Consider the following 72,089-nt stretch of genomic DNA (forward strand, 5'->3'; position numbering starts at 1 on the left):
GCTGGGGAAACATTAACCCCAAATAGTACAGAAAGCACATCAAAACTTTCACACATGGCAGGTAGGTCAAAACTGTCACCCCAAACCAGCCAATATTTGAGGAGCAAGGGACCAATAATTCAGTGTGGCTAATTTTTTCCCCTCTCACCTGTAGCCTTCCCAGCCCTTTGACTCTTTTGGCAATAAAGAGGGAAGGAAGGAGTGGGGCCAAAGGTCAAATGGAAGGTAACCTATTTGAACCACTGAAGATGGACTAGAAGGGGAAATTCTGTTGCTTCTTGCCTGTCTGCTGAGCTGGGACTTGGTCTTCTCCTGCCCTTGGATTGATACCGACACCATCAATTCCTGCTTCTCAGGCCTTTGGATTCAGATTAGAACTACTCGTACACCATTGGCTTTCCTGGGTCTTCACTTTGCAGGCTAGCCTCCATAATCACGTGGGCCAGCTCCTCACAGTAAATGTCTTAAAGTGTGTGTGTTTCCTGTTGGTTCTGTATCTCTGGAGAACACTGACTAATACAAGTGCCAATGGGGAAGAAGCTCAGTTTTGAGAATGAGGCCTCATAATCAGAGCAGGACTGACTGACATCTGAATGCTGAGCACGGCAGTCAAGCTCCTTAATTCTCCCTAATGAAAGGCAAGTGTGGCCCAGATGAGTGGGAAGGGCTGAGCCTGCACCTGAAACCAGCAGGCTCCAGGTTGGCTGGCTAGACAGGGATCAGGGCAGGGCCTTACTCTCATTGGCTGCTCCCTCCATGCAGGTGCCACGGGTACCAGACAAGGCCTTGAAGGCCTTAGTACCACTCCACTCCAAAGCAGGTCAGTCTGACGGTGAAGGGAGAGACTGGAGGAACAAGATGGCATGGGGTCTATCGCCTGTCACCTTGTGGTGCAGGAGGACTCCAATGCTCTTCTGAAGGCTTCTAGCAGTGTTAGGGGAGCCCTTACTCCAGTGTTTGCTGCCTCTTTCCTTTTTTTCCATATTCCCCGACATTTCTTGGGAGTGGAGAAAGGGGTGTAGGGAGTGTTGTGTGTGTGCATGCACACACCTGTTTGCACGAGCTTCCCTGCTGGTCCAGGTCTAGTACTCTGCTTGGTGCAGAAGATTGAGGCAGTAGCGGCCACGGCAGCCATGGCAACAGCAGGCACCGACGTTGTTGAGAAATGTGGGAGATGTGCGAATTGTCCATTTCACACTGCTCCTTTAATGCTGACGCCGTCCCTGGAGATAATGAAACAGGCAGAGGACGGGAATATTGTGTTTTCTGTTCCTGCTACATTCTGGGGCAGCCAGCTGCTATGCAATCTTGTGAAAACTGTAGTCACCAAGTGAGAGCCACCTGACCGGGGTACCCATGCTTCCCACCCGCAGCGGTGTTTATTTCATCTTTCACCACATCAAGGCCTAATTAGAGTAAGTCTATTTCTTCAGTCTTGATAGGGGCAAGGGCACCTACCTAGCATAATATCTTCCCTGAGGTAGACATCCAGCCAACATTTTTTAATGCTGGTGATGGTGATAAACACAAAGACAACTCTTGGAAATATAGCAGTGGTCCGATTCCATTGATTTGAATAGGAAGAGTTAACTGGATGACTATATCAGTATTTGGAGGAATTTTTTTCTTTATAAAGCATGAATTTTGCTGCCATCTAGGTTTCTGTGTAACCTTGAGTCAGTAACTTTGCATCTCTGAGTCTCAGGTCCCCCTACTTCCCGGATTTATTATGAGAAATAAGATTGAACGTGCTTAGTTTAAATTAACTCAACAAATATTAATGGTTGTAATTGCATAGCATAGTGGTTAAGGACATGCACTCCCAGGGCGGCGTTACCTGGGTTGAACTCTGACTCTGCTGCTTCCCCGCTGTGTGATCTTGACCTCTCTCTGTCTCAGTTCCGACATCTGTGAGATGGGGTAATAAGGGAACCTGTCTGAGGGGCTTTTATGATGATGGAGTAAATTAATTTTTATAAAGTGCTTGGAATAGTTCTTGGCATATAGCAACTGCTATATAAATGTTCATGAAATACGTAAGTGAAATTAGGTATTATACTACAAAGTATCCTATGGAGAAAATCTCCTGATAGTGGGTGGGACAGATAGTAAAAATTTAACCTTTCCTAAAGTTGCCACTTTTGTATTGTGCCACTTTTCCCACACCACAAAAACCTCTAACCTCAGTGGTTCACAGTAACACATGGTAGTCTCTTGCTCACGTTTTAGGCAGGCTGCTCTGAGTCTGTTTGTCTCTGCTCCAGCTTCTCAGGCTGAAGGAGTAGCCCTGATATGGGACATGCCCACACTTTTGACAGAGGGGAAGAGCAAGTGGTCTGAGCCGACCCCTGCAATCTCATTTAAAACTTCTGTTTGGATGAGACATGATTGCATGGCCATGAACTTGAATGCACAGTTTCCTTTCTGGGAGGGGTAGTGTATAATTGTGAACAGTACAGCTCTCTCCTACAAGAACCAGGTAGGGAGGAGGACACAGCACCATTTTACATGAGGAACAGCAGAAGTGGTAAATTTCTTCACATATTTGAAAGCTTTTTGGTGAAAGATTGATGAAATATATACTGTGAAGATCTGAATTAAAGTACAAAGAACAAATAGGTGTTTGGCTCAATATAAATTCTTACAAAAACTGGCTGTTGCAGATGGGTGTCCGTGTGGCAGCCTGGACAGTCCAATTACTGGAACAGCAGCAGGACCACTATGATGGCCTAGTGGGGTTCGTTCAATTGTGTGTTCCCTGAATCATTTTCCTTCTGACTGCGAGTGAACTCTACATAATTCAAATAGTTAATTTCAAGTCCTTTGGAGTAGATCTGTGTGGCTGTTTAGACACCATCGTAAGCCTTGTATAGGACATCAAGTGAGATGTCGTGGGTACTTGCAGTTCATTAAGTATCTGTCTTCTTCCTGGCAGGTAGGAGGATAGCCCCTCCCCGCCCCCCTGTGAAACTAGGCATTGCCGTGGGATTTGCTTTCACTGGTGAAATGTGAGCACAGGCGATGTGTGTTACTTCCAAGAGGAAATGTTAGGGCAGGTGCGTGGTTCACCGTGTTCCCTTCCACTGCAGCAGTGACTGTGAGCATGCTCTGGGGGAGGTCTCAGCAGCCTGGGGACTTGACTGACTGCAGAAACAGATTCCCCTGCTGGCCCCTGCTGCTCCCACATTATGACTGAGACATAAACGTTGTTGTGGTTAGTCAGCGAGGTTTTTAGGGTTGCTTGTTACTGCAGCAAAATCTCATCTAGCCTGTCTGCTTATGTTTCCACCACCTGGAGCGGTGCAGTCCAGTAGAAATATAATGTGAACCATATATATAATCTTAAATGTTCCAGTAACCTTGTTAAGAATGTAAAAAAGAACAGGTAAAATTTATTTAAATAGCATACTCTACCCCAATATCAATATGTAGTCAATATAAAAAAAAACACGAATATTTTACACTCTTTTTTCCATACTTTGGTGTGTAGTTCACACAGCACAAATAATGCCCCTTTTTTATTACATAAAAATATGTTATTACAAAATCATAAGCATGTAATTTTGTAACATAACAATATCACCCTCGAGCGCACCATAGGACGTTTCAGGTGACATGTTCAAATTGCTGTCCATCTCATGCGAGACATTCACGTGCCCCACCAACCACACTCAATAGCATTTCTTCTGCGGGCCCCTGTATTCAAGTTCTTTACATAAGCATATAGAGATCCCCATCCTCTCTTTTTTATGGTGCAGTTCGCTGAATTGTTATACCATATTTACTTACCTAGTCATCTATTGATGAACAGGAAAGTCATGCTTTTACAGACAATGCTAAAATAAATAGCGGTGTTCATCATTTTGCATGTGTATAAGTATATCTAAAGGATACATGCCAGAGGTGGCTTTGCTGGGTGGGAAGGACCAAAGATTTACATTATGTTTTGTCAGCTTGCAGTAACATGGACTGAGAATCGAACTAAAGTCTTCTGCAACTAGTGGGTGTTTGTCTATTTTCCTATATGTCTAGAGAATTTCTGCTTTAGAAATATTGCTGATATGTAATTGAATATATAAGTATTCATACCTGTTGTATCTTAATTATGAATTGTACCCTTTAGCATTATAAAGTATCCTTGTTTGTATCATGTGATGCTTTTTGGCCTCAATTCCCCCTTGTCTGATATTAATGTCATAAACACAACTTTTGTTTTGTTTGCATCTTCCTGGTAAAACTTTTCAGTCTTATTTTTTTTAATTGCTTTGTTTTACATATTTTTCTCTTTAGCACAGAGTTTGGATTTTCTTTGTGATATGATTTGGAAAATATTTACTTTTACCATTGATTAAAGGTCATTTACATACTAATATGTATGCTTGACTTAGTTTTTCATGTTATCATTATTTTTAAATTTATTTTTATTTTTAAATATTTTTTAAAAAATTGAGATATAATTGATATATAACATTATATTAGTTTTATATGCACATAATGATTTGACATTTGTACATATTGTGAAATAATCACCATAATATCCAGTTAATATCTATCACCACACAATTTTCATATTATGTGTACTGTTTTTAAGTGCTTTTTGTATTTTTTTCACATTTTTTTATTGTTGTTCAAGTACAGTTGTCTCCATTCTCCCCCCCAACCCCCCCATCCCAGCCATCCCTACTTTCCATCCTTGATCCTACTCCTCTATGGTTTTGTCCATGTGTCCTTATAGTTGTTCCTGAAAACTCATCCCCCTTTTCTTAAATTTTTTTTAAAGATTTTATTTATTTAATTTTTGGAGAGGGGAAGGGAGGAAGGGAGGGAATGAAACATCAATGTGGGGTTGCCTCTCATGTGCTCTTTACTGAGGACCTGGGCTGCAACTCAGGCATGTGCCCTGACTGGGAATCGATCTGTGACTGTTTGGTTCACAGTCTGGCACTCAATCCACTGAGCCATACCAGCCAGGGTTTAAACATTTTTAAGTATATTTTATTGATTATGCTATTACAGTTGTTTTAATTTTTCCCCCTTTGGTCCCCTCCACCTTGTACCCTCTTCCCTCCAGCAACCCACCCAACCTTGGTTCATGACCATGGGTCATGCTTATAAGTTCTTTGGCTTCTCCATTTCCTATATTGTTCTTAACCTCTCCCTGTCTATTTTGTACCTACCATTTATGCTATTTATTCCCTGTACCTTTCTCCCCATTCTCCCCTTTCCCTCCCGCTGCTGATAACCCTCCATATGATCTCCATATCTATGATTCTGTTTCTGTTCTGCTTGTTTACTTAGTTTGTTTTTGTTTTTTAGATTGCCATTTTAAGTTGCGAGTTTGTTGCCATTTTAATATTCATAGTTTTGATCTTCTTCTTTTCTTAAATAATTCCCTTTAACATTTCATGTAATAATGCTTGGTGATGATGAACTTCTTTAGCTTTACCTTTTGTGGGAAGCACTTTATCTGCCCTCCCATTCTAAATGCTGGCTTTGCTGTATAGAGTAATCTTGGTTGTAGGTCCTTGCATTTCATCACTTTGAATACTTCTTGCCAGTCCCTTCTTGCCTGCAAAGTTTCTTTTGAGAAATTAGCCAATAGTCTTATGGGAACTCTTTTGTAGGTTACTATCTGCTTTTCTCTTGGTGTTTTTAAGATTCTCTTCTTCTATTTAACCTTTGCAATTTAATTACAATGTGTCTCAGTGTGGTCCTCCTTGGGTTCAACTTGTTTGGGACTCTCTGTGCTTCCTGGACCTGTATGTCTATTTCCTTCACCAAATTAGGGATGTATTCTTTCCTTATCCTTTCAAATAAGTTTTCAATTTCTTGCTCTTCCCCTTTTCCTTCTGGCACTGTCCCTATTTTGTTTTGTTTTGTTTTTAATTATTTTTTCTTCTTACTGTTCTGGTTAAATGTTTATTTCTTCCTTATTTTCCAAATCATTAATTTGAATCCCAGCTTCCTTTCCTTCACCGTTGGTTCCCTGTGGATTTTTCTTTATTTCACTTATTTGTAGCCTTTATTTCTTCCCTTATGCTTTTGCCATACTCAATGAGATCTCTAAGCATCTTTATCACCAGTGTTTTAAACTCTGCCTCTGATAGGTTGGCTATCTGCGTTTAGCTTAGGGTTTTTGGTTTTTTTTTTTTTTTAAACCGGGTTTTGTTTTCTTTGGTCATTTGAGCCATATTTCTTTGTCTCCTCTATTTGGTAGCCTCCCTGTGTTTGTTTCTGTGTATTAGGTAGAGCTGCTTTGACTCCCTGTCTTGCAGTGCATCTGCTACATTGTATGGGACACAGCCTTAGGTAATCACCAGGGCGTGAAAGCCTGCTTTAGCACTCTGTGGCTTTGTATGTGGGGGAGGGGTCAGAGAGGGGTCAGTGCTGCTGTCTGACTGCTGGAGGCTTGTTCAGCACTTGCCCTGCTTCCAGCCGTTTACATGACTGACACCCCTCTAGCTGTTGCCCTGGTGGTGATTCCCAGGGTGGGTGGATTTGTGAACATTCTAGAACCTGTGGGCCCTTTAAATGGACTCTCCTGAGAGACCCACAGTTTCTTCTGCCACCCCAACCCCCACTGGTTTTAACAGCCAGGAGTTATGAGACTTTATTTCCTGGCACTAGAGCCCTGCAGGTCTGGCCTGGAGCTCACTCCCCAGGTATCCTTAATGTGGGACAACCTGCTCTGCTGGCTGCCGCCACCGCATCAGTACCACCTTGCCACTATCACACCACGTCCTCTCTGCCTCAGCTCTCGACTCTGCCCTTCCTACCTGTCTGAATGAATATGTCTTCTTTAAATCCTTGGTTGTCAGACTTCCATACAAGTTGATTTTCTGGCAGTTCTGGATGTTTTTTGTTTTGAGGTAGTTGTAATGCTTCTTATGGTTATGCAAAGAGGCAAAGCATGTCTCCCTATGTCTTCATCTTGCCTGGAAGTCCTCTATGTGAACTCTTTTACTCATTGTTTCTTTTTAAGTATTCCACTCTGTGATCTTTGCTCTGTGTGTGTGTGTGTGTAGTTCTCATATTTAGGAGGGTTGGTATTTTTGTTCTAGTTGTTGCCTTCATAAAATTAATTATGCCTTTATGTAATTCTCTTAGTTTCTATTTTTCTTTTCACACAGTATCTAATGGTTTTCTAGTATGGTAGTCATAAACTTAATGTGTTTCTTGTTCTTTTGTCCTTCCTTCTCTTCAGTTTTCTAAATTGTGTCAATAATGTTATCTTTCTTGCACTTTATATTTGAATGGTCAATAGGCTTTTATTATTTCTCATGCATCTTGATTACTTGATTTGTCAGCTTTACATAATATTCTCTGACTATTACCTATCACAGTGAGGCAAATAGCAGAATTACTACATTTCCTGCCTTCTTGTCTTCACTTGTGTACTATTTCTGTTACCCGTGTCAATTCTAGAAGGTCAGGGCCTATGAGGCATTCTCTTCAGTCATCAAAATCTGAGTGTATGAGTCATTTTTTGCTCTAAGGTGCATGTATTTAAGACTCACAGTACTTACTTTGCTCTAGAACCCCAGACATTTATCACACAGCTACAGTTTATCCTCTAGACATTTTCCACACAAAAGACTGTGGGACAACAATCCTTGAGTTTTGCAGGTTCTAAACTGTTTGTCTATAGTCATTGTACTTGGAGGCTAATTTGGATAAATAGAAAATTCTTGGCTGAGACATTGAATCCTTGGGGATTTTTAGGCATTTCTCCAGTGTCTTCAAGTGTTGAATGTTACTGTGGAAATCTGAAGTCAACCTGATCTTTTTCCCTTGCAATTGAACTTTTAATACCAGATTAAAGGATTCTTTATCTTTAAAGTCCAGCAATTTTTGCCAGGAGATGTCTCAGTGTTGACTATTCTGGGTCAGCTTCCCTGACCACAGAATTTCTTTTTGACACATAGAGTCAAACATTTTGTTTCAGAAGAATTTTCTTGAATTTTATTGCTAAGGATTTGTATTCCTTTATTGTTCTGGTTAATTTTATTTTTTATATTTTAAGGGAGTCTAATCCTGGACCCTTTGCCTGTCTCTGCATCTGTGATTTTGCCTCTCACGTTCTAGAATTCCCTCCATTTCTGTGTCCTTTCAGTCCAGTTTTGCACATCTGTTTCTGTGCCCCCTTTTCCTGTTTTCTGCAATGTCTCTTCTCCCTTTTGCACCTTCATATTTTGTTTTCATTTCTGTGATTTCTGTTTCATTTTTTCCTGCCTCTTCCCTAAATTTAGCCAGTCACATTTCACTGGGAATTTTTGGAAATTGATCATTTTTCTGCCTTTTGCCCATATTTTATCCTACAGAGTCTCTGTGTTGGTGCCAAACCAGTTATGTATATTATGATTGTTGTTTTTATTTATCTATAATCTGTGATGTTATATATTCTATTACTACTACTACTATTACTCTTATTCCAACAACTAATAATAGTAATGGCAATAATAAAAATGCTGTGTTGTTATTTGCCATGGAATGGGCTGGGTTTTCCGAACCAGCTCATTGACAGAGACGGGCTGCCGCTAGGGTGTAGCTCAGCCTGTGGTTCTGTGTGCATCCTGCCCCCTCTCTGCTGCTGTGAGCCAACCCGGCCCCCGAGGGCCTAAATCGCCAGTTCTCTTCACCAGTCCTTGTAAGACATGGGACATAGATTTTTGCTCTTCAGGACCAGGCCTCCCCTTCAGGCAGTGTCATTTGGGTAGTGCTTCCTGAAATTTTTCCCTGCTGGGCTCTCTGGTCAACCTCATTGTTTCTACTCTTTGCTTCTCCCAAGGGAAGTTTAATCTCAGCCAATTTAAGGGTCCTTACATGCTCTTTGGCACCTGGATTATATGCATGTACAATTCTATGGAAACTACAGTGTGAGCAGTTTATAATTATCTTTTTGCTTATATGTTTGCTTTCTAAGGGGGAGAAGGGAGATAATGAGGAGAAGCAGATGATGGCTACTTATTTATGTAGCTGTGTTCATACCAGAGTCTTGCTTCTCAAACCCACTTGAAATCCATGTACTGTTGATATTCTTTTGGGTCACAATTGTGTGGCTCCTTTTAAAGCTGGGGTGCTTGGCTGTCAGGAGAGTTGCTTTATGAGATATAGTTTTCTCTCAGCAGGGACAGAGAATACTTGGAACATGTTATTCTTCATGATAATGGCGCTTTTAGTATCTACCAATTCTAGACCCCTTTTCAGGAATCCAGAAAGGATGCTTTTATAAAGCAATCAGCAAACTTGTGTAATTTATGCTGCAGGATCTCAGAGTGGCTGTCCTGTTTATTGGCTTCTGATCCAAAGCTGGGGAATACTTAGAGCTCTGGTACCCAATAGTGACATCAAAGCAGCCCCAGGTTAAAGTGCAAGGGGTGTTCTCATACACAGCTGACAGGAACGTAAATTGGTACACAGTTTCTAGAGGGACTCTGGCAATCTGCATCAAAAAACCAAAAAAAAAACCAAACCAAAACCCATATCTTTTCTCCTAGTAAGTCTATTTTTAGGAATTCAGTTTATGGATAGAATCAGAGACACAGACAGAGATCAATGTCCAAAAATAATTACAAAATATTGAAAACTGATTAAATTTTCAAGAGCACTAGCTAAACTGTGGTACATTTATATGATGGAATAGTGATATGGGAAAAGGCTTATGATATTATGTTAGGGTAGGATATAAAAATCCATAGGCCATTAGATCTTACTTATGTAAAATGTGAAAGAAAAACAACTGGAAAGAAATATATCAAGCATTAATAATGATCATTTCTGGCTATGAGACTGAAGTAATACTTATTTTCTTTTTATCCTTTGCTGTATTTTGAGGTTTTTCTTCAGTGAGCATGTTTAATGTATTTTATATTATCCTTTTATTTTTAATTTAATTTTTGGGAAGTGCACTCATGTGGGACAAGATTCAAAGGATGTATAGTTAACTGTCTATTGCCCACTTCTATCTCTTATTCATTCATTCACTCGTTCACTCATCAGTTGCCTAGTTCTTCTCTCTGGAAGCAACAATGTTGCTAGTTTCATAGGTACACTTTCAGAGAGATCCTATGCAATCCAAGTAAAAACTCCACACATACATCTTCTTTTTCTCTCCCTTTTAAATATAAACAGTAGCGTAGCTATATATACACCATTCTGTTTCTTTTTTAAAAAAGTTAATATATCTTAGCAGTGATATCACGTCAGAATATGAAACAAAACTTAGAGTTTAGGAATTGTTGAATAAAATTCCATTTTTGGAGATATGTTCATTTGTTTAAATTAATAAAGTATTATCAGTCTTTGTTATACACAATGCTTTGATGAATGAGGAACATATGTCATTTCAAACATGTGTGACTTTTATAATCGGTAACAGCTGAGTATAACTGCCAACAGGGTCCTAAATAGTGGCTTGTCAAAGAGGCAAGTTCTTGTTGTTCGTGTCCAGCTTGATGGGGCAATGTTGACTGTAACAAGACTGAGATAGGCAGGAGAGACAGGAAGGAAGAAAGCTCTTTTGTGGCTGAGGGATGCAGACTGTCGTGGGTACAGCATTCATGAAGTTCAGTTTGCTTCTAAGTATAGTTAATCCATTTCAGCGACTCTTGTCCCCTTAATGTACATCCACGTAACATGTTGTGTCAAAATCCTTTCCTTCCAGACAGTCCAGTTTGTTGGCATATACATGTCCTAGTATTTTCTCATAATCCTTTGTATTTCTGTGGTGTCAGTTGTTATTTCTCCTCTTTCATTGATGATTTTATTTGTTTGGGTGCTCTGTCTTTTTTTCTTGATGAGTCTGGTTAATGGATTATCAATCTTATTTATCTTTTCAAAGAACCAGCTCTTGGTTTCATTGATTTTTTTTTTCGTATTGTTTTTTTAGGCTCCATTTTGTTTATTTCTGCCCTGACCCACATTATTTCCTTTCTTCTACTCACGATGGTCTTTGTTTGTAGTTGTTTTTCTAGTTTCTTTAAATGTCATATTAGACTGTTTATTTAAGATTTGTTCTTATTTCTTGAGGGAAACCTGTAATGCTATGAATCTCCCTCTTAGAACTACTTTCTCTGTGTCCCATGGATGCACCTAGAGGGTATTATGCTAAGTAAAATAAGTCAGTCAGAGAAAGACAAATACCATATGATTTCACTTATATATGGAATCCAAAGAACAATATAAACAAACAAACAAGCAAAAGAGAAACAGACTCATAGATACAGAGAACAGACTGGTGGTTGCCAGAGGTGAGGGGGAATGGCAGACTGGGTGAGAAAGGTGAGGGGATCGAGAAGTAGAGATTGGTAGTTACAAAATGGTCATGGAGATGTTAAGTACAGCGTAGGAAATATAGTCAATAATATTGTAATAACTATGTATGGTGCCAGCTGGGTACTAAAAATATCAGGGAAACACTTTGTAAAGTACACGATTACCTAACCACTATGTTGTACACTTGAAACTAATACTAAATAATGTTGAATGTAGATTGCAATTGAAAAAAATTTTTGAAAATTAAGAACAAAACAAAATTCTTGCTATTAGTCTGTTATTATTTCACAGTTATGTGGGGCTTACAATTCTGTAAGTCACCTCCACACACTGCCTCCTTTGACTCTTACGGTCACCCTGTGGGATAAGGTTTGGAAGTTAACACCCCATTTCATTGGTGAGGGCAATCTGCAAGCACCGAGTCTCCCGTTTGGCCACTGTTCTAGCGCAGATCATAGCCAGCTTGCCCAGTTTCACTCTCTGGTCTCTTTCTTCCTGACCATGATGTATATTACAACTTTGGCCTTCTTAACTTCTTTCTTCTGACAGCCATTTATTGCAAGACAACTCATTTACTTCCTAGGGGCAATATTTCACCACCCATTTCTCTTGGAGATGTTATTAGGTTGTCACATTGCTTAAAACTAGGCTTTCTATGCTTGATTTCTTCATTGAGATTTTATGGCTGTGGTGGGCTATTTCCAACTAAATATATTGCAGCTATTCTCATTGGCATTGAACTTTAGGGCCTCTGTCTCCAATCTATCTCAGTATTGGAGCAGGCCCAGGGCTGTTTTCTGTGGAAAATCTTCGCCCTGCACGGGCTTCTCATTCACCTCACCTCACCTTAAGCTTATTTCCTGGTTGGTCTTCTTAATTTATAGGAAAGGATGTCAAGCATTCTGTTTGCTCCACTGGCTGTTCAAGTATAAAGATCAAGTCTTCATCAGCAGTATGGAGTGTCTAGGTCCTTGCAGGAGGGCAAAACCCTGAATTTTGTGCTGCCTAGTTCTTAACTCACACTCAGCAAAGCCCTAGTTTTTTTCCAATTGTCTCTATGTCCTTTATTGCCACTTATCTATAATACCTTTCTCTTCTTCTAAAATGACACTTAAAATTTTAACAAACAAACAGACAATAGCACTACTAGAACTAGTACTAGGTACTAGTCTTGGTGTTGGAAATACAGCAATAAACAAGAAAAGTTCCCACTCTCAAGGAATTTATATTCTAGTTGGAAGAGACAGATCAATAGGCATTAAACAAACAAACTAGGAAACATATGGTATGTCAGCTGATGATAAATGCTATAAAAGTAAAAACGGTTTAAGGAAAATAAAATGAAAATTGTGCATATATACTATTTCATATAAATAAGTTTGGGAAAGCTTCATAGTCATGTAACATTTGAACAGAGACCTGAAGGAAGCAAAGGGGTGAGGCACTTGGACGCTGGAGGGAAGAGCATTCTAGGTAGAAGGCATGGGGTGGGGGCACTGAGGTTTGTAAGCTTGACTGGGCGCTCTCATATTTGGGGAACAACAAGAAGACCAACCTGGCTGGAACAAAGAGAGGGAAGAGAAAGTGGAAAGAGTTGAAATTAAAGAAGCAATGGTGTTGCACAGGAGGGCCCTGGGGCTGGGGCAGGGGGCAGATCACTCACCCAATAGGTGTATTAGTGTATTAGAGAGGTTCTCCAGAAAAAAAGAACCAATAGGATCTCTGTCTCTATCTCTATCATCTCCATCTCCATCTCCATCTCCATCTCCATCTCTATCTCTATCATCTCCAGTCCAGGAGCTGACAGGCCTGAGACCCCAAAAGACCAATGTTTCAGTTTGAGTTGGGAGGCAGGAAAAGGCTGATGCCCCAGCTCAAATCAATCAGGCAGGAGGTGTTTCCTATACTCAGCCTTTTTGTTCTATTGGGCTCTTCAATTGACTAGATGAGACCCACCCAAATTAGAGATGGCAATCTGCTCTACTCAGTCTAGAAATGCCCTCACAGACACACCCAGAATAATGTTTGACCAAATATCTGGGCACTCTGTGGCCCAGTTAAGTTGACACATAAAAATTAACCATCCCAGTAGGCAATGGTAATTCTGGCTTTTATTTGGAGAGAGATGGAGAGTGACTGCAGAGTTTTGAACAGGAGTGTGACGTAAGCTGACAAGTTCTAACAGGGAATCCTAAGTGCTGTGTTGAGAATAGACTGGGGGGGGGAGGGGTGGAGAGGGCAAAAGTGAGGGCAGAGAGAAGAGTTTGGAAGCAACTGAAGTCATCTACGTGGGAAATGAGTGTGCTTGGACTGGAGCAGTACCTGGTGAAGGTGGTGTGAAAAGGTTCTCATTCTAGATATGTTTTTAAGATAGAGCCTCTGGGGCCACACAGGTCTTTGTGCATATTTTTGTGGCAGAAGCTCGCATTTGGGACTGTAATTGTTTACTTGTTTTCTTCATTGATTATTATTTTATTAATATTTGTAACAATAGAAATGGAGTAATAATGGCTAACAGCTACTGAGCTGTACTCTGTGTCAGTGACTGAGGTAAATGCTTTTATACATATTATCTCATTTGATTTTCACATCGACCCAATTTTAATATAGTGTTTTTAAAGTCTGGAAATGTGAATATTATTATTTTGTATTTTGATAAGTTGAAGATGTTCTTGATGATGTTTTGGTTTTCAGACTTAAGGACATCCTATAAATTAGGTTCAGACACATGGAGTTTTAGAAATGTGGCTAAGTCCTCTCATGTCAGTAAAATGCTTGCACTGTGTTTAGTACCTAACAGTTACTGAATGAGTGCTATTCATTCCTTCACAGATGTCTCTGCAGCCCACCATGTGCCAGGCACATGGGTACTGGGGACACAGCACTGACAAGATGGTTAAAGTGGCTTCCCTCATGCAGCTTGTGTCCTGAGGAATGGCGCATTTGGGGACCATGAGGAACCCGTTTTGGCATGAGTGGGAGCATAGAAAGAAGCCTTGGAGTGGGGAGCAGGGATGGGACCATTGAAAAATTTGAATGCCCTGGCAAGGAGCCGTATTTAGAAAAGAAGCAATTCCTCTAGTTAGGTAGACGATGAGAGCTCTGGGAGTGGATTGAGGAGGGGATGCATGTTCTTGGCTCATCTGCTGTTTCTTTCCCCTTCATTCTCCTACAGTGCAGCAACAGAAAAGTACTGGCTAGACTGAAAATCCTACTCCTTCTACTTGATGTTTAGCCAACAGGAAACCTCCTCAGTGGGACATCAAAGCAAGTGACTGAGCAACAAAGGAAGTCATCCACTTCCAGTTTAGAGGCAAGATTCGCAGGCAAGCAGCTGTGGTTCACATTTGAGCATATGGCTGTGCCTGGTGTGGCCCAGATTTCACCCGAGTGCCCTTAATGAGCCAACAGCTGCTTCTGCTGCTGCCTCACCATCCCTACCCCATTGCCCCGGCCTGCCCAACCCCACCATCCCCATGACAATCTGCTCTGCAGGCAGAGCTGCGTTCACCTCTCCAGCTGTCGGGTGCAGTGGAGGAGGGGTCCAGAAGCAGCTGTTCTTTACTGATAGGAGACCACTCTTTGGCATTGTAGCCCACCAAAGTAGTGGGCTATACAGGGAGCTCCCAGTGTGGTCAGCTCTCCTCAGAACTTGGTAATGGTTCTACAAACAAAGGGCATAAAATAAACACGGCCCTTCTGCAACAGGTTTAAGTTTAATGAAAGTCACAGTCAGCTGGTGGCATTTACTATTTGGGGGCAGATCCAGGGTGTGGGTTGCAGTAGACCTGGAGATTATAAAATGTTGGTTCTAATACTGGTTCTGCTGCTAAGAGCTGGATGTCATTGGACAGGTCATTCAACTGCACTGAGTTGTCATTTGTCATCAGTAGAACGAAGGAACCAGAGCAGATAGCAACTACCACTGCGACTATGACTGCGTTTACGTTCACTGTGTGCAGGCACTGATCCAAGAACTTCCTATGCAGATACACAGATGTCAGCTACCTCTATTTCAGGTTGCTCTCTTCCCCCATTTCAGAAGAATCCTGGTTTTTTTTTTTTTTTTTCATTGTAATCTTACACAGAGCACCCGTTTAAAAAAAATCTTCTTTGTTTGAAACAGAAACAGAGGACAGGACTTGCACCCACTCCAGTCATTCAGCTTCCCCTCCTGTCCTGAAGTGACTGTACCAAGGACTGCAGTCAGAAGTCGGACACGGAGGATTACAGCTGGTGGGAGTGGATTAGTTTCCTGTGGCTGCTGTAAAAAATTACCACAAACTTGGTGGCTTAAAACCACACACACATATTCTCTCACAGTTCTGGAGGTCAGAAGTCCAAACTCAGTGTCTCTGGTCTAAAGGCAAGGTGTTGGCAGAGCTGGTTCCTTCTGGAGGCTCTAGAGGAGAATCCATTTTCTTGTCTTTTCCAGCTTCTGCAGTTGGCCTCATTGGCTTCCTCCTGGCTCCTCCTCACATCATTGTGACCTTTTCCTTCCTCACATCTTCCCACTCCTTTGCTGTAGTCAGATGTCTCCCTGTTGTCTCTGAGGAGAATGCTGGTGATTATTGGAGCTACCCACATAATCCGGAATCATCCTCCTAGTTCAGGATCCTTAATTTAAATCACACTTTCAAAGTCCCTTTGCCATGTAAAGTAACAGTCACAGGTTCCAGGGATTAGGAGCCATTATTGACCCTCCCAATGGGAATAGCTCCTCCGCACTGTTAGCTCTTCCAGACAGTCAGAACTAGATAATAATAAAATCACTTATGTATTGATCAATCCTTTCCCCACTCCCAACCTGCCCTCCACTTTGATCTCCCTCCTAAGGCAGTGCAGTGTACTGGGCAGCGTTTGTCCTCTGAACCTGGGTGGAGTGGAGCATGAAGCTGGTGACGTGACGGGGGTCCCCGTGCTCCTCTGCAGGCCTGTGTGAAGAGTGCCTTTGATCATTGCAGCGATGTCAATAACGATTATTTTCCCTTTCATGATTAGCTCCACTCAAGCTGAGTCTAAATGATATCAAAACAGCCAGTCAATCTGTTCAATTTACTCAGTCTGTCAATTTAGTAGAAAATAAAAAATCAATTAAATTAGTGGTTTGAGTGAATTGACAGGTAGTCTCATGACTCAGTTGAGTCGGGAAACCATGTATACACAGCTCCAGAGAGTCCTTCTGTAGTAAGATGGTTAATTCTCTTAACGGGCCACTCTATAATCGTTGTGATAAAAATAATACCCTTTCTCTGCATTTTCAGAGATTTTAGCTATTTAAAGAAATTTCACAGTAATGATCTAGTTTTGTTGTGCCCACATCCTGAGGCATTCAAGACAGCTGGGGAAACTGAGACAGAGAGGCTAACTAAGAAATTTGAAGATTCACATCAACAATAACAACAACATATACCTACCTCTTAAAATGTGCTAAGAACTGATTTAAGCAACTCACATATATTGGCTCATTTAATCATTTCCAACATCTGTGAGGTAGGTTTCATCCGGATATTATCATCCAGATATTATCCTGATATTTTGACCAAATGTTATACAGATTTTACAAGGAGTAAATTAAGGGCAGAGGCTGGAATTCAAACTTAGGTCTCTTAACAATCTGCTTTTTTCTCTGGATCAGAACTTCTCAACCCTAGCTCCATGTAAAGAGCCTGAAAATATGAGAAGTCGTAGGGTTCTTCACTGCAGCTCGATTTGTAATGGCAACTTGCTGGAAATCCCCTAGAGAGAGCTACGGCACATCTCCAAGTTGGGGTGGTGTGCAGCCATGAAAAGGAGTGAGAAAAGTCTCTGCCTGCACCAGTGAGCAGTCTCCAGGGGTCAGCGAAAAATCAAGCTAGATGCGTGGTCTGCTACATTTATTTAAGAATGGAGGGGATGATGTATTTTCTGGTGAGAACCTCTACATCATACTTGTCCTTACTTCTTTATTACAACATTTTTGCATAGTGAAAAAGAAAGTGATAGAGCAAGTACCTATAACCTAAAAGAAATTTAGTTTATCAGCAAATTATAATTCACGGAAAAGAACTAGGAAATTTTGTTGTTTTCAGTAATCATGTTGTTGATAATAGTTGATTTTGTCATTTGGAGACTGTTGTGTATAATAAAGGATAAAACTAATTAGTAATTTTAAACCAGGCTTTTTTTTTTAATGGGAGGAAAATGTTATACATGTAAAACCACTGAGTTTAGCAAAAATCCTGTAGTCCCGAATTTGAATTGAAAGTATGATATAAATTTATATTTTTTGCTTAAAACATAAGACATTTTCCAGCTCTGTCCACTAAAGAGGCCTAGAAACAATCACCAACTCAGCAGCAACAAGCACCCTTCGCACCCACATTGTGGCCTCTAAGTACTACTTTGCATAAAATCAAACCGGGGCCTACTGGGGAGATGGATAACTTTAGTGTGGGGGGCAGGAATGCACACATGAGCCTCGAGCACTGTCACACAGGAGTGCAGCAACGGCCAGGACCATCTCAGGAGGACTCACAAGTGAAACGGAATAGGCTCGCACTGGCCAAAGGCAGGATACTTTGAGCAGAATAAGAGTAATAACAGCAGTGGATTAAAACACATGAAGTATGTTTATATTATTGAATTCTTGATGATACTCTTAATAGCAACAACTACAAACCTTTGTCATGTTTGGAGGATGCTGGTGAACCAGCACCTTGTTTTAGAAACTGGTAAATGAAGAGAAGATCTCAAGCATTTATGTTGCCTTTCCTATTTGAACTGTGTCTCAGGTAGCCACATAGTCAGAAAGAAGTTTCTTTTAATAGAAGCATTCTAGCTAACATAAGTAGGAATCATGGAGTTGGAATATTATTGTTTTGAAAGCCCAAGTAAATTAATGGATGTAGGCAATGATTGTTAATGACTAATATGGCAAAAAATGAGGCAACCAGACATTAAATATCTTTGATGGGAGTATACAATACCACTTATGAAGTAGTCTTATCAAATAATTCAAATGTGAATTTTATTAGGCCTCCATATCTAATGACTAATTTATAGGAAATACAGGGACAGAGTAACATATTAAACCACACCATGGGGATTCAATCAGCAAAATCCAGATGGTGACAAACTCTACAGGACACTTGTCCTCATTTCTTCATAAAAGAAGAATAAATTGCATAGTAAAAAGAAAAAGAGCAGGAGCTTACAGATTAAAAATATTGGGGGGTGATATGTCAACAAATTTTAACACATGGAACTTATTTGCATTCCAACTGAAACAAATGGTTAAAAATATATTGAACAACAGAGGAAATTTGATTTTGTCAGATTTGAGGAATAATTTTAATAAAGAGAACTTTTTCTTTTTAGAGTCTTTATCATTCAGAGATTCATCCTAAAGTTTGATTATCTGGGAATTGCTTCAAAATAATTATATTTGGGTACCTGGGAAGTAGGTGGGGACAGAGGTAAAATAAGATTGGTTCTGAGTTGTTAATTACTAAAACTGAGTGAGGTAGTATGGTGTTCTATGTTGCATATTCTTAAAATTTTCTATATAAAGAGTTACAAAATTTATGGAGAAAGACTTCCTGTTGAATTGCCTGAGGTAATGCCTGGGATGTTTGGCTTTTGTTTCGGTTTGAAAGCTCCCTGCATGATTTTAATGTGCAGCCCAAATTCTTGAACCTCCTTTAATTTTCCTTAACCTTTCCTCAGGGGGTTTGGAATTCAGTCCCGCTAGAGATACCTTGTGCTGGGGAAACAACCCTTCTTCTGCGATTCATCTCATCTTACATTTTTTCAGTTACCTCAGTTCCAGGGTTGCAAGATCTATTTTTCTATTAGTTTTTCTAATTTCCCCAGCTGGTTTGAAACTTCAGGAAGTTAATAGCCATTTTGTGTTTGACTTATTTTGCCCTTGAGGCCTCTGAGAATGACTGCCAATAATGAGCTGACCCAATTTTAGAATCTGGGTGTGGTTCCTAAGAATTCACTGCCTCCTTTGCTCAAAGAGGCAATGCCCATGTTCACAGGCATCTGTGGGCAACTCCTTTCAAGTCGATTTGAGGATGCTGGTTGCTCTGCAGGGAGAATCACAATCTCTCCAAGACATTAGTGTGCAAAGTGGAGGAGGAAGAGGGTGTGAGCAGTTCCCTAAGGCTCCTTCTACCCACCTGTTTGAGTGTTCTGTCAGGTCAGGAGAACCATTGGGAAGCTACTTCCCTGCCTGGAGTTGGGGGATTTTTAGAGTAATGAGTAAGGGTATTTCAGAGGTTTCCTGCTCAGGGCTCTGAGCCTGAGCAACACAGCTGATCTACACAGGGGAGCTGGGCCTCAAACCCACCTGGTCCAGCTCTGAGCCCACTCTCCTGCCTACCCCTTCACTGGTTCATTCACCAGACACAAACACACATATATATTTCTACATGTTTGTTTGTATATATGTATACATGCACATACAGATACATAGTTACACAAGCACACCCAGAATTTCAGATACAGTTTCAGGTCTTGAAGTTCTAATATCAAATAAGACAGACAGGTCTTTGTTTTCATTGTACAGGATGAGGAGGCATATGGGTAGGCTTATGGTTGGCAGAAATGAGAGTTCCAGATAGGGTCAGAAATCGTGGGTGGAGTGTTCAGTGGATCATTTAAAGTTCAGTTATCATCTGAAGTCTTTTTTTTTTTTAAATCCTCATGCTAGGACATTTTTTCATTGCTTTTAGAGAGAAAGGAAGGGGGAGGGAGAAAAATTGATTGAAATAGAAGCATCAATTAGTTGCCTCCTGTATGCACCTGGACTGGGGATCAAACCTGCAACCCAGGTATGTGCCTAACTGGGAATTGAACCCACAACCTTTCCATCACAGGATGATGCTCCAACCAAATGAGCCACACCAGCCAGGGTATCATTGAAATCTTGACCCAACCTTGAAAACAAGTCACGGCTGTTTCCTTCATTTTCAAACATGCTAGATAATATGACTTAGTTAAAAGAGACATGATTGAACATCATTGTAATGGTCAAGTTATAGCAGTGGTTATGCAAGTGAGGGCCCTGGATCGGCAGCACCAACATCATCTGGGAACTTGTTGGGAAATGAATTCTTAGGCCCCACTCAGACTTACTGAATCAGAAACTTCTGGGGGTGGAGTTCCACAATTTAGATTTTAGGAAGTCCTCTGGGAGATTCAAATGCACAGCCAGATGGAGAACCACTGTGGTAAGCCACCTCCCCTCAGAACTTGAACTCCTTTCCACTGTGGATGATTCTGATGCCCTCTCATCTTTGAGAACTTCAATGTTTGTCAAAAAAGATCCTTTACACCATTACCTCATATGTCCTGATTCACACCTGGGAATCACAGAGTCTCTTAGTTCTCATTGTTTCTAGCCTTTAAAACCTATCTCAAGGACTTTTCATGGAGCTACCATTCCACCTAGCAGAAGAGCAGAAGGATTAAAAGTGAAGAGAGAAATGTAGCTGAGAAAAGGGACAAAAAGGTAGAATGAAGTATTTGATTGATTTTTGCCTGCTGTTGCAGTCCCGCCTCCTCCCCCTGTCTGTCTGTCTTATCTATCTATTTATCTATTTATCTATCTATCTATCTATCTATCCATCTATCTGTCTATGAGCTGTCTGTGTGTCTCTCTACCTGCCTTTGTTCTATCTGTCTGTCCTAGTGTCTTTCCTTCTGTCTGTCAATCTGCATACATGTCTGTCTGTCTATATGTCTATTATCTGTATATCTGTGTATGTATGTATCATCTATCTACCTACATCTGATAAAAGGGAGTGGAAAGGTAGAGAAAAGAAAGGGGAAAAAGGGTCTGAATAAATTTTTTAACCTCTAGAAGCTTCAGATTCTTCAAATGTCAAAGATGTGTGTGTGTTTGTGTACACATGTGTGGTTGTATGTAACATTGTTTCACAAAAATAGTAAAAGGCTTTAAGGTGAGTGCATATTGTATGTTATAACAGTTTCTGATGCATGTAGAAGGTGGTCAGTCAATGATAACAGTTGCTGAAAGGAGTCTAGAAGGAAGGAAGGAAAGGGAGTGGGCTGAGCAGGAGGGAAGAGGAGCAGAGGAGAGACTGCAGGAAAGGCCTGTGCATGTCTGAGGGGGATCAACTTGAACTGTAGGACAAGTGGGTGGGGCCGAGGTGGCACGGGATGGTGTAATGACAGAGGATTCTGTAGGGGGATCTCGGAGGTGGGAGAGCCAAGTGGCATTATAATAAGGTGCCTCAGAAATAAGAGGGGAAAGCACTTTTTATGGCAGTAATGAAAGAACCTAAATGAATGTTTCTTCAAACGAATTGCATGTTTATGTTTCAGAAATGGAGATGTGCCAAGACTGCCTGGGGACCTTCTCCCACCACTTACCCACCCACTCCTGACCAAGTTGTGAAAATATATACCTGTTTCTCTCTCGAAGTCATTCTACCAGCTAATTATCTGTGAAGATTAAAATCATGAACTGAAACCCCAAAGCTTTTTATGGGCATTAGGGGAGTATTAAATAGGAAGATTGGAAGCAAAATTATAGTTCCCCAATAGATTGTGGGGGGATTGATAAAAACCTGCTTTTAATTAAAAATATAAAGCAACAAGGCCCCCTATGAACAAACAGGGAAGTCTTTGGGGCTTAATCCCATGTGAAAATGTCTACAGATGTCTGCTGGGATCTTAGCCTCTTCTGCCTGGTCTGTGGGCCTGTGGGACGAGTGATTGATGGGCTGGCAGGATTTTGGGCTGAGAGGCCTTGCTAAGAGATACACGAAAACAGAGGCTGTAATGCAGCTCATAAGATGAAGTAATGGGCTTGTCTCTGTCTAGGTCAGGAATTCTGCCAAGCACTGTGTTTTAAATAAAATGAGGCTTTTGTGGTTCTTGGCATGGGCCTACCCGTGCAGGCTAACTTTGGCATCTATGTACTGGGCTTTCTCTAGAATGTGGCTGAGGGTTGAAACAGGCTTAGGGGCTACCCAAGGGCAAGGATACTGGGCTTGGGGAACCCTCTCTACCAAGCTCACTCCTCTCTCAGTAAAGGCATCACTCACTCGCTCAAGTGCAAAACCTAAGAATCACCCTTGATTCCTCCCCTGCCACACACAGAATGAACTTTTTTGTGTGAAGTCCTCAGCAGAAAAGGCAGTAAGTCCAATGCTTGAAACAAGACCTGGAAAACCAGATGGCATGGCTTTGAATTCTGGTTTCTACCACCTGTTAGCTTTGTGGGCTCGGCAAATAATTTAACCTCCTGGTGGCTCAGTTTCCTCAGCTGTAAAATGGGAAAAATGGTACCTGTTTATGCAAAATTTTGAGAATTAAATTGATGTAAATATAGTATTTAAAACAGTACTGATACTATATGTGTAAGTCTTGGTGTACATACATATGTTACTATGCTTATAATAGTTAGCTACTGTTGTAATTTATGATTATTATTCTCATCAACTTACCCTTGCTCTTAAAAAAACCCAGACTTCTCCCACGTCCCCCAAGGTCATGCATAATGCTAATCTCTCTCTGTTTCTCAAACTTGTCAAGTTCTCTCTTTCATAAAGCCTTTGTGCTTTTTTTTTTATATCATAAGACACCCATTTATTTAATCACTGTAGTCAATCCTACTACTACACTGTATTCTAAATTTTTTCTTTATTCTTCAGATCCTTCAGGCTTATGGATATCATCAATCTTCAAAATCATTCTAACCATTTGTATTGCAAGATATCTATTGTTTTTTGCCAGCCAGGATTTCTATGACGTGTTGCTTCATATCATTTGTACCCTTGTGCAAAGAGTCAATCACAAGAGCAGGGCTCATCTCCTTCACTTGACTGGCTCTGGATTGGATTCATGACACTGTTCTCAGAAAGAGCCTTGGGTATGACCTCCACAGCATCCATGAATGCTCGCATGGCATAGTGCTCCAAGGTCATGCCCTTTGCTGCTTGGCTAACTGCGAGAGCACAAAGGATTTCAGCAGCACCTCTGCCATACACCACGCCGTTAACACAGATGAGGTTCTGGATGACGCATAAAGCATTGTGAAGGGATTGCTTTCCTTCCTCGATGATCATATTCTTTCCTCCTCTGATGAAAATGATCACAGATCTAGAGTTCTTACATTGCTTGATGACCAGCACCCAGCAAAGCCCAGCTTCTCAGCTGTGGGTTCTGAAAGGTGCAGGATGATCTGCCTGCCCTCTGTTGCAATGGCTGAATTTCTTACGTCGTTCTGAAGAGGTAAATGATTTGTTAATAATCAGAGCTCCACCGGCAAGTAGTTAGGTTAGCATCTTTAATTTGCTGAATCATCCCTTCCAACTTCTCCCTTTTGTATTTCTAAAGGGCTTTAAGGTCTTCCACAGAGGTCACGTCCAGCTCATGCTGTCTTTGGTTTTGGTGGTTTGTTTTTATTTTATTTATTATTTTCTTTCTTTAGGTACTTCTATGTTATTTTTTTAAAATATTTTATTTGTTTACTTTTTGAGAGAGGGGAAGGAAAGGAGAAAGAGAAGAAGAGAAACACCAACGAGTTGCCTCTCGCATGCCCCCAACTGAGGGCCTGGTCCACAGCCCAGGCATGTGCCCTGACTGGGAATCAAATCTGTGACCTTTTGGTTTGCAGGCTGTTGCTCCATTCACTGAGCCACACCAGCCGGACCTGGCTTTGGTGGTTTAAATGGACATTTCTTAGAGTATTCTACTTGTTTTGGCATTTGTGTGTACCTGAAATCCTTGTCCACGATCATGCTCTTAATAGATTTAGTGTCCTCCAACCTCCTGGCCACTTTGACGACTTCTATGATGAGCTCTAAGTCAACATCTCTGCACTGAGTACTGGCCACAGAGAGGACAGCATTCACGGCAATCTTGGCCATTTGTCGGGGATGGCTGTTGGCCACTTTGGAGCCCAGTATGGTTTATTCAGTCTGAATCAGGGTCTCAGTGTCCTCTACATCAGCAAGGCCACGATCACTTACCTTGTCCAGGTGCTCCATAGCAATGTGGGTGGCCTGCTCATAGCCCTTGGTGATCCTGAGCTGGTCAATGCCATGATCCAGCAACTGCTTAGCTTCTTCCAGCAAGGTGCCAGCCAGGACAACTACTCCTGTGATTCCATCTCCAATTCCATCATCCTGTGATTTGGGCAGTTCAGTGTGAGCTTGGCAATCTGATAATCAACATCCATCATGCTCAAAATGCTGGCACTATCATTACAGGCACATTGCCTTTATCTACTACTATTTGGTCCAAGTGATGTTCTTATTGTATTTCCTACAGCCTTTGCTGCCATCATATGAGACTTGAGGGCCACAAGTCCCATAAGACGAGACTTATAGTCCTGATTCTTGGTGATGAGGGAAGGGCTCCTGTATCATTCAAAGGTGAGTGTCCCTACAGATGCCATGGTGCAGCAGCAGAGGTACTTTCCCACAACCAGCAGGGACCATTGAGTCTTTGTGCTTTTATTCTCCAGTATGAAGTGCTCCATCCTCTTCCTTCTAATAGCTATTTTGCTGTCTTTTTTGGGGTGTTTCTTCAAATATAACCTCCTCAGACAGACCTTCCATTTGCAGGCTGTTATTTAGCCTCCCATACCCCACAAGGGGTCAAGGTGCATTTTATCATATAGCTGGGCCCACTCATCCCTCCCTAGATTTATATAAGAAATTCTTGTCTGAGTGAACCTCCAGGTTGGAAAGTAAGTGGGGTCCCCAGAGAGGGTGTGGCTGGTTGGCCTCCTCTTCCATCAAGACCACATGGCAGCCATTGCAGAGCATGGACTGAACAGAAAGTCCATCCAGAGAAGGCTTGCTGAAGCAAGAGGGGAAAATGAACATGTGAGATTTTCCTAAACTTAAGCAGGAGGTCTGGACTAGCTTCCTGTTCCTCTCACAAGTTCCTTAGTTGATGGGTTCTCTGGGGAAGATCTCTCTGCTATGTGGGGGAAGGGCATTTAGGTAGATCCAGCAGCCAGCGCAAAGTGCCTGTGGCAGAGGTGTGTTTGGTATGCTTGAAGTCTGGCGAGAAGGCCATGTGTCTGGAGTGGAGGGAGCAAGAGGTAGAGTTGTACGAGGGCAGGACACAAAGGTAACGGGGACCAAACCACACAGGGCCTTATAGAGCATCACCAGAACTTTGGCTTTTATTCCCAGTGACATGGGGAGTCACTTGAGGGTTTTGAATAGACGAGTGACATACTGAGTCTTAGTTTTCTAAAGGATTGCTTTGGCTGCTGTGCTCAGAATATCCGGCCAGCTGATTAAGAGATAGCTCTTTAAGATGTTTGCAATCTAATAATGGCAATAATATTGGCACATACATAACAATAACACAAGATAGAAAGTAGCAAATGCAGTTAAAGACACTCAGATCCTTGGAGGGATCTCCTAAAGAGGAGAGAGAGATTGATCTCATTTGGGCTGATGCGACAGTGGCATTGTAGTAGGTATTACAGAGGAAGGACCACTGAGATGGGCCTTAAGATAGGTAGGATCTGAACATGGAGATCTGGAGGTAGGATTGGCATTGTGGGTCCTGGTGTGTGGGACAGAGTGAACCCAGTAGCTATCACCTAGGCCAGTGGATATCAGACTGTGGAGTGCATGCCTATCACCAAGGAGTTGGTTCATGCACAGTGACTCCATCCGCCTTGTTCACCTACTGTGTGCTTGGCACATAGGAAGTGCTCTTTAAATACTTCTGAAATAAAAGAATCCAGAGGATTCTTGGCTACTGATTGGATGGGCAGGGGGGAGAGAAAGAAGAAGGAAGTAAAGATAAACCCATGGATTACAGTAAATACTCAACTAATGAGTGATACTCAGGGGACACAGGAAGTAAGGGAAAGATACAAAGCAAACAAAACATAGCTAAGCAAAGCAAAACCTGGAAAATAAAGAGCAACTCAACTGGATGCCAAAAGACTAATCATCCACAGCAGAAGGTCTGGATTCTGACCCCCAGAGCTTCCAGACCTATGGGGCTAGGAGAGCTTAGTTTTTTATGGTAGTTAAGAATCCCAACCCTAGAGCCCTGTTTCTAAGGTTCATATTTCGGTTCTACCTCCTACTAGTTGTATGGTCTTGGACATATTATTTCTCCTCTGTGCATCAGTTTCCTGGGTGGCTGTGAGAATAAAACAAAATGATAGAGTCATGTACTTCTTAATGACGGTGATACATTCTGAGAAATGCATTGTTGTCTGAATATTACAAAGCACACTTACACAAACCTGGATGGTATAGCCTACTACCCACCTAGGCTTTATGGTATAACCTGTGGCTCCCAGGCTACAAACCTGTACATGGTGTTTCTGTACAAAACAACAAGAGGTTAAATCGAGCACAAGAGAAAATGATGCAATCATGAGATGCAATAACACAGGACATGAGGCCTCTGCCAGTGTTACATGGCATACTGTTTTACAGCAAACTTGTTTTTTAATAAGTAGAAAGAGTACACTGGAAAACAACAAAAATATAGCAACTACATAAACCAGTAACATAATCATCTGTTGTCATTATCAAGTATTGTGTATTATACATAATTATATGTGCTATGCTCTTATACAATTGGCAGTGCAGTAGCTTTGTTTACACCAGCATTTCCACAAACATGTGAGTAGGGCATTGCACCTTGATGCTGCAATGGCTATGAGGTCACTGAGCCGTAGAAATGGTCACCTCCATTATAATAGTATGGCACCACCACGGTATACGCTGTCCATCATTAACCGAGATGTCATCATGTGGCACGTAACTACTTGCATAGGCTTATAGCAATACCTAGTACAGAACACGTGTCTGATATGTTTAGCTGTCACTTTTGTTGTTATTAAAAAAGAAAAAAGGAAGTCCCAGTTCAAGAAGGGGAAGAATGAGACAGCTGCATGGGGGCTGGGTGGGGCTGGTGGGCACCGTGAGCTGTGGCCACAGGTTTCACCCACTGTCTCTGTCTGCCTTCAAACCTTTGGTCCTAGGATGAAATAATGGAGCAAGGCAGTCTGTGGGGCTGGGAAGGAAGAGGCAGCTTTTTGGGGTGTCAGGGGACAGAAGAGGAGAGTAAGTGATAGTGGGGAGAAACAGCTAGAATTTGAGCCCTGAGGACACCAAGAAAATAAACCCTCCGTAGTGAGAATTCTTCTTGAAGGGAGCAGGACAAACCCTGCCCCAGCAGTGCAGGAGCTGAACTTCCTGATGCCCCAGGGTTGCTTGCTGGAAAACACTGCAGAACTGTGATTTCAACCATAGTCCGAGCAGATGGATTCAATAAGCCCATGGTTATTTACATCAATGCAAAGACTGTGTGCATGTATTTCTGGCTCCTGGGGTCTGGAAAGGAAAAGGAATGATTGAAATGAGAAATGTGCTGAAAGGAAAAAATGGGTAATCTAACAAATTATGCTTAACATAATCCCTTTCATCCCAGGGCCTCTGTGTGCTCAGTGAGGGGACTTGTAAACCCTCTGAAGACCTGCCCCGTACCAGCTGGGATCCAAGGGGAGGGCCCTGAGAATTGCTTTCTTGTGGTCAGGGTACCGAGGGCTGAATGGGTAATGGAGGAAGAGCAGAGGGATGCCTACTGGAAGGTGTGCTGGTACTGAATCCTGTCCCACTCTTCCCTAGCTGTGTGACATTGGGCAAGACCAGAGCCAATCAGGGCTTCAGTTCCCGCATCTGTGAAGGGAGCAGGGTAATCCAACATCCCCCCTGGGTGGTTGGGAGAATTAAATGAGTTATGATATTCACATGCTTAGAACCGTGCTGGGCATTATCAGCATAGTTGCTATTAGAGTTGGAGAAGCTCCATTTAGTTCTTTGATGGAGGAGCCTTCTCTGCATCCTTGACATTATTGCCACAGCAGCATCTTCAAGGGAGGGTAGCACTCACAGACCATGTTTGTGTTGGGCTCTTTCCAGGGGTTGGGAATAGGCAAATGCCACCTGATATTGTTCCTGGCTGGGGCAGCAGAGGGGATGTCTAGTACCTTAAGAAGCACATAGAGCCAGTTCAAGCCCCCAGAAGCAGGGGCTGGGCTGGGCTGGTTTAACAAGGGAATGGAGGCTGGCTTAATCGCACATTTGAGGCACACAGGGTACTCTGGTTATTGTTGAGGCTTTAGAAACCACAGTAAATTTTTAGCTAACACCAGCCTGCGTGTTCAGGGGAAATGCCCTCTTTCTCTCCAGGCAAGGGAGCCTGGCAGCTGGCTGCCTTCCCCTCGTGAGTCTTGCACTTTTGGTGCTTGGCTGTGGCTGGGGACAAGGGCTGTGTCAGAACTAGTGGGAATGACCACCAGAGTGGCTGTGGGGGAGAAGGCCTGGCTGAGGCTCCATAAATCTCTTAGCTCCTACTTTTCTCAGGGGAGAAGAAAAACATTAAAAGAGCGTGTAGGGTTTTCTAGGTCTGTAAGCGCCCCGTCCAGGGCTCTCAAGTGTTCCTTATGAATCAGCCTCCCCAGACTTACTGCCAAGCACATGGCTCTTGAGATAAGGCCTGGCACCTCCTCAAACGGAGCATTTTAAGAGCTCTTGGATGCTGCAAATGCTTTACCAGAGCCTCACCATGGGAAAGCAGCCTCCTGCCAGTGTGCTGTCCTCAGATCTTGGGCGCTCGGAAGCTGGACCCTGTTGTCATGCCACGTTGTATCACTTGGAACCATTAATGAGCTAGGGATCATTAAGCCAAGGTCTGGTTTTTTTTTCCACATTTGTCCTCACAATCCTGGGTGGTAGAAAGGGTTTTACTTGTTATTTTTTTTGCTGGGTAAGTATGCTGGTTCAATTGCTCAGCTCCAGCTGCACAGTCAGTGGCGAACCTGCATGCAAGTAGTCTTCCATTAGGAAAGCTTTTTTGCGTGCATGCACCTGCCTTTTCCAGGTGACAGGTTTCTAGTTTGAGGGGTACCTACAAGGCATGCCCTCTCACTCAGTCTTAAATCCCCAGCAGTGCCTGGCACGTGACAGGCGATGGATAAATGCACAAAAACTGGCTCTTCAGCAGAATAGACCAGAGTGGAGAGGGATGCAGAGGTGACCATGGAGGGACAGGGGTGGGATGAATGAACACAATTTCAGGACTGGTCTCTCAAGGGTATGGAGACAGGGGAAAGGAGAGCCTGCTGTTCAAGTGACAGAGCCCAGGGGACAGGAGTAAACTCTGACTCCATCCAGCTATTTTCAAAAAAGATTTCTAAATACAGGGCTGTGGGCTGCAGCGTGAATCCCTGGAGAGTGATATTTCTCAAAGTTGGGTGAGTGGCAGGGCTTTGGTTCTAAATGATTTATCCCACCAGGCAGGAGTCTAGGCAGCATGGAAGCTTTTAGGGCAGAGTCCTCACCTCAGAAATATGGGTCTGGCAAGAGTTTGGCAAGGACAACAGACCCCAGACAAGGTGGCTGGAGTTCAAGGAGAGGTCTTGTTATGGACGGAATGTGTGTGTCTTCCCCCATTCACTTGTTGAAACCCTAATTCCCACTGTGATGGTATTTGGAGGTAGGGCCTTTGGAAGGTAAGATTAAGGTTAAAGGAGGTCAGGAGGGTGAGACTGCATTATGGGATTAATGCCTTTTAAGAATAGAAAGAGACAAGAGTTCTGTCTCTCTCTACCTTGTGAGAATACAGAGAAGATGGCCTTTTGCAAATAAGAAACTGTATCCTCATTAGACACCAGATCTGCGGACACCTTGACCTTGGACTTTATAGCCTCTACAACAGTGAGAAACATAGACCTGTTGTTGCAGCCACTCAGTCTATGGTATTCTGTTATAGCAGCTTGAACTGATGAAAGCAGGTCTGGCCCTAATGCATTGTTGATCAGCAAGTCAGCAATGAGAAGCAGTCCTGTGGATGGAGCAAGGACTGAGGGGATTGGGGAAAATGCAAGCACATGCAAACTGGACTTGGGGCACTGACTCGGCTGCAGACTTCACACCTATCATGTGCACACATCATGTGTGCATGTGTGCCTAACATATTCTCAAGGGTTTTACAGCTGCCCAACTCTCTAGTTCCTAGGCTCATGTGAATGTACAAACTCCCCAAATGGAGCCGAGGTTCACTATGTTCCTTGGGACCACGCATCTGTCTTCCAGAGTCTCTTCCTCCTCTTTGCTCTGCTGCCCTGGCCAAACCCTGGTTCTCTTTTAGCTGATGTAAGAGACACATTTGGTCTACTGCCCATATCTCTTTGGCCCGTGGCATTTCTGGGCACTTCAGCCCCAACTACCAGCACCCCAGCTGGTCATCTGAGAGTTTCCTCATGACATTCAAGGCCTTTGTGATTTGCTTTTCCAGCATCATTTCCACCCACACATTCCAGAAATACCAGCCTTATTTCCATTCTCTGAAAGTTCTCCTCACTTTCCTTTTGGATAGCATACTTTCCTCCATGTTAGAGACTGCCAAAGAATTCATAATCCTCCATAGCTGAGCTCAGCCATCTCCTCCCTGCGTTAGTCTCTGGTTGCTCATGTCTCTGTATCTATATGACACTTTGTCTACAGGTCATGGAGCAGACACTCATTCAGTCAACCTTCACATGTGCTGGGGTTTTGTGCATTTTGTCTGTTTTCTTTATTAGTTAGCATGCTTGTTTGTTGTTCTTTAACCATGGAATTGTAAACTCTGCAAATAAATGGAACATGCCTCCCAGTGTGTACCAGGGTTGGGGTGTGTGGCAGATGTTTAGTAAACCTTTGTAATTCAAATGGAAATAAAAAGATTGTCTTCTGGGCAAGAAGAGTCACCTTGTGCCTCATATGAATAATCACATTCTGTTGATGTGGAATACAGTATAAAATGCACTTACCACTAAAACGCTACTGAACGTAATTTAATCTGTCTTGGATGATTCAGAAGCTCTCTAGAATCTTGTAAGGTTGCGTGATCATCAATGCAAGCACCAGTTCTCATTGTGTGGCACTGCCAGTAAGATTGACAGCGTTCTGAAGAAATCAAAATTCTTTTTTAAACTAACAATTTGCTGAAGTGTTTTTAAAAGTGCATATTATAATCAAATCTTGATTAAAATTTTTTTTTGGACAGAGCAGGTTAAGTCTAGTGAGCTGTTGGGCAGATGAGAGTATAATGACTAGGGATTATCTGGGAGAGGAGCTCATATGCTCCAGTCCTTGCTTACAGTAAGTAGTTGAGGTTCCTGAACCGGAAAGCAGCAACCGCTTCTTGGAACAATTGCACCAGTGTCACTGAGACTGTAAGCTGGCACCCAACACGGACGCAACTGTTCTTGCTTTGCACAAGCAACACTGTGCATGATGGGGTCCTCGGGCCAGATTGGAAGGGCGAGTGGTCTCTCTGCCTTCTGTGTTGGGAAGTGCACTCTCTTTAGTCCAGAACTGGTCAGCTGGATAGGGCATGACTGAGCTGCGGGGCTGGATACTTTAGCAAATCAGCAAACACGAATATAATCTCCATGATATAAAATAATCCACTGGACCTGTTTTGGTCTCAGCTCTGACACATGGAAAGTGTGGAAATCATCGCTCCCATCCTTAACAACAACAACAACAGAAGTGGAACAAAATGAAAATGAATTACTTTTCCCAAACCCACCCCCCTGCCCACGCCCACCCCCCAGAGAACTTATGTTGCCAGGCAAACTGCCACCTTCAAATCTGGACAGACAAGCAAATTCCAAGAGTCACAGCCCAGGTCTGTTCATCTGAACCTGAAGTGAAGCCACTGGGGCCATAAGCTAATAGACACGCTTAAAATGGCTGAGCGTGGACTTGCCTGAGTGAGAACTCCTGCGCTGGGTGATCACAGCACATACAGAAGCGAAACGGACACTAGCAGTTCATAAGGGGAGGCAGAAATTGGGTCTACTTTGTTATCAGCTGTCTGTCCTACACATGGAATGGTGTGGTGTAATTTGAAGGTGCACTTAGAATAATTAAAAATATATATTGGAAACTCTAAAGCAATCATTAAAAGTTAAAAAAAGAAGTCTGATGGATACGCTAGGAGATGAGATGAGATGGAATCATACAAAATGCTTAGTTAAAACCACAGAAGGCAGAATGAGAGGGGGGAAAATCCCCAAGAACAGAAGTAACAAATAGTAAAACGGTTACAGACATGGTAGAAATTAATCCAATATATCAATGATTGCTCTAAATGTGAATGGTCTACCTTAACTTAATGAAATCTGCAAAGAATCTTCCAAATAGAGGTTCTGGGAGTTAGGTCATGGACATATTTTTTTGGGTGCCATCATTTAACCAACCAAGAAGGGGTTTAGACCAAATAAACTCCAGATCTCACTCAGCTCCCGAAGTCTCTGACCCATAAATGACAAAGGGCAACTATCTATACTACATAAAGAATGAATCCAAGCAGGTCAGGTAGATATCAACACCTCAAGAGGTAAATAGACGATTCATGCACACAACAGAGAGACACTCCAGTTGGTAAGCAGACAGGCATGGAAGTTCTGCCTTCCTAATGTCAGAGAGATACAAACTAAGATGACTATTAGATTTTTGAGTCTAAAAAAAACTAAAACCCAGTGCTGGCAAGGATATGATGAAACTGAGACTTATGTGTGGACCCACCATTTATCCCCATGGATTGGCTCACAGTGGGTGTTTATTATCCTGAACGGCTGATGGGTGCCTTGATTGGCAAAACTTTCGGGGAGAAAATTGTGGCAACATATTCCAAGAACCTTAAACATAAAGGTATTCATTGGCTGAAAAAATGTGAAAGTTCTAAACATACCAATTTCAAAAAAAATGTCAGAGTGGAATAAAATATAAGGCAAAACTCAGTTATACTTTGTTTATGAGAAACCCACTTTAAGTATAAAGACTCATATTAAAAGTAAAGACACAGAGGAAGATATACTATGCCAACACTAGCATAGTATGGAGAAGTTATGTTAATTTCAGACAAAAGCAGACTTCAGAACAAGGAAAATTGTCAGAGATAAAGAGGGACATTGCATAATGATGCTGTCAATTCTCCAAGAAGATATAACAGCCCTAAAGGTGTTTGTACCTAATAGCCTATCAGAATTGTGAGGCAAAAACTGATAGATCTGCAAAGAGAGGCAGACAAATCCTCTATTACAGCTGGAGCTTCAGCATCCCTCTTTCAGTAATTGGTAGATCAAGCAGGAAGAAAATCAGTAAGGATGTATTTGACCTAAAATAACCTGCTGGGTTACATGGAAACATTCTTTCCTCTTGTCTTTTATTCCCTTAACTTGTTTGAAAAGTCTGAAGAGACAGTCATAGGGACAAAGAGTCTGGCAACACTACTGGAATTTAATTTGGTTTAAAAAAACTACTGGTTCTATTAGAGCAAACAATTATTGCCCCTTTGGTTTACAAGATAAAGAATGGTATTTATATGAGTTTTCACTTGTATAATCACTGCTTTGTTTCAAATCACTTTCATGTCAGGGTTGGGGATGGGAGAAACGGGTGAAGGGGGTGAAAAGGTACAAACTTCCAGTTATAAAATAAATAAGTCCTGGGGATATCATGTGCAGCCTGATGGTTATAGTTAACACTGTATTACATATTTGAAAGTTGCTAAGACGGTAGGTCTTAAAAGTTCTCAGGAGAAAAATAAAATGTAGCTATGTCTGTTGACAGAGGTTAACTAGACTTCACGCAGCGGTCATTATGCAATACACAAACATTGGATTGTTACGCTGTATGCCTGTAACTAATATAACATTATATGTCTATTACACCTCAATAAAAAAGTACTTTTGTGTGCCTCAGTTTGTTTGATCCTCATAATCAGTATCTATAAAATGGGTATGAAACTGTGCACCAGGCAGGCAGAGCAGGCATTTCCAGTTCCACTTTATAGGTCACATAATTCAAGATTCAAAGAGATGAAGTGATTTGGCTGCAATTACCCAGCTAGGAAGTGACAGATCTGGATACGAAACCCAATTCTTTCAATTTTTATCCCACTATTCCTTCCACTCCACTAGGTTTCCTCCCAAAATAACTGAGTTTGAGAGCAATTTCTCTGCATACTGCTATTTTGGACTTTGTAGATACAGCATTATGGGCAACACCCCCCACCAACACACTCCAACATCTGTACAATATTCCCTTCCCAAGATGTTCTTTTGAAAACAGCATCTAGTGTTAAGGAAGTCATTCTGGATTTGACGGGATGCTGCCAAGCAGTCAGTGCCCCCCGCCCTCCCTGGCTCTGTCTTCTCCTCTGAACCACTCCCTCCACCCCCACCTCCTACAGACCATGGTGTCTGAGGCTCCCATTGCTTCAAGAACCGCGTCAGAGAAAAAAAGGCTTCAGATGCTTGGCTTTTAAGATACAGTCCTGGTGAGGGACAAATACCATATGATCTCACCTTTAACTGGAACCTAATCAACAGAAGAAAAAAGCAAACAAAATATAACCAGAGACATTGAAGTTAAGAACAATCTAACAATAGCCAGAGGGGAGGGGGAAAAGGACAGTGGGGAGAGGGGATTACAGGAACTACTATAAAGGACACATGGACAAAATCAAGGGGGAGGGTGACACATGGACAAAAAGGGGGAAGGTGGGGGAGGGAGGTGGGTTCAGCTGGGGTGGGGTGGAGGGATGGGGAGAAAAGGCATACAACTGTAATTGAATAACAATAAAAATTTAAAAAAAAAGATACAGTCCTGGTGTTAAGTCAGACATGTTGGAGAATACATAGTGTACCCGTATTTGCTTTTTCTGTTCAAGATGAGATTTTGAAAGAGGGGGACCTCACTGGGGTGGGGGAGAAGATGGTTTGCAAGACAGCGAAGGGGTGCTGGCACTATACCCTGCCTCTCCTCATTCCCCATTGCTAAAGGAAGGTAGCTGCCAGGACTCATGTGAGCACCTGGGCCTCGAGGCAGTGTGTCTGCTTTATAGGAGCTTATCCGTGGCATGGGACAGGATTAGCTGCAGGAAGAGTCTAGGCTGGGGGATAGGACACCACACTCCCGGTGGCCTTGAATGAGCAAGGCAAGAGCAGCAGACGCTTCAGGGCTCCTAAGTCAGGGTGGCAGGTGGCTGAGGGAAGGCTGTGGTGGACCCAAAGGCTCGCCCTCTCACAGAGGGTATAGAGCACAACAGATCTGGGGCAGAAGCTGATGGCTGGCTGACCCAGCGGCCATCGCCAGCCTCCCCTGTCACTGTTCACTTTAATGGTGTTTCCATAGCTTTCACTGCAGCTGGGAGGTCACACTGACCTCCAGGCTTCATGTCTGGGGACGCAAAGAAGCTGCCTTGGAGGGTTCTCAAACTTGAGCATGCTTCAGCATCCCTTGGCAGGCTTGTCAGAGCACAGATTGCTGATTCTGATTCCTCAGTCTGGAGCCCGGGCCGGAGGATTTGCATTGCTAACCAGCACACTGGTGCTGCTGGTGCTGCTGGCATGGGGACCAGGCTTGGAGAAGCACTGAGTTAACTCAGGACAACAATTTTCTGCTTTCAGTGCAAATTGATCCCAATACCAGGCCATGTCTGAGAGAAACGCTGGGGCTTGGGGTGGAAATTAAGTTCCGTTTAGAAATACAAAGTTAGAATTTCTTGTCCTCTTCTGAGTAAATGGCTTGCAAATTCATAGTTAGATATTCAGTAGGGTCTCCTTAATATGGAGAGGGAAAAATGAAATGTCCACAGGGAAGTATTAAATGGGTAATGTTCAACTTAATTTACTGTTTATAATTTTTAGATGAGTGAAAATTGATCATAATTGGCAGCCTGAAGGAGGATAGCTTAAAAATTCATTAAAGTATATACAGGTCAGATTCACAGAAAGATTTGCAACAGAATGCCTTCATCACTAGGATCTCAAAGTCCCGTGGCTACTGTCTCCCCGTCCCACTCCATTTGATGCAGCAGAGTACGGGTATTTATGCATCTTCTTCCAGTGAGGTTTCATCTGTATTATGTGACACGCTGTGTGTAAACATGCTTCCCTAATTGGAAAACAAGACTTAGTGAAACATAAGGAAATGTCAAGTGCACATTATCCATTTACTTTTAGGGCTTAGGTGTGTGCCAAGCACTGGTTGTAGTTTGGGGTGTGCTGGGAGGGGTGCAAAGGTGGATGTCACATCCCCCCCAGATGGATTCTAAATTCCTGGAGCAGAGAAATTAAAATGACTGCTCAAATGCCTTTACAATTAGGTAGGATATGGCAAGTGCAATAAAAAGTATTTAGAAAAGGGGCAGAGGACTCATAGGAGGCCCCTTGATAAATAGGAAAGGCTAATGTTTCAGGGCTCTTTAATGACGAGGGGATTTTTGATAGTGAAGATAAGACATTTTGGTATTAAAAAGACCTTAAAGTGCATTTATTCCAACGACTCACCTGAGATTTTTAATTCCTTCCCAGCATCTGTCCAAATAGTCATCTGAGCTGGGCATCCCTTCATTCCTTTGCTCATGCATCTCATATTTAACTAAACTCTTGTGTGTTCAGTGCTCAGGAGGTGGTGAGATGGTGAGCAAACCCAGATGCAGTCCCTGCCCTCCTGGTGCTTATAGTCTGGTAGGGGGGAGAAGTGAACAAATGGAAAATTCTGAGATTGCCAAGACAAGGAATAAGGGCAATGATCTGCTCTCTGAAGGGGCACAGCCTAAACCTAACAAGACCGAAAGGATGTGAATCACACATGAGGTGAAAGAAGGGAGAGGAGAGCATTCCAGGTGAAGGGCACTACCTGGGCAAAGGTGTTGAGGAAAGAGATCGTGTTAAGGAGTTCTGAAGGGAGCAGAGAAAGCAAGGACACAGGTAAGAGAGGAGGATAGGGAGGAGGGGAGGCCAGCAGGAGCAGAGCCTGAGAGGCTGCACAGAGTTGTGCTTTGGTGTCCTAAGAACACTGGGAAGCCTCACAAGGGTTTAAAGCAGGGGTTTGGGTAGGGGCTGAGCAGCAGGGGAGATGTGTGTGGGGCACAGGAACTGTGTGTGTGTGTATATCTGTGAATGAGACACAGTCAGATCTGTGTTTTGAAAAGATGATTCTGTTGCACTTTGAAATGGATCCATTGAGAAGTGACTCCCTACCCATCCATTTTGGACAGCCCTGTTGCTTGGAAAGTAATTTTTTACAATAAACCATGCATCTTTGGATGTTCAGAGATAGCTAGCATGAACCTACATACTTTCTGAAGGCTAAGCAGCCCTGAATCCTACACCTGTTTCTCATTTGACTTCACCTGAAGTTCTCTCATCACCCTGGACTTTTTACTCTGAATCTACTAGACTCTGATCCCTAAAGTATGAAGTTCAGAGTGAATCCAGAGCTACAGTATGTTTGACTGGAATATCACCTCTCATTCTAGAAGCTATACTTCTAGTGCAGGCTAACGGTGCGTTCATTTTTGGGCAGTCAGGTCACACTATTGATCTGTGCTGAGCTTCCTGACAACTCTAGCTCCCCAGGCTTTTCATATAAACTGCAACTACACATGGCTCCCTCTTCCTGCACATATGCCTCTTGGACTAAAGGGCAGAGCCTTACATTTGTTCCAATTAAATCTTATCTTGTTAAACCCAGTTCATCACTATTCTGTCAAAAGTGCTTGGAGTCTTTATTAGGTTTTCCAAAATATATGCTGTACTCCCACTAGTTTCCACCCATCAATCTACACATATTTGAATGCCTTTTCTATGTCAGCTCTGTTCTCGGTATTGAGGATTTAGAGATGTTTAAGACTCTGTCACTGACTTCAGAGAGCACAAAGACACATAAAAAGGCAAATATAATACAGTTCATAGGATGTAATAAAAGAGGCATTGAGTTTATGGTAGTAGGTAGAAGTCCCTAGTCTAGACCTGGATGGTGGCATGGACTGTAAGAGAAGATGCTCTCAGTAAACCCTGCATAACAAGCAGGTGAGCAGAAGATGTAGAATACATGGCTTTTCAGTCAGAGGGGAAAGGCTCAGAGGCAAGAGAAAGGTATTGTACTTTGAAGAACCTGCAAGCACTTCAGTGAGGATGAAAATCGAGGGCCCTGAGAGGACGATGCAGATGGGTAGGAAGTTGGTTGGCTTTGAGGTTGTCATTTGACAGAGCCCTAGTAGGTGATTTAAGGTTCAGAGTCATGGCTCCTGAATTTGGGGAGGGAGTGGGATAAAGCAAAGCAAAGCAAGGTGAGACCTGAGTCAAGGGGCCCAGAGTACCAGGCAGCTTGCTGTAATAGGTGTTCAGGTCAAGGTCAGAGGTCCCTTGCCCTGAACCGAAGCACAAGAGATATGGTAATTTTCGGCACTTGGGCATGAGGTCAGGGGCAGATTATTAGTAACAATGCCCCAATGCTGAGACCTGGGAGGCAAGGCTCTGGCTTCTGGGCAGTATTGGTCCTGAGTACTAGGGCAGGGGAGGGGAGTTGGGGGGAGGAAGTGGATTTAGATGTGAGAAGGAGCAAGGCTGCATCACCAAAAACCATGTGTGCCCTGACCTCAAGGTGTCCTGTATCCAATGGAAAAACCAGATGTGAGGCTAATCTGGCCCAGTGAGTTCTTAATGAATCCTTGTTGCTTCCTTTTTTAAGTTCTCAAAACACCATTTCTTTTAGAATCTTAAGCACACTTGTTTGTACTCCTCTTGGGTTTGGAGGCAGGATTCCAATCTTCTTTTCTGTCTTAGAAAATTGGCAAAAGCAAGGCATGTTCTCTGTTCTAGGAGTACGAGTGAAGGGAGCTTTCAAAAAGAGGAACTAGGTAGCCCCTGGAGGGCCTCTGTCCTCCCCACAATGCCGACTCCCATGGCCTTTCCCCCACAGTCCCATAGACCTCCCCAAATTCCAGCTACCAAAGGCTTAGCCTATTAGGGAGCCTCCAGAACTCTGGGCGAGTGCTGCCTTCTGGTTGGCTAGTACCTTTCCTTACAGCAGAGGTCCCCAACCACTAGGGGCCACTGACTGGTACTGGTCTTGTGGCTTGTTAGGAACTGGGCCACACAGCAGGAGGTGAGAAGTAGGCCAGTGAGCAAAGCTGAAGATTCATCCTGCATTACTGCCTGAGCCCCATCACCCACCCCCCTCATCTGTAGAAAACTGTCTTCCATGAAACTGGTCCCTGGTGCTAAAATGGTTGGGACCTGCTGCCTTACAGCTTGTCGAATAGAGTTGAATATTGCCCTTGCATTTTTGGGAAGAGGAACTCAACTTGTCCATCCTCAGGTCTCTCTCAGCCTTTCCTGCTCCTCTCTCAACAGTCTTGCAAAGAAGTCCTTAGTTCAGGACTTGCACGTTCGGTGTCTGAGTGCTGGGTTACAGAGTCCACCCCTCCTGAACTGTGGTTCCTGCTTCTCACTGCTCATTCTGTCTCTTTCAGAACAAAGATTCCCATCTCTGACAGGTACAAAAGAACAAAGTAGGAGATGGAAGGATAGAGGGTGCTTCAGTGGAGGAAATCAAATAAGCTAATGACTCTCTAGTCATTTGGGAAATGGCAAGAGACCAATCTGGATTCCAGGCTTGTCCCAGATGTCCAGAGAAGGGAGGGAGATTTTGGAGCTGGGGGGTGGGGGAGGAATGGTCATTTGGGGTCAGTGCACATAGCGTTCTGAGTGTCAGGCTAAGGGACTTAGGGGTCATTCTGGGGGCCATGAAGAATTAGTGGAGGGCCTGGATTAGAGCAGGAGATGTGAGCACTGGGCATGTGCAAGGTCGACTGTGGACTGTGGAGGGGGCCTGGAGGTGGGAGAGGCATTGGGGGAATCCTTGTACAAGTCCAGGAGGGAGGCAGCTGCAGACATGAGAGGATGGGTTGGAGACACAGGAGGTGGCCATGGAGGTGACATGCAACTTTTCTTTCGGGTCACGGAACATGAGGAACAATAGCACTGATGGTCGAGTTTCGGCAGCTCCTTGCTCTGTGAAGCTCCCAGTGGAGCTGCTGTGAAACCCACACTGATTTTGTGTCTAAAATTCATCATACGTTAGCCAATTCCAAATTATGTTTGGGTTGAAACTTCTGGTTTCCAACTAATGGTTTATCTCTTTAGAGATTTTTAAATATTCTTTTATTTTTTTTGTAAGCTTCATGAAGACCTTGAGGGCAAATACAAGCATAATTTTAACCCTTTGCACAATTGACCCCAGTAGAAGCCCTTCCCTTTCTCTCATATTTACATTTTTTGTCGGGGTGGAGAGAGGCTGCCTGAGATGACACTCATGCAGACAACCCATTCCACAGCCCACCAACACATTGCTGCATGTCTGGCCCACCCTTTCCACATTCCAGGCATTTAATGTTTATGGGACATTTATGATTTGGAACTGGAGGGACAGGGAGGAGACAGGAGGAAAAGGAAGAACTTGGTATGTTTCCTGTTCTCTCTGTCCCTTTACTGGGTTTGGGGCCTTTGGGTGGAGGGTCTGAGACAGGAGGCTGGGAGACCATTCACCACATGCTTGCAAAGCATAGTCTGGGGACCAGAAGCATCAGCACTATCCTGCAGTTTGTACAAATGAAGAATCTCAGGCCCTACCACAGAACTAATGGAATCAAAATCTGTCTATTAATTGGGACCCCCGGTGATTCCTCAGCACTTTAAAGCTTAAGAAGCAGGCTAAAGGTACCCCATAACTCTTAAATAAGAATGTCTGAGGGTGGGGATGGGCACTTTTCACAAGATCCCAGCGATGCTCCAGGTCCTGGGCCACACCTTCAGAAGCAGGCATCTGGACAGTGTGCCAGTCTCCAGTCACAAGCATGGCCATGAGTGATGTGGAGATGGAAGGAGTCTGCATGATACCCAGCACTCCTGGCCAGGCCAAGGAATGGCAACTTAGGGAGCACCTAAGGAAACTCCTGGGAACTCACATTAGGTTACCACACAGGGACTGTTGACATTGCATGGAATCTGCTTTGAGGGCTGCCAGAAATAACTGGAGGACACTTTGACAAGGGTTAGTTTTGTTATTGAATACGTTTTGTGTGGGGGGGCTGGATTCATTATAATGTGACTCTATTTCACCCTTTCTAACTGGTAAGAACTGACATATTAGTGATTTTTATCTATCTATCTGTTGATTGATTGATTGATCAAGTGATCTATCTATCTATAACATCTATTTACCTATCATTCACTTACCCACACTTATATACACACATACAGTTTATCATTTTGCTCATTGTTAATGAATATTAGCTTGCTGATTTCTGCTGTTCAGAATAATGTAGGATTGGCCACACATTATTAAACTTTCCCATGAGGATGGAAGAAAGCAGTGCCTAGAGAAACCATATAGCAGGAGTATTTATTCTCCATGTGGGACGACAATTGCTAAGGGCAAAACCCTGGTACCATTAAGAAATACCCAAAACAGCCACTCATGGGAGGCCACAAAGCCCAGTCCTTCGCTGCCAGTTCCCTGGTTACTTTAAGATTTCTTGATGTGGTTAGAAGCTATGTCTTGAAATAAAGTGTCTTATGTCTTTAGGCTTTGTGGAAATTCACTTAGAATTCCATGCAGACATAATGTTTGGCTATTAAAATCAGGGTTGCCTTCAATGACAACCGTTCCTCATTAGCGAGCACAAACGACCCACACAAGGGCTCAGATCAGCAGCTCCTGGGCTTTGTGCAGCAGCAAATTGGCCCCGTTGGAAAGGGCGTGCTAGAATGAGCAGTGCTGTGTAGCAGCTCTTGAGTCATCCCCACCCCCAAGCAGATGCAAGCCCTGCGTGAGTCCCTGGCATTGTGTGATGCAGATGGTCTGATGGGCGCAGCTGCCTGCACAGGAGTGGTGATGTCGTGGATCTCACCCACCCGGAAGAAAGGGAACAAAACAGCCTCACCCCCTTCAGTGACTCTGCTTCTGCCTGTGTTATTATTCCTTCTCTCAGGCTAGAAACATCGCTGCTAACTCTGCCTCTGCTGTCACTGTCCTCCTTCCTGTAGCTGTTGTTTGGCATAGCTTTCTTTATCCAGAGGCCCGCCGTCCTTTACCAACATTGGGTCAGCAGGATGGGGCAGGAGGGAGACAGGGCAGCCACTAGGATAGAGCAGGCATAGCTGAGAGCTTACCTAGCTCTGGGCACAGTGTCTGAGAGCCCCATCAGTCTCATTATCAATGTGAGAAGAGGCAAGCTCCTGAGAACACATTAATCAGGGTTGTGCATTAGCAGGCATCTGGGGGCAGCCAGCTGTGGCAGTGGGGTTCAGCAGAATAGTGTGAGGTCTGTGGGCCAGAGGCAGGCCCTGGACCATTGGTGGGGCATGTAATTGCAGCCAAGGATGGGACTTGCAAGATGGCTCTGCGGAAGAGGGACTGGGAAGGGGAAAGAAGGCAAGGCTGCTCCTTGGGACCTCCATGTGGGATTGGATCAATGAGGAGCCCAGGACAGAAGCTGGGACACAAGGCCCTAGGACTGGGAGAGCGACTTCAGGCTAAGCTGTCAGGGTGGTGGCACTGAGCTTACTGATGGCTTCCCTGACTTGCTCAGAACTGACTGGAGGCCCAACAAGAGCTTCAGGTGTTACAGGGAAGCTTTGGGGTCATTAGCCCTGAAAGTTGAGAAGGTGAGGCTGCAGAAAGAAGTAGAGTCTGGCAGCCTCTTAGAATGAATCTGTTCCTTAGCTCTGTTTCCTCCTTTAAAGGCTGATTGAGTCACCCCCTTCTCCTCATTTCTGTTGGCCCCACTCTGGCCCTAGACACACCACTTCATATTTGGATGGCTGCCCTCCCCACCCTCTTCCCAGAGTCAGTCCCCGGAGGGGCAGTGCTGGGTAATCATGAAGAGCTGGGTTTGTTATCCCAGCTTGGTGATAAAAGCAGGCAAGGACTCAATCTCACTATGCCTCAATTTGTTCATCCGTAAAAGTGAGATAATAATACTGGATGCGAGGATTAAATGATTTAATATAGTAAATGCCTTAGAATAACAATGCTTGGCACATAGTAAATGGCATACAAGTGTTTGCTGCTGCTGGCAGTACTGCTGTTCTAATACCCCTACGCAGTACACTCCAATCCTTTTAACCTCCCTTTAGCCTCCAGATGCAAGCACTCACCCAATGTCGTGGTTTTTATTCTGTAAGTACTTTCTCTTCTCTGTTCCAATTGTCCCCATGTCATTTTTAGCCCTCATCACCTCTTGCCTAGAAATAGCCTTCAGATTGGCCTCCTTGAATTGGCAGTTAAGTCCTCCTTAGAGCCCCTTTCCATTCTGCCTCCAGAGAATTATTTTAGAAAATGCAAATCAGATTATGTCATTTTTATCCTACTTGCAATAACTCCACATTACGCAAGGAGTGAGTTGACACTTTGTCTGACCCCAGGCCATCTTGTGAATTCTGTGTACCTTTTGCTCCCAATACAGGGTGGGGCAAATGTAGGTTTACAGTAGTTCATATGGAAGATAATACAATAATTAATAAATAATAATATAAGAATAAACTCTTTGTTTCATGTACTCACAACTGTAAACCTCCTAGTTTTGCCCTACCTCATATATCCAAATTTTGGGCAGTTGCCAAATCTGCCTCCATTCGCATTTTCCCTTCTGCCTGGGATTAGTCTTCCTTCCTTCCTTCCTTCCTTCCTTCATTCCATCCCCCCACCCTCCCTCCCTCCCCCATCCCCCGCCTTTCTTTCTCTATCCCCTCTTTTTGCCAAATAAACTCATATCTAAACTTTAAAATCCAGATGGAAAGAAGTCTTCCGTGGTTTCTTCAGCACATACCCCCAGCAGCCTTCAGTCCTTGCAGGCGAGGGTGGAATCTCATTCACTGTGTGTCTTTCAGACCTTGTGTAGCCATCCATGGGTGGGAATGAAATGCCTCATTAGAAAGCCCCGTCCTGCCACCACAAGGGTGTTTGTCTGAGAGCGAGCTACAGGAAGTGAGGTAGAGCCCGTAATTATGACAGAGAAGGTGACTCTTGAGGTAGAACTAAGTAGGGATGTTTTCTAATTCTGTCCAAAGTATCAGGTGCCTGGCAACACCCAGAGACAAGGCACTCCAGATGACAGCTATGGGTACAGAAAAGTGAAACTCCCTAAGTTTCAGCTTTGCAGGCAGCATGCACTTTCACATTTGGAATAGCCAGAGTGAGACATCCAGGAAAGCAAACTCAGACTAGCTCCAGCTCAGGCTGCTGTGAGCTGAACTGTGAGCAGCTAGGGACAGAAATTCTAGAATCCTCTGAGGGGAGGATATCAGCCCCCACACACAGAGAAATGGCCAAGTCCGTCTAAATTAGGGTAGGATGTGAAACACTGTGGGAACCGCAAAGAAGGGTGATGTTGGTCAACCAAAGGGAAAAGAACCCATGCAGGAAGGGCAGAGCTCTGCCACACCAAGCTACCCGCAACTGTGTCTGGTCACTACTCCTACTGAACAAGCCAAACCTTAATAGGTGCCCATGCATTTGCAATTTTGTGCACAAATTTGCAGTGAGTCAGGATTCACCAGGAAAGGCTTATCTTTGCTCCACATGGTGTCAGCTGGGGGGACGTGACTGGGGGCTCTCTCATATGGCTGGCAAGTGGGTGCTGACTGTTAGCTGGGAACTCAGAGAGGGCTGAGGGCCAGGGGCCTTGGTTTCCCTCCATGGGAGTCTCTCCACCAGCTGTTCAGGTTCCTCGGAGCATGGAGACTGGCTTGAAAGAGTGAGCATCACAAGGGAACCAGGTGAAGGAGCAGTGTGCTGGGAGATGTTTAACAATTCGCTCCCTAGGTGGAAGTGCCCTGATCTGTGCTCAATAGTGTTTGCTGATTTCCACGGTGCCAATACTCCCACCACGGTCAATTTCAAGCCACTGAACACAGAGTTGGTAAGAAATGTGCACAGCTGGCTGTCAGGAGCTGGTATGAATCAGCTCCATCACCCACAGGTGGAAACTGCCCTGGCCTTTTAGATCACATATTGTCACTTCTGTTGTACCCCACAGATGTATCCAAATTCAAGAAGGAACTTAGACTCCAACTCTTCATGGGAAAGGTATTGAAGTCACATTGTAAGAAAAACTTGTGGAATAGGAGGCCTTTTGGCTGTCATTAAAGAGAGTCATCTGAGATAAGTAAGTAGACCCAAGTGACATTTACATTCAAGATTCTGGTAAGTGGTGGTCCCATGGGATGGGGACCTATATCTTTTTGAGTTTATCTATTTCCTATTTTAAAGGCACAGTAATTGCTTTGTATATATGCATAATGTGTGTACACACAATACATATTCCACACATACCTGCATATGTATAACTGGCATATGTCATAGTATGTGGTCACTAATATTTGCTAATTGAATGGTGCAGTGTGGTATGATTCTTGTGCTATTTGCTCTGTGAGTCTTCATTCCAGCTTCTCAGAATTAGGAGTTAGCTCTGTGTTGGTGAATTTAGCCAAAGATCATGCATGACTGGTGACCATGAGGCTCAGGGTGTTGTTATGATTAGAATTTAGGGGGCAGTCCTACGTTCTACTTTGTCCTTTGCTGATGCACCAGGCTGTGCCTCCTGTGAAGCAGAGCCAGGCTTCTTTATTTGGAGGCTGGTTAGCCAGCCCACCAAACCTCTAGACCCTGGATTTCCCTTCTCCCTGCTGAAGATGCCTCTTGGCAATACCTGCCCCTGCCAGAGAGAAAGGAGGGACAAAAGGAACAGTGACATTCACAGTGGGAAATTTTCATACTGGCTGGAAGTAACTCCTAAAATTAAATGTATGGATTATTTGTGGGTTTCATTATTCAGGCTATTCCTGTTCCCACTGACACAGATAATTGGAAATTGACTGTACTAACTCTTTGAAAAGGTTGCAGGAACACAGTGAATGATTTATGTGGCTGAGTGAATGAGAATGTGGGTCTTCTGATTTTTTGTGTGTTAATAAAAGTTTTCAGGACATAGCTTTCAATCAATCAATTAACATTTACTGGGAACTTTCTATGTATAATACTAAGTTTGGGAATTTGAAGAAGTTGGTCACGGTCTCTGATCCCTGGGGAAACACGATCTACCCATGAGAAGTTATATAACATTATAATGAACCAGTGGCTACTCAATACAGTAGTTGAAAACAAGAATTGACTACTGTGTATTTTAGGCCTACAGACCACACAGTGCCTCTTCTTTCACCTGTGTTGCCTCCTTACTCTTCTCAACAGTCTTGTGAGGTAGAAATTATTACTTTTACTGATAAAGAAACTGAAGCTCAGAAGGTTAGGGGACTTGGCCATGAATTCTCAACCGGTAGTGCCAGGATTCATTGCCTGGACCTTTTCAGTGGCACCCCAGCCATCTCATTTGTTCTCCATGAATCTTCAGATCCCACCCACACTTGCTGAACACGAGCTGCTATCACAACTGTGTTATTTCCTTTCGGCTTCACCTCTGTGGTAGCTTGGGAAGGCTCAGGTCTGAGGCATGTGGAGATCACAACAGCACAAGGAGCAGGAGGAAGTATAGGCTGGGGCTTCCTTAGGTTGGGCTGGGGATGTGGAAAAGGGAACGAATTGAAGAGGCGTAAAAAACTGATGCGTGGCCTGTACGTACCATAGAAGTGGAGGGAAAAGTGACTGGATTAGAAAACATCTGCCCTTGCGCTGGGTCTGAAGAGCAGCTGGGTGACCCAGGGCATGGGGGAGGGGAGGGGGCATGAAGAGGTGCATGAAGAAGAAAAGCCTCAGAACAGGAAAAATAGAAGACTACTTTTTCTTTTTGGAATGTATGTTTGACTTTTTAAAAAATGTGTTTATTTATTGATCTCAAATTAATTCATTATATTGATGTATCTGTAAAAATTACTACTACTATTGCAAAAATAATTAAAAGGAAAGTTTTGTACTAGGAGGCCAGAGTTGCTGGAATGGAGGGTTCTGGAAGGTGGGTAGTTGACATCAGAATTAGACAGGTTGGTTTGAACCAGACTATGGTAGATCTAGTAGCCAAGTCAAGTAACAAAATGTTTTTCCAGAGCAATATGTTGTACCCAAGTTCTTTGTTCTATTCTTAGATTTCAGCTCAATGCCATCTCTGTCAGATGAACACTGGTTGCATGAGTTGTCAACATTACTCATGTGGCATTTAGTACATAAGGACATGCGGTTCTTTTGGGCCTGTGGCACCCAAGGTACAGAACATAGTCAAATCAGCTCAAATGTAATAGGTGGTTACTCTATTGTAACCAGAGTCCACCAAATCCAAGAAAAAATTCCAAATAGAACCAGCCTCTTGGGAACTGTGCCAGGAACCAGAAAGATAATTGAAGTTGTTTTTTTTTTTCTCTTTCTATCTCTGTCTTTCTTTGTGGTCACATGCTGCTGGTTTGTCCAATTGCCCCCTTTCTGCAGACTGGCCTTTTCTGAAAAATGCCTGCCTAGTCCCTAAATCTGTGTGATCTTTCAGCTCCAATTCTTATCACTCCTGTTGCAAAAGCTTCTAAGCCTTTTAGTGCAAATTCTGGTGACAATTGGAGTGGATCAGTTTATCTGCCTGAGTGAGGCCACGCTGCCACAAGCTGCACTGGCTGTTTTGGGGTCACATGGCCATCCCTAGGCCTATGAGCTGTTGCTTGAGAGGGTGGGAGGTGAGGTGAAATGGCAGGATGGAGGTCCTTTCCAGATAGCAGAGAGTTACCCTCAGTGTGGCTTCGTACTGTCTCCATTGCTTTGAAGAAGCTTCTGAGGACAGAGACCCGAGGGCACCTGGCATGGTGCTCAACACATAGTTTGATGCTCGGTAAATATTTGTTGGTTTTATTGATGTTTGTTTCCCTGTTGGAAGATAGTGTTCTTCAGGAAGGACTGAGAGGTCTGCAACAGATATTTATTCAAGTGCCATTAAGGAGTGTGGTGAAGCAGAGTGGACTCAAAAATTAGTTACTGCCAGGAAGTAATGATTTGGAGCTGTGTGTTCCTCTTAGGAACAGGATCAATAGATTATTTTCATTAGAAAAACAAGACAAAAAAATATCCCACAGAAGTAGAGCAGCTGTATCCTGGGATATGTCCTCTAGACAGAATTTAACTATGGGTCTATGCAGTCCTCTGAAAGTGTGACAGAGTAACAAACTCTTAATTGGAATATCTTGGAGGGTGGCCAGCCCTAGTGAGTGAAAATTGTGAAAGTATGGCAAGTGCTTAGTAAAGTACAAGGCCTATTTTAATGACTGGATAAGAATCATTGATAAGCACAATGTTTACATGCAAATGATGCTGATAAAATGATTGCCAAATATTCAGAGCTAATTTTCTTAAGTAGATTAAACATTCCCTTCCAATTTTGTTAGGATTGATAATTTGATTTGCGAACATATTTCAAAAATCACTACAAATCCCAAATGAACTGATTCTGAATATATATTTTATTGTTTTAAAAAAGTTACTATTAACTTGTGAATTTATAATTTCCAAAAATGACATTCAATTCTAATTGTTTTCTTAGGGAAAAACATTATACAAAGGATGCATAAAGCACTTATGTTTTCCCAATGTGAGTATATGAGCATCATTTGCATTTGGTGCATATCAAGAAATGTTGTCTATTGGGAAACACAAGGGATAGGATTCTGGAAACCAAAGTTCTGGTCTTTTGCAAAGGTGGCCAGAACAATTGCTCATCCCACCTAGTCATTCTGCAATGTGGCTTTGCCCTAACCAATCATGGAGTGGGGAGTGTCCACCCCTTTGACTGTGACTGGGCCCTGTGACCACTTTAACAACAGAATACAGTGGAAGTGACTCTCTAGAAATGTGTCTACCATGAAGCCACCATGCTGTGAAAAGCCTAAGCCATGTGGAAAGACCCTGGAGGATGTGATACTTTACAGAGTGAGAGAGGCCAAGGAGCACCAAGGCACCACACAAGTGCATAGAGAAGCCATCTGGGAAGTAGGTTCTCCAGTCCCTGCCCCCCAGCTGGTGCCATGCAGAGCAGAGGTGCATTTCAGCCAGGATTTCCTGACTCACAAAGTTGTGAACAACATAAATGGTTGTTTAGGTGTTGGGGTAGTAAGTCACTGGTTCCCTCTTTGCCTCAATTGGTTCATCAGAAAAATGGCCATGGTGACCCTTTCTCTGTTTCATAGGGTTAGTTTTTGAGGTGTTGTGAGGTCGAATTGAGATAATGTCTGTGAAAGTCCTTTTATAGGTTAAGAATGCTTAGAAATGTAGGCCAGTTGGTAGGCTCAAGACTGTGATGTACCCCAAAGTACTCTCTAAATATAAGGGCTGCTGATTTTTCTCATCACAGCTCCAGAACTCCCTGCATCTTCCATCTCTGTCCTTCAGATTCCCTTGCTTGATCCTCTTCTTTAATCCCAGTACCTATCATATGTCAGAGGCCCTCAGGGAAAGATAGATGAGATCCTGATTCCAGAATTTTGCTTTATGATTCTTGTGTTAACTCGTCAACAACTCCAAAACACAAGCCTCAAACCCATGTTTTACAATTTCTTTACAGTCAGTTTGTATAAGTGTCTGTACATGCAAACTTCTGGAGGTGTGATAAGATGGGCAAGAAACTGCTTGATGTTTATTACTGATTGGAAAGCAAACAGTCAATTATGAATGCATCTCCTTTTAAAGGATCTGAATGAATTGCTGCTTCTCCATGAGCACCCAATTTATCCATGAGTGCCAAAATACCCCTCTTGTGGATGTGTGGGAGTGAGAACAGATGCTTGAGCTAGTGATTTGTGACCAGGTTTACATTCTGCAAGGCCATCTGTACAGGCAAGAACCACAGATAGGGATCAAGTCAAAGTGTAATGGGGAAGCCAACGGTCAAATGTCAGCAAGGCCAAGTGTAGTTACCAGGTCCAGAGAACAAGAAATGATTGAAATCAAACCTGAGACAGGGTTATAATGAGAGTCCTCTGGATTGGAGAGTGCTCAGGAAGGATGTGGTGAGAGCCTTAGAGCAGCCTATATCTGTCCCTCTGAGCTACCTTCCTATAGGGGGACCAACTGTTCCAATTTACCCAAGACATTCCCAGTTTCAGCACTGAAAGACCCATCTCCAGGGAAATCCCTCATTTCTGGACAAATGGGGACTGCTAGTCACATTACATACCTGATTTTTCCCCCTAACTTAAAAGGTAGAGCTGAGCAGAGAGTGTTAATCAGACATACCTGAGGTCAGCAGTGTGGGGGTCAGAATGAAGAGTTGAATCAGCTAGTGTGCTGCTCTGTGACATTGCTCGTCACAGAAGAGGGTCCCAGCACAATCAGGCAGGGATGACTCAGCCACTTCCACATGTCCCTGGATGGTGCCATTGCACATGACCTTTCTCAATGTCTTCCCAAGTAAGAATTGCCAGTTTGGACCCTTGTGATAGGTTGTCTTAACAGAAGTCTCTAATTTTTGAGAGTCCTGTGTTCCCAGTGGTGGAGAGCACCAATTCACTGCTGGTGGTGAAGTGACCAAGTGGGCAATTCAGCATTTCATTGACACACTAAATGATTACTGACTAACTATTAGGTCAGGGTCTCAAGTTTCATCATGCAGCAGAATCACCTGGAGGGCTTACTGAGCCACAGGTTCCTGGGCCCCATCTCCAGAGTTTCTGATTCAGTGGGACTGGAAAAGCACCCAAGAATTTGTATTACTAACCAGTTCCAGAGTGATGCCAATCTGCTGGCCCAGACACCACACTTTGAGAACCATTAGATTAGGTGCCAGGCAGCCTGAGACTTCATGCAAAGCCCACCAAGGTAGGAGTTATTACTGAAAGGGTATTTGTAGAACCAAAAGACTAAATGGTTTGCCTAAGTGGCCACTGCTAAGCAACAGAACTGGGATTTAAATTCCTGTGGGTTTGTTTTTTTCCCCTCCATCTGGCTTTTTTCCATTTAAAGGAGAGGCAAGCTGGGAATGGTTATGTTCTTTTTAATTTTTTTCCCTATATTTATTGAAGTTTGGTTATTTTTCAAAATTTTATTTTATTGTGGTAAGAATGCTGAACATGAGATCTACCCTCTTAACAAATTTTTAAGTGGAAAGTACATCACCATTGACTATAGGTTCAGTGTTGTACAGTGAATCTCCAGAGCTTATTCATCCTCCTTAACTGACACTTTGTGCCTGTTAATTAAATAACTCCCCATTTCCCTCTCATCCTAGCTCCTGGCACTATCATTGCACTCTTTGAGTCTACGAACTTGACTATTTTCGATACCTCCTATAACTGGAATCATGCAGAGTTTGTCTTTCTCTGGCTTGTTTCACTTAGCATGGTGTCCTCCAGGTCCATTCATGTTATTGCCTATTGCAGAATTCCTTTCTGTTTTAAGGCTGAAGAGTATTCTATTGTATATATATAAAACTTTCTTTATCCATACATATGTTGATGGTCATTTAGGTTATTTCCACATCTTGGCTTTTGTGAATAACTCTTCAATGAACAGGGGAATGCCAATATCTCTTTGAGATCCCGATTTCAATTCTTTTGGATAATTATCCAGAAGTGGGATTGCTAGGTTATATGGTAGTTCTATTTTTATTTTTATTTTTGAGGAACATGGAATGGTTATCTTCTTAATGCCTTTCCGATCTTTGCTTTGTTTCCATTGATTTTTCTCCATTCTTCTCATCATATACATTTTATTCCAGGCAGTGAGTAAGATGTCAAATTCGAGTCTAGACTTTGAAAAGTTTTACCCATAATACAAACCATGCCACTTGTCCATGTTCTGAACTCAGTTTTCTTGTCATTAGTTAACATCTCATCCTATCTCCAATATGATATGGTTGTTTGGAAGGCAGTCAGAGTGTTGGACTCTAGGAAAGGACTGTTTAGACACATCCTAAGTCATAAGAGGCTGTTGTTGGGGATTAATGCCTTGCAGAACTTTCTCCTGGCTCTAAGAATTAAGTTATGAGGAGGTGACAGCTCTTAGCAGCCTGATATCAATGTGACTTGGATTTTGGAGTGCTTAAATGGGGAATACAATTTTTCTGGCTTTTCACAGTCAAATATCCTGAGGCTGAATGAGACCTTAATGATTAGAGTTCATTATTCTTTCTTATAAAACAGAATTCTTGCCTTTTACCTAGTTTCTTTTAAAAATGAGATTGTAGGAGAGAGTGTTGTAAACTGTACAGCCCCATATCAAGCACAAGGTATTATTCTGACATGAATAATTGCATACACATACATTCTAGAATCACTGACCTCAATCAACACCGAAAGATGTAATTTTACCTATTGCAGACTCCTGCTGTCTGGAGAGAGCTGAGTCAGATGAGCTAGGGTGGTGCTGTGTAAGTACAGGATTTTAAGCCAGTGTCATGAGATTATAGAAAAAAAGAAGTGATGGTCTACAGGGAAAAAAAGATTCACTACGAAAAAAGGTATGTGATAACCAACTTCATTTTTTTTAATGGATCCTGAAGTGTTGGATTGTGGAAGTATGGAAGATCTGTGGATTCTGCCAGTGCATTTGGTATCCCTGTGGGCTTGAAATTTGGGTTGTATGACATTACAATCAGATGAGTTAAACATAGATTGAACATCTGGACCCCAAAGATGTTGATTAATAAGTTAATGTCAGGCCAGAGAAGTGGGTTCAGGTGGATGAGCCGCAGAGCTCCCCTCAGGATCACATCCCATTCTGTTTCAGAATCAGTGGCTTGGATGTTATAGGAGAGAGAGTGACAGTCAGTATGCTAGATGACACCAGGAAAGTCAGATCTACCTTATGAGACCAGAGTGTGGGCTGAACATAAACATATGAAATTTAATTGGAATCATTGTGGAGTCATGCATTTGGACTGTATTAGTCAAGGCTCTCCAGTGAAGAGTAATTGTCTCACACAATAACAGAGGCCAAGAAGTCCTGTAATCAGCTGGCAGCAAACCAAGAAACCAGGAAAGCTGGTGGCGTAATTCAGTCAGGTCCAAGGGCCCAAGAACAGGGAGCAGCAATTTTCAAGGGCAGGAGAAGATAGATGTCTCAGAACTAGCCAACAGAGCAAACCTGCCCTTCCTCTGCTTTTTTGTTCTGTTCAGGCTCTCAACAGGATGATGCCCACCTGCATTGGTGAGAGCCATCTTCTTTACCCAGTCTACCCACTCAAGTGCTAACCTCTTCACAGATGCAGCCAGAAAAAATGTTTTACCAGCTATCTTGGCATCCCTTAGCCCCAACAAGTTGACACACAAAATTAACCATTACAGGTGCTTTAAGTCACTAGTGATAGCCTTGGGGAAAACTGGTTAGCAAGTGTGAAAAATGAAAAGGTTTTAGTTGACTCCAGCTCCGTGTACATCAGTATCATGAGAAGGTTGCCAAAAAAAAGAAGGAAAGGAAAAAGCACAATAAAATGATAGTTTGGATGAATAGAGGCAACTTGTCTGGGGAGAGCGAGGGAGGGGTCCACTCTGCCTGCCCTGCACAAGTCAGATTACTCCTTGAATATTGCACTCAACCTGGGCATGACATCCTGGGGCACAAACAAAGGAGAGCGTCTCAGCAGGTCTTCTCCCCCACTTGTCTGCAGGGTTCTGTAATCCTAGCTCCCACTTGGGCTTCCACATTAAGAGAAAAAGGCATTCATTCACTCAGAACTTATTCTCTGAAGCATGGGGATGTGTCCAGAGGTGGATCACTTTGAAGCTAATGAAGCTAGAGCTTCAAACTCCTCTTTTGCTTGGGTCTCTTCTAAGGCATTGGAGGATCCCTGGCAATCTGTTTGCATGGCTGTGTATTTTTGCCAAATTTGTAAACCTAAAATACTATGACTAATCAAGACTGCTGTCTCTTTCTGCTCTGAGCTTCCTTCTATCACATCATATCACATCACAGCACAGCACATTTCCTTCCACTTGTGTTGGATGTCATTGGAGGAATGGCCAGCATTCTTTTTATCTTCTGAAGGGGAAGTTGAGGTGACATACATTTTCAACTAAATTCGGTGGCAGGGATGTATGTAGTTGGCTGGCATTTTTAAGTACATTTAGTTGTGGCATCAAGGAACACTCTTCACTCACCTGCCCTCGTGACATGGAGGTACAAGACCAAACCAGAATCTCATAGTGATATGACTGGACCCCACAGAGTCAAGAAACAGAAGCAAGTCAAAAGTGGAGAAGAAGCAAGATTTGAAGTGTACAGAGTGATAATCTAGTCTGTGAAAAATTCTTCCAAGAATTAGACAAGTCAGATTGTGAGTAGATGATTGAGCCTTATCCAAGCTTAGACAAAATAAAATTTCCTTCCTGTAAAATAGAATAAAACAGCCTAAACCCCTGCAATGAGGACATCTATGACACATTGGTTAGTGAGAGTTATCAAGTCAAAGAGTAGTTAAAATTTGTTCCTGAATAAGAAAACTTGAATTGTCCCCAAATATTATAGCTATTATAGGAAATAACTTAATAAACAAAACATTACCATTAACAAGTTGTGATGCACAAATAAACATTTTAAACCCATAATACAAAACAAGTTTTGAGTAACCATGCTCACTATTAAAAAGGTTATTATAAGATTTTTATTACATGAAAAGATAATCAAAGATTATGTAGCCCCAAAACTGGAGGTTAAAAGTGTTACAGGAGTGTGTCAGGCAGTTAAGGAATACAAGTACATATTATTTTTCTGGTTTGTTGTATTTGTCAGTTTTTAAAATTTGCATTTTGCTGTGAATTCTTTCTTCATTCTAAATAAGTATTCACTCTTTACCTAATTTGGTGTTTATAATTTTATATTATTTTTTTACAGAAGGCCCCCTGAATTATACAAACTATAGGATTCACAAAACGTCCATCCGCCCTGGCTGAGTTTTAGAGAAATTCAACACAATGGTGGCCAGTGTCTGGCCAAAGAGCTTATCATAGAGGAGGGGGGATGAGACAAGTTCATCCAAGAAGAATACCCTGGAGAATGCGACAAGGCCCTCAGGAGAAATGCTAACCAATTGATCTGTGTGTTTAGGCGTCTCTGGGGACACCTTTATCAACATGTCAACTCTCCAGCCTGCCCTTCTCCTTGTGTTCACAATTCTCTTCCTAAAAGGAAGATTCCTTTGAAAAAGTACCAATCTGTCCTTATATAAACCACACTCTTAGCATTGAATACCTGTGTCTCTCTTATATTGCTTTCTTGGCCCGGAATGTCCTTCTCCTTATATGACTTACAGTGTGAGTCCTCAGTAGCATCATAGAGAGTCTGTGAATTCCAGACTCCATCCTGGGCTCCCTCACTCATAACTACCTGACCTGGGTTAAGGCTTTTGATCTTTCTTCAGCTCTACAGCAGGGATTAAAATGCCAACTTCAAGGGCTATTGAGAGACACTAAATGAGCAGATGTGTATAAAGCATGTATCAACTTTAAAGCTCTGAACTAATGCTAAATGTTATTACTACCCATCCTTCAAAGCTCAATTCACATTCTACCACCTTTGTAAAGTCTCCCCTCACCCCCATCCCATTGATCACTTCTTCTTTGTGCATAATACTTGCTTCTCCATTTCTTGTATATTTCACTGGTTTTATTATTGTTTAGTCATTCACTTATTCACTCACTCTTTTATTTCATAAATATTTATTGAGCTCCCCTCAGTACTGGACACAAACTTTCTCCCTCACTGCATTTATAAACTGGGCAGAGGCTGCTTTATTCTAATGTGTTCCCTGGAGCACTCAGCTCATTACCTCTTGCTCACTAAGGTCTCAGTAATGGCTGTTTACCTGTGGTGACATTTCAGCTGTGCCTTGAAGACTTGGGAGGATATTCCCCAGGAGACAGAGCATGAGCCCTGCTTCTTCCAAGGTAGTGGTTCTACCCTGGCTAGACATTGGAGTCACTCGGAGAAACTTTAAAAGACATGGGGATGCCTGAGCCCACCTGAGAGTCTTGCTTTAATGGGCCTGAGCACTGAGTGCTTTGCAAAGCTCCCAGGTGACTCCAACGTGCAGCCGGGTTGCTATCCTCTGCTCCATGATAATTTTATTATTTAGCGACTGAGACACACTCCTAGCAACTGTCCCTAGTTCATTGGCCCATTATGGGAATGACTCTGGGGTCACAAGCCCTACTTAATGTCCTAGTGCCTGGATCATGTGAGGTCATTTGTATTTTTGGCTCACCTGCTAAAGGCCAGGTCAGGCACACTGCCAATAGCTTTCTAGTTTATTGTTCCATTACTCCGTTGCTTCACTGAAATGAGTAACAGGTGGGCCAGGGAGCTATGGCCATCACATTCTGACATGTTTCTCATCTTTCTAGAACATTCTGACCCCTACCACCAATGGCTGAAAAACAAAAAGTCTCTGACCTACCCACACAAGAACTAAAGAACATTTCAGAGTTCAGCCCCTCCCCCATTTCATTTCTTCTCTCCTTCCCTAAGTCTCTAATCGAATCTTTACACTTCATTTATGTGTTTTTAGTCAGCTCATCCTTTGTTTTCTTTTCTCCCCTCCAGGTGTGCGGGGAGACCTTTAATAACAGGAGCACTCCCCTGACAGCGGTTTTGATAAAGGTGCGGGAAAGGTTCTTTCAGCGGCGCGCTCAGCGCTCAGCAGAGAAAGCCGTGCCTGGTATCACAATCCGAGATGTTCCAGGCTCTCCCCGTAATTATAGCTTCTCAACCCCATCTAGCCACCCCCTTTTCAGAGGAAAACTATAGTCGGCGACGCTCACCTCCCCAGTGGGGGCGGCTGCCGACTCCTGAAGCCAGACAAGCAGGAGTGTTGGCTGGGAAATTAGGATTTCATTCTTTCTCTGCGCTGCGGGTGCTGTCACTACCAGAGGAAGAGATCTGGCTGCAGGCGGAAAGATCGTTCATTCAGGCGATAAAAAACAACCTTTACCTTTATGGAGGCTTGTTTCCAAAAGAAATTATGCCTCCATTAAGGGCTGTTTTAGACCATTAGTGATATGTTTGCATTTCCACAAGAATGTTTACCTTTCTCTGCAGGGGAACAGAGGCTAGTCAGCACTGTTCACAAATTAGTAACTGTGATCAAAGCTCGCGGCTCTCGCCCAAAGAACCAACAGTTAGGTTTTGGAGTTGCATTTCAACTCACTAATTGGCTCTGCAGGTGACTTTGTTTTTCCTTCCCACTCCCTAAGTACCCTTGTCGGTCTGGGGATGGCCTCCCCAGGTGCTAGAGAATTCTAAAGAAGGAAAGGGAAGCAAACCATCCCCCGAGTGGTGTCCTCTCTCTCCATAAACCGAAAGTTTACTGTTGAGATTCTCATCGAGGATCTTGTCATCTGTCACTTTACTTCTCCATGTTTCAGTTTGGGGATATAATTATGCTATCTGTGTGTTACGTGCTTTTCAGTCAGCGCCTGCTCGTGACCACCCTGTGAGTGATGCTCAGTGTCCTGTCCTGAACCGCCCGGCTCAGCTCCTGTACACTCACGACCGTGGCTCTTTTATGGAGTCAGTCCATCTCATATTTGGTCTTCCTCTTTTCCTGCTGCCTTTTATTTTCCCCAGCATTGTTGTCTTTTCCAAAGAACCCTGCCTTCTCATGATGTGCCTGAAGTAGGTCAGCTTCAGTTCTGTCATTTTTGCCTCAGGCTTAATTTGCTTACTTGTCTTTATGGTGGTCCAGGGTATCCACAGAGCCCTCTTTTTAAAATTTATTGATTTGAGGGAGGGAGGGAGGAGGAAAGAGAGAAGAGAAGAGAAGAGATACATTAATTTGTTACTCCACTTATTTATACATTCATTGGTTGATTCTTGTATGTGCCCTGATTGGGGATCAAACCCAAAACCTTTGCATATTGGGACGATGCTCTAACCAACTGTCCTATCTGGCCAGGAACACAGAGACTTCTTTTAACACCCTATTTCAAAGGAATCAGTTTTTCCTCCACCAGCTATCTTCACTGTACAATTTCCCCAGCCATACGTAGTAATTGTGAATATTAGGGTATGGATGACCTTAGCCTTGGTCTCTAATCACATGTTTTTGGTATTGGTGATCTTTCCTAATAATTCTTACTAGGTTTTTAAGTGAAAATTAGGTGAGATGATGCATATAAACTCAGCAAGTGCATGTCTGAGTGTTTCTGCTCATTAACTTGGAGATGTTTTTGTTTTGGTGTTCTTTTCCCCCAGTATACAAATGGGGACAAAAGTCCTATCTGGATGGCCACTCTCTCTCTCCCTTTCTTCCTGGGAAGGAATCAATGAGGAAATACATGTCCTTCTGAAATCTCTAGCACCATGGAAACTAATAATTAAAGGTCCACTTTGATGCTTTTTAAGCCATTTCCCCACCTATAGTAGAAATCTCTGCAAGTCATTTCTAGTGGGAGAAGCTTCCACCTTCTGCTTGATACTTCCAAGGCCAGAGACTCACTACTTTTCAAGGATGCCTACACCATTTCAGACTTAAAAAAGGTCTTGTTCACGTTGGTTCACAAACCTATCTCCTTGTACCTTTGACTACCTTTAAATCCACACTGTGCCTTTCATGCCTCCCCTCCATTGTTTTCCATGCTTGCTGTCTTTTGGTGGGACCTATTGTGTGCCAGGCATCATGCCAGGTGCAACAGCCTGGTGTCACCAGGTTTCTCAAGGGAACTTGGAATATTTAAGGTAATGTTTGTAGTTATCCTATTCTTCCTCAAGTATTTTCTGGTGCCACTTTCAGAGCCAGGACCTGGACCTGGAAGGGCCATTGGTCTGACATGAAAATAAACTAAGAGCAAAATAGAATCAGAGGTATGGAAACATGGAACAAACTGACAGAAAAAGAGGGGAGGAGGGAAGGAAATAGTGGTGGAAAGGAAGGGAAGGGACTAGTCAAAGAACATGCATGAATGACTATGGGCATGGACAAGAGTGTGGAGATTGACTGTGGGAGCGGGGAGTGGACTGGGTGGAGGAGAGCAAAGGGGAAAATGAGACAACTGTAATAGAATAACAGTATTTTTTTCAAGAAACAAAATAGAAAAAAACATGTTATCCCAAAGTGGGGTGGGAGGGGGAGTCTTTCTCTTCCACCCCCTCTTCCTTCCTTCCCATCTTCCTTTCTTCTCCTTCTTCCTTCCTTTCTCTCTCTCTCACTGTTTTCTTAAAAAACATTTTTGTAGCAGAAGGAATCATCTAATTTAACATTTGTGAAAAGAAAGTCATAAACAGGAGGAGGGGACATGGATAGGCAGAGAAAGGTGGGGTACAGGGGTTTAGAGAGCACACATTTGTTTTGGAGGGTTGAAGGATGGAAATGCCTCCCTCTGTTGTGCTTTCTGGGGCTCCATTTGGGGATCATTTTGGCTCACAAATGGGCCCCATATACAAAAGGTAGGGAGAGACTGAAGAAAGAAACAGGCCACTCCAGCTTGGTAGGTGGCAGTTTTAATAAGTAAGGGAACTTACAATACTTGCCTTGGGTGGCTGCAATACAAGTAGATCTCTGTGCTCACCAGCCAGTTTATGGAGAAGCCTTAACTGGGTTCTGTCATGTGTATCGTCCCAGTGGTCTCAACATCGCCTTGCTCTCTCAAGGCTTTGTCCTTGAAACAGCTATTGCTGTGGGAATAGTGGGCAGAAAGGACGTGCCAAGGGCAGGGGAGGGAGGAGAAGCCTCAGGTTGCTGGGGTCCAGCTCGTTGGAATGGGTGGTCGCATTATCTCAATTACCTCCTCCAACAGATTACCATTGTCCCCATATGGTAAAAATCCAGTCTGCATCCTTTGAGATAAATGCAGAAGCAAGGAGGGGCCAGGAGCCACAGAGTCCCGAGTGATGTCTGTGCTATTGGGGTTCAGGAGCAGGAGAGTAGTGCATCTCAATAAATAGCCTATTGACCACAGAATTGCTAAGAGAACCTGTGGTGCTCTCCTCTTGGCTTTCTCCCTCATGGCGTTAATATTGGGCTGTGTTTGTTCCTTTGCCTCAGCTTCTTCTGGAATCAATAATTTCCTCTGACCAGTGTATATTACACACAGATGTGAGGGGGGCCTGTGGGGACTGGACAGGCAGTTCCTCCCAGGCAATCTGTTACTCTGGCTGCTGCCTGGATAACCTGACGCCAGAGCCTAGGAAATGGTGGCATGTGTGCTAATTATCTGGGAGCCATTGTTGCTTCTGTCTAGGCTGGCAGAGTCCTGGAGTGACCATGGGAAGAAAGATCACACCAGAAAGGTTGTGTTGCTTTATGAAGAAGATGTTGCTTTCACATCCTTGTCTTTATCTGTAGGCCTTCCTGTTCCTCTCAATATGGACTGTTGATAGCAGGGACGTTGGTGTCAGGCAGACCTTGGTTCAAGAGCAGTGTCTCTTATTGACTGTAGGAACTTGGTGACTTACTTAACCTCCCAAGCCATACTTTCTTCATTTGATACTAAAAATACCTCACCGGCATGTTGTGGGGATTAAATCAGGTAAAATATATCATGTACTATTCCTAACACAATTTCTGGCCAATTTCTTAGTAAGTGATAGTCATTTACATTGTTATCCTGTGTATTTTCTCCCTTGTATTATTTTTAAGCTATTTTTTTCATCTCATGGATAAGGTTCTAGGAGAGCAAGATATGGAAAGTGTAACCTTTTGCATATCAAGAAAGCATGATTAATAAGTTGAAAATGTTTGTGTTTATTCCTTCTGCCTATGCTTATTGCTTCTGTAAGAAAGAGCCTGTTTGTGAAATCACTGTATCGAAGAGAGACAAGACAACCTATGGGGGTCTCCTTGTTGAAGCTTTGACACTGGCTACTTCTTGACATTGTTCTGGGGCCCACCTCTCACTGGCAACCTTGGTCTTGACATCTACCCAGGAAGAGTACCAGAATCTGACAGTTGTTGTATAGGTCTGAATCTCATGAGAAAGAATTGGACTGGAGACCTCTATTTAAGAATTCATCAGTGAGTAACCTAAACCATGACTATGGCTGAGCATGCCCAGGGAGTGTACATAGTGGAAACAGGACCATAGTGAAATCAGGAGCACCAACTTTTGAGAAATCACTGTGGAATAAAGATCCAGTGATGGACGGTCCCCAAAGATGTTCACATCCTAAACTCAGAATCTGAGGATATGTTACCTTATATGGCAAAAGGGACTTTGCAGATGTGATTAAGTTAACAGTTGGAGATGGGGAGATCATTCTATGCGGGACAAATGCAACCACAGGGATCCTTGTAAGGAAGGAGGGAGGAAGGAGAGTGAGAGCAAGAGATGTGATGATGGATGAGTAATGCAATTACTGGCTTTGAAGTTGGAAGAGGGACAGGAACCAAGGAATGTGGATAGCCTCTAGGAGCTGGAATAGGCGAGGGTTCTCTCTAGAGTCTCCAGAGGGAACTAGCCAACACCTTAATTTTAGCCCAGTGAGACTCTGACCTCCAGATAATCAAGGTTTATTTATTTAAAAAATAATAAATTTGTATTGTTTAAACCACTAAGTTTGTGGTAACTTGTTATAGAAGGAAAAAACCCACTAATATTCCAAGGGAATAAAGTATTTGATGGAGGCAAGAGTGTTCAACGGTGTCCAAGGCCCTCGGTGTGTGTGTGGATAGCAGCAGAATGAGTGTCACTGTAAGTCATGGAAGCACATGCATTTTCCAAAGGGGAGGGAGACAGCAGATTTGAGGAGCAGGCTCAGGATGAGGGGTGGGGCTTCATTTACCTGGGTTTTGAGTGATGAGCCAGGTTAGAGGGGTTGGGACTTGGCACCAAGCCTACCTCCTGGAGTAGCTGGACTCTGGAGCAATCAACCCAGCTGCAGGGACTGTATGGACAGATGGAAGAAGGGCAGGGAAATCTCTAGTTACTGCCCAGGAAACACTGGCTGATAGAGTAGCTGGGAAGGATATGGGACATACGTAGCCAGACAGTCTCATAGACTCTTGGCATCAAGAATTCCTATCAATAGGAAACAAGCCAACTGATTGACTAGGTTGGGGTTCAGGTCTATGGCTTCAGTACAAGATGGGGCCTGAAATACGACATAGGTCCAGGGTCTGGACTAAAGCAGAAATGAAACGAAAGGTAAGATTCCAGATAGATACTGGTTGGGTGAACTGGTGATAGTCTAGGTCTCAGAAAAGGCTCCAGGGAAGGGGAGCTGGGGAGCCTAGAACATGGGAATCAAAGCTGAATGTCAGGATGTGGCCCAGAGGGGTTCAGTTCCTCTTCCTGCTCAGACCTGCAGTTGACAGGAAGAAATCCAAAGGAGGGCAGCAGAGGTTGGGGCCAGGCAGGGCCTCCCAGAGAGGTAGAAATGAGGTCAAGAAACTGGGGGTACACAGTAAGAACAAACAACAGCAACCAGATGCAAAGTGATGCCTCATCCACAAACTCTTCTGATGCTCCTGGTTGAGCAAGGTGAAGGCAGGGGCAAGGAAAGGAGAGTGTGTAAGTATTCTCTTAAAGAAAAGGCAACTACTTTTGTTAGAACCCTGTTTCACTGGTGAAGACTCTGAGACTCCAAGAAGAAGCAACTTACTGGAGTCCCCCAGCTACGAAGGGGCACAGGCAGAAACAGACCATGGTCTCTGAGCTCCCTGACTTGGGCTCTTTTTCATGCCTACAGCCAGTTCTCCAAACAGGCCCAGGGCATGATTTGCATTTGGCTTGGACCCACATATGCATATTTTATAGGGATCCTACAATCTGGGTTCCCCTTTGTTAGGGAAAATTCTGTTTATTTGGACAGCAGAGACCCAGACACAAGATTTGGTAAAATCATTGCCTTTCCAGTGTTGCTGATGAATTGACAGGCATTGGGAGGAGGTGGGAAAGGACTGGTAATAGCATTAATGGATTTCGTATGGAGATAAAAATGCAAGATATCCTTGCATTTTCTCTCTCTTCGAATTTATAATTAGATGACCTCCCATGGACTATTTCTGTGATGAAAACCTCTCCTACGAAGAAATCACTCATTATCACAGATGGTAGAGTGAGATGTAAAACAAATGAATCTGCAAACCAGCATTTGCTGAGGAGCAAATATTGCTGACAGGGGGAGGGGCACAATGAACTCATGTATGGTGCTTTTCACAACAAGGCATGCCTGGGCCCTTTTCTCAGAGATTCTGATTGGGTAGGTTTACAATGGGGCCCAGGCATCCAAATGTAGTTCCAGTGCACATCAAAGACTGAAAACTATGGAGGTAAAATTTTGCCTGTGCCAATTTCACTGTTGGGGTTTGATTATTCTCGAGTGGACTCACAGCTCCATGGCTCTGTGGAGTCTGAGTCTGTGAGAAGTCTGTGCCCAGGCAGGAATCTGTCACCTACGCTGTGGGAGACTGACAGTGGGAGCAATGATGCAAGTGAGTCTAACAGCCTCCCAGAGTCGGAGGGCTGCTCCCCCAGTCTCTGTTTCCCTGCCTCATGAACAGTCAGGAGTTAGGCCCCATTTTCTAGAGAAATGATAAGCCAGCGTAGTATTCACGAGTTTGAGAACTTGAATGTTTCCCTTGACAATGTGAAAACCCGTCACCCAAGGCTTTCCAAGTCCTCTCCTCACTTACGTGCCACCTGCAGGTTCTACTTCCAGAACAAGTCACCAGCTCTGAAAACATGAAAACATGTGATTACTGTTAGCCTGCTGGCTTCCTCTGACGGGGCTGCTCTGGGTGTGCAAGCACATCCTCTCTGTTCTTATTTTACCTGCTTCGCACAGGAGGGAAGAGGCAGGGTGCAGATTTTGGTCTGTGATGAGAGTGGAACATTTCCAGATGCTAGTGTATAATCCCTTTGGATCTGCTGTGCCTGCCAAGTGAGAGCGTAACAACTGTGTGCTACAGAACAGAGAGAAGAGAACAAAAGTGTAACAGCATTCTGTCAGCGCGCAGCTCTGGAGAAGAAAGGAATGCAATGCCATTAGCATGCGTGCCGACCCACTTTTCCACGTTTGTGTGTAGGTTTAAAGGATTTTGAATGGGAAGACATTTGAAGGGAAAGGTAAAAATGATTTGATAGAGCAAAGAATGTCTATTAATGGTATGTTTCTCTGATTCTAATTCAAGGAGTTTCTCTGAAAATTGTTGATCAGTAAAGACACTCATATTGACCAGAGAGACAAAGGTGAGTGGTCACCCAGGAGAGGTGATGGGGGGAAAGCCTTAATCACTCATTGTCTTCTTTCCCTTCCTGGTGCTGGCTTGTTTGTGGGAAACTTGTCCAACAGTGGGAGGTGATAGGTCATATGCAAAAAGAAGTGGGGAAAGATAAAGTGAGCATGCATGCAATTGAATGTTTGATCTCTGATCATGGAAGATGTACTGTTTCCAGGACACTTGTAGCCCTTCTGGAAGTTGGTCCCCATTGCCTACTGATGGACTTTCCTGACCCTGAGTTCTACCTTTCTACATGCCCTCTGATGATTGCCCATTGCCAGACTTCCCAGATACTGATTGCTACCTGCATGGACTACTTGTTGCTTACCCCACTGCATTCCCCTCCAACTACCCCTATCATTGGCCTTTTCGATTCTTGGGTTTTGGTCATGTCCATGCCCAACAGACAGTCCATGATCATGCCAGCATCCCCTCTAATTCATTAATGCCTGACTTGCACAATTTTTAGCTATCTACACAGACAGTCATAAAACAATTTTGGCAACCTGGGTTCCAGTTTTGGAACCTTGGGTGTGTTGCTTAAGTGTCCTTTGTCAGTGATTTCAACCAAAAAAAAAAAAAAAAGGAATGGTGGAAGCTGAACTTCATACCTTTGCAACTTGGTAGACCAAGTAATCAAAGACGCTTGATGAAAAGGAGCTGTACTAATCTCTTTGTGCCTTTCTGTGTTTACTGGTGTGTTCGGGGTGTGTTTCATCTCTCTGAGACAGCAGGTGCCCTCGGAGTGGGACTTCAGTTCGTGATTTGAGAGTGCTTAGGACATTTCTAAGTATTAATAGAATGTCATCAGGGATTTTTTTTAGTGCAACAATTTAATTCAAACTTTTCACTTCCATTTGCAATATCATAGCTTTTTACACCACATAGCTACTATTTCAGTCATTTAACACAAATTTTCGAGCTCATTTTCACTTTTGTCCAAATCTTGATAACTGCTATTTATAGTGACTATGGCTCAAGGGCAAGGATATAATTAGCATTTCTGGGAAGTGCAAATTGAGCAGAATGCAATGTGAAATGCATGGATAAATTCTTATGTTAGTAGAAAGAACAGTAAGCGTGGGGTTAAAATAAAGTACCAATTGTACTATGTAAATAAGAATATTTTCTGTTTGTTCCTCTTTGGTAGGAGTAAAATGAAGAGAGGATAAAATTACCTGTGTTAAATTCTTTGGAAGACTTACGGTGTATTTTTAAAATTCTATTTGTATTTTAAACTTAGAGAAATTTACCCTCTCATATTTTAGCCCATACCTTTAGTGAAAATAAAACTGGCAACTTATAGTGTTTATCCCATTAGTATTCAATTATATTTCCCAGATAAACAGCTGGAGGCCATCTCTTCAGTGACAAATGTGTTTGATTTGACTTAATCACCACCACAGGGCACATCATTTACCAACATTTGCTATAGTACAATTTTAACAAGTAGGGTGATTCACCCTAGGAGAGGAGAGAAAAAATGCAAAACACCAAGAAACAAAAAGAAATAAGGCAAGCATGGAATTAGAAAGGTATCTGTGCCTTTAAAATTTTTCCATTTTTATTGGACCCATAACCTTGATACAGGAAAATACACACGTCATAAGGGCACACAGTGCAATGAACTGTCACAACTTGAACGCATCCATTTTCTGGCAGCCAGGCCAAGAAACAGAGCATACCAATAACCCAGAACCACACTCCCATGTGCCTTGCATGCCTTCCTTCCCCAAAGTCACTAATATCTCTTATATTTTTGTTTATTTGTTTTTAAGAGTCTTGGCACTTGTCATTTTAGAAATTTCTTAGGCAGGCCCTTGTGAGGAAGTCCTTGATATGCTTGTTGTCTCAGGTTTCCATGACCAGGTGCTAGAGTCCAACACTGTGTCCTGAGGTTTAACAGTGGCTGCCAGGGCAGAAAATTGTTATGGTAGCAGATATGAACCTGCCATCCTTTCCTTTCCACATCCTGGAGAGCCACAGAGCTCTCTTTCCTTCTCCTACTTATCTCGTCAGCATGGACACAGGTAGATACCTGATCTACTTCTTCTCTGGCTTGCTGAAAAGTTCTAATGACATAATGGATATGAGAACACCTTGAGCAAGATGAAGTCCTGGATGATTATTATATCCTTTAACCAAAGTGATGGGCAAGCATTGATAGCAGAGGGAGTTACTTTGAACAAGAGGAAGACAAATGCACATGTATTCAAAGGAAAGCAGTTGCTGATCCTAATGGTCTTAGATGGCCCTAAACACTTCTCTGAATTTGGGGAAGTGTTTAACTTAACTCTTTTTTTCTTTTAATATATTTTATTGATTATGATATTATAGTTGTCCCAATTTTCCCCCTTTGCACCCCTCTGCCCAGTACCCCCCTTCTCTCCAAGCAATCCCCCCACCTTAGTTCATGTCCATGGGTTGTGCATGTAAGTTCTTTGGCTTCTCCATCTCCTATACTATTCTTAACCTCTCCCTGTCTATTTTGCGCCACCAATTATGCACCTTTCCCCCTATTCTCCCCTTTCCCCCTCCCAGCTGATAATCCCCTAAATGATCTCCATATCTATGATTGTTCCTTTCCATTTGTTTACTTAGCTTGTTTTTTAGGTTCAGTTGTTGATAGTTGTGAGTTTGTTGCCATTTTACTGTTCATAGTTTTGATCTTCTTTTTCTTTAATAAGTTCCTTTAACATTTCATGTAATAATGGGTTGGTGATGATGAACTCCTTTAGCTTTACCTTGTCTGGGAAGCACTTTTTCTGCCCTTCAATTCTAAATGGTAGCTTTGCTGGATAGAGTAATCTTGGTTGTAGTCCTTTGCCTTTCATGACTTTGAATACTTCTTGCCAGTCCCTTCTTGCTTGCAGTTTCTTTTGAGAAATAAGCTGGTAGTCTTATGGAATCTCCTTTGTAGGTTACGCTGCTTTTCTCTTGCTGCTTTTAAGATTCCCTCTTTATCTACAACCTTTGGCATTTTAATTATGATGTGACTTGTTGTGGTCCTCTTTGGGTCCTACTTCTTTGGAACTCTCTGTGTTTCCTGGACTTGTATACCTATATCCTTCATCAAATTAGGGAAGTTTTCTTTTATTATTTTTTCAAATAAGTTTTCAATTTCTTGCTCTTCCTCTTTTCCTTCTGGCATCCCTATGATTCAGGTGTTGGTGCATTTGGAGATGTCCCAGAGGCTCCTTATACTAGCCTCAGTTTTTTGAATTCATTTTTCTTCTTGATGTTCTGATTGAATGTTTATTTCTTCCTTATGTTCCAAATCATTGATTTGAATCTTGGCATCATCCCCTCCATTGTTGGCTCCCTGTAGATTTTTCTTCATTGCAATTAATGTAACCTTCATTTCTTCCTGGGTATTTTTTATGCTATTGCCATACTCAATGAATTCTTTGAGTATCCGGATAAGCAGTGTTTTGAACTCTGCATCTGTTAGATTGGCTGTCTTCATTTCATTTAGTTCTTTTTCTGGGGTTTTGTTCTATTCTTTCATTTGGACCATATTTCGTTGTCTCCTTAATTTGGCAGCTTTCCTGTGTTTGTTTCTGTGTATTAGGTAGAGCTGCTTTGACTCCCTGTCTTAGTAGGGTGGCCCACTGTAGGAAAGGCACCTGTAAATTGTGTGGGGCAGAGCCTTAGTTATTTGCCAGGGTAGGGCACCCTGCGTCACTGCTTTGTGGCTCTGTGTGGGTGAAGGGCTCAGAGAGGGGACAAGCAGATGCCTGGCCTCTGGAGGTTTGCCTGGCATTTGCTCTGTTTCCAGTCACTTCATTTACTCTCCATATGTGACTGATGCCCTTCTAGGTGTTGTCCTAGTGCTGAATTCCAGAGAGGGTGGGTCTGCATAAGTTCTAAGTCTGTGCGGGCCCTTTAAGTGGAGTCTCCTGAAAATCTGGGAGTTTCTTCCACAACCCCAACCCCCACTGGTTTTTACAGCCAAAAGTTCTGGGGATTTTTCATCCTGACACTGGAAAGTGGGCTGTGTGGTCTGGCCTGGGGCTGGGATCCTCCACTCGCAGAGGTATCTCTCCTATTTTTATCCAGCACACATGAATGTGGGACTGCCCATTCTGCTGCCTCTCCACACCACACTGGGTCTCCGTGCCTCTCCACCCCTCTCCGCGTGTCTGCCTCCCCTACTGGTTGAATGTGGCCTCTTTAAAGCCTTGGTGGTCCGATTTCCATACAGCTCAATTTTCTGGTGGTTCTGGATGTTCTTTTGAGGTCTGATTGTAATTTTTTCTGTAGTTGTGCAAGGAGGCGAATCGTATTTACCTATGCTTCCATCTTGACCAGGAGTCTCATTAACTTAACTCTTTAGGGCATAACTCTAATAAGGCCAGAGTCACGGAGTAACCTCCATGTTTTAAAACATTTCAGGCTGATGAATGATACCATACCTAAATACCATACCCCAAACACCAGAAACTAGGTGGTTTATGAACAAGAGGAGTTTATTTCTCACTGTTCCAGAGGCTAGGAAGTCCAAAATTGAGGCAAATTTGGTGTCTGGTGAGAGGCCACTTTCTGGTTCTTACATGGCTGTCTTTTTGCTCTAACCTCACATGATGGAGGTCTATTATAAGGACACTAATTCCCATGGTGGCTTTGCCCTCATGATCTAATCACCTTCTGAAGGCCCTGTCTTCAAATACTGTTGTATTGGGGATTAGGTATCAACGTACAGATGTTGAGGGGACACAAACAGTCCATCTCTAACATTCCATATGACCTAATTGACTTTATTTTGTGGTGCATATGTTCCCATTTCCACAACTGCATCCACCTCATCAGAAATGTGGTGCTGATGATTAACGATTTTTAATATGATAGATTATAATTAGATTATTAGAGTATCAGAGAAAAATATCAAAATATATAACCTACTGATAGAGGACTTTTTTAACATGAAGGGCAGCATATTCTAATATTTATGATGTGAGTCAATGGCCCTCTGGTGCTTTGGCAAGGCTTCTGGCAGCTTTTGGAACCTAGGATGGTAGCGTGGAGGCACTGTATTAGTCCATGCTCCTTGCCCAATGACAATTTCTAGTTCTCAGCAACTTTTCTTCATCTCATTTATTTCCCTTTTTATTTTGTTGTGGTTTTATTTTAGTCTGTTTTCTTCTTTTGGCTTTCTACCCCTGGGTTATAGAGGTCAGATGTGCCCTATTGAGAATAAATTTCTAAAATTTTATTCTTTATTTCAGTGATTTGCTTCTTCTTTTAGTGCAGACAGTGGGATTTTTTCCCATTTGTTCTGCTTTTTTGTTTCACTAGGTGTTCTGTTATTTGTTTGTTTGTTTATTGGATGGTGGTGTCTCTTTACTTATCCTTGTCAGAAGAGAGATTTGTTTAGCCATGGTTCTTGCTGATGGTTGGATATGTGCATTGCTTACTGGGTTCACTCACACACTGGGTCAAACCCCCTTCTCAGAGATTCACTGAATGCAGCTCCCAAGACCACTTGCTGATGTATGGCAAGTTTACTCCAGGGAGGTTCTGCTAGCCAAGATAGGACCTTTCACTCCCACAACCTAATGTTCTAACATGTGTGGGAAGTGGAACCCTACCTACAGCTCCCAGAATATACTGCTCCAATAGCTCTTCATGAGCTCTTGCTGTGTGTTTCCTTCCCCAGGACTTTACTGCCCAAGTGTGAATTGTACTCCTGAACTCCCACCAGCCCAGCCCACCTGCTGAAACCAGTTATTTTCTGGGAGTGGCAGGTTGTGGATGAATGTTGAAAAGTGCCCCTGATTTGGGCTAGGAGAGGTAGAGTTTGGAGGAAGAGGAACTGTACTCTGATGGCCTCAAAATCAGCATTCTTGCAGGAGAAGGGATGCAGCTGTGGCTTCTGGTGATACATGCCTCGAACTGCAGAGCAAATATGGGAAAAGGAGGAATGATATGGGTCTGCTTTCAGCCCAAGTGAGCGGTCAGTTGTGTTATTCCTTCTAGTTCCATTGTTTTATGGACGAAATCTTCTCATTTCTATCTACAAATACGTTGACTATTGGTCCTGGTTTTTCATTGAGTTATGAAGTTTATTTTTTTCTGTGTTTTGAAAGGCATTTTAATTAAAAGTTGGGAAAGGACATTTCCAGACTGCTAAGTATATGATATTTAAAACTAGAAACTGAATACAGCCGATTATTACTTAATGTTATAATTGTTGTATTTATCCTTTTCTCCCTCAACTTGTCTTCTTTTCCATTTAATATTCTTTGTTTTCTGTCATCATAAATATTATTTTTGTTAAATACTTTGAGCTTTTCTATTTCTATTTAAATGCAATAAGAAGGAAACTTTTTCTACCAGACTAATATTGTTTCATAATTAAACCTACTTTACTAAATCAAATTCTATGTTTTTTCCCCCTAATCATGATATATTTGAACCAATAACTCTTTTTTGAACTCTAACTTTAGAGTTGATGAGAGATGTACTGGACTTACTTCCCTTTTTGTAATTCCTACATTTTGGCATACTTTTGTATCTTGGAAGCTATACATTACTTTTTTCCTCTTTACCTCTTATCCCTTCACATTCTCATGATAAAAATGACATGGTACAATATTTAAATTACTTATTTTAGCTAACTTTCATCCTTTTATGTTGATCAGGTACAATAGGTTAAAATTTTTACTTTTAAAGTAGTCTTTGATAAGTGATGGGGCCCTGGACCCTTTCTCCATTTGTCCTTATTCGCACATCATACTCAATTCTCCAACCAGTCCTGCCTCTTTAATTTTGAAACACATCTTGAATCCCTGCACTGCTCACCACCAATGCATCTACTTCTGTCTCTACCATCACATCTTAAGTGCTTTCTTATTTCCACTATTGAGTCGCTGCAGTCTATTCTCCCCCCAGCAGCTCAAATGATTCATCTAAAATGCAAATCAGATCATGTCCCTCCTCTGTTCCACCCATTCTCCCAATAGCTCCCCATCGCCCTCAGAAAGAAATACATAGTCCTCTTCAAGGCTGGCAAGGCCCTGTGTGATCTTGCCCATGGCTCCTCCTCTATATCTATTTATCCTTCCTTTTCTCTGTGCTTGGACAGTTCTGCCACCAGATGCCTGCAGGGCTCAGTCCCACCCTTTAGACCTCTGCAAACATCCGTCAGCAAAGTCTTCATGATCATGGTATCTCCCCTGCCAGGTAATATATCAGCAAAGTCTTTACTAACCACCTTGTTAAAATACCCTTAATCACCCAGTCCTTTTACCTAATTTTGTGTTTTTTTGGAGCAATTGACATGTTATATATTTATTAGTTTACGTATTTACTCTGTCTTCCTCATTATTTTGCTCATCGCTATCTCTTTAGTGCTTAGAATAGCCCTAGCCACAGTCTATATTTGATGAGTCCTATGGGTCCTAATACATTAGGTTTGCATGATTTAGCTTTTGAAATACTTTCACTCTGGTTAATAGTTTCAAACTGGTTCTCTGCTATAGAACATTCTCTGCAAGAAAAAGTCTTATGAAGAACACCAGTATGCAAAACTGATATAACTGGGTGACTGAGTGGAAGGGTGAGAGCTGGGCAGAGAAGCACCCCTCTCCTGAGTTCCTTTTAGAGCTTCAGCCCCTCATGGAGTTCCTGAGTGTGTTTGAAAACCACCAATTAGGTTATCTTACTCAATCCCCATAACTACTATAGGAAGCAGATCTAATTGCCCCATTTCACAGATGAGGTAAAGTAATAAATAAGCCACAGGGCTGCAAAGTGGCAGAGGCAGACAGCAACTGAAGTCTGCTCACTCCAAACCCTGGTTCCTTTCCTCTGCACTGCTTGCTTGT

General features: G+C 42.9%; 1 pseudogene; it reads right to left on the minus strand.

The window, feature by feature from the left end:
* Positions 1–22,932: 22,932 nt before the first annotated feature.
* LOC112315040 (T-complex protein 1 subunit epsilon-like) lies at positions 22,933–24,691 on the minus strand (annotated as a pseudogene).
* Between the last annotated feature and the right edge of the window lie 47,398 nt (positions 24,692–72,089).

The sequence above is a fragment of the Desmodus rotundus genome, chromosome 1 (assembly GCF_022682495.2).
Source record: "Desmodus rotundus isolate HL8 chromosome 1, HLdesRot8A.1, whole genome shotgun sequence".
Taxonomy (NCBI): Eukaryota; Metazoa; Chordata; class Mammalia; order Chiroptera; family Phyllostomidae; genus Desmodus; species Desmodus rotundus.